General features: G+C 34.9%; 1 protein-coding gene across 1 annotated transcript; it reads right to left on the bottom strand.

The window, feature by feature from the left end:
* Positions 1 to 24,141: 24,141 nt before the first annotated feature.
* On the bottom strand, positions 24,142 to 53,403 carry LOC142335217 (plancitoxin-1-like). The gene is made up of 6 exons (XM_075383610.1): positions 53,032 to 53,403; positions 43,845 to 44,099; positions 39,889 to 40,104; positions 27,308 to 27,451; positions 25,454 to 25,566; positions 24,142 to 25,126 (listed from the first exon to the last, which is right to left on the bottom strand). Exons 1-6 carry the CDS (start codon positions 53,273 to 53,275, stop codon positions 24,860 to 24,862), a joined length of 1,239 nt encoding a protein of 412 aa, XP_075239725.1. The 5' UTR covers positions 53,276 to 53,403; the 3' UTR covers positions 24,142 to 24,859.
* Between the last annotated feature and the right edge of the window lie 18,686 nt (positions 53,404 to 72,089).

Genomic DNA, 72,089 nt, shown 5'->3' with positions numbered 1-72,089 from the left:
TGACAATCGTTTTCTCTAACTCATTGGACTCTAACAAGGGCCATAGAAATAAATGAGTTGAATTTAATTTAAAAAAGGAACCGAAAAAATGCAAAATCTAGCTCACATTTACAGCATTTGTCAATACAAAAAACAAGGAGGCTCGGTAATGTGCGTATGCACATAATGTTCCGACCCCGCTCATCCACATTCTTGACTCAATTGGCTACCAAATGATGAAGAGATAGAAAACTATCAAAAACATACACATCGTTCAAAAAACACCCCATGAAATACGATAAAGCCACACTAGAGAGCCGATGAAAGTGGTTGATAATAGGACTACAACAAAGGACAAAAATAAAAATCAAACAACAAACATTATAACATTATTTACGACCAAAACACGATGTCTATAATAAAAAAAAGTCATAACAAAATCAAACTCGCATCAGATAAAAACCAAAGCAAAACAACTTAACCTATACAACATTAGAAAGGTTATGGGAGCTGTCCCCAATGCGACTGGTTAACAGGTTGACCAAAAAAGGATCAATTTTTCATTTTTGAAAACAATGAATTTCACAGTTATTAATGTCATTAGATATCAACTGAAATCACTGAACAGTTCGTTTATATCTATAAAGGAAAAAAATTGACACATGTCATTAGCCAATTTTCGGTTGTGCAAAATTTCAAAGCCAATGGGATCAACGATTATTGTTATATGTTAAAATGAAACAAACAATCTTTTGAAATGTACAAATATATAAAAATCTAACATTTTTTGATATCTCGTAGTAACAGTAGTAACGAAGCCGAGAAACAAATGTTTGAAGCTAAAACCGCTATAAAGATTAAATTAGGGCTCACTGGAAACGGTTGTGATTTGTTTTACAGAAACTGATTTACAAATCGACAAAAAATTTTTTAAAAAAGACGAAGCTCAAAAACCCAAATTTGTTTTTGAAAATAATTATTTTCAAAAGTCATAACAATTTCAAGATTTCAACAAAAACCGATGGATTAAGTTTCAGCGCCTTAGGAAGCCAATTGGGCCCGTTAATAGTTCAACTAAGTAGCGATCCCACAAAAAACATACATAAAGAAGCCAAAACTTCAAACAAATTTGCGACATGACACTGTTCAAGGCTTTTAATTATAAGATGTTACTGGCAACATAAAGAAGCCAATGTTTTGCTACATAAAAGAACCAAAACTTCAAACAAGTTCGCGACATGAAACTGTTCAAGAAACTTTAATTAAAAGAAGTTACTGGCAAGAACTGAAAATCTTCATTTTTTCTTCATCGTAACATCAACGCGTCTTCCTTATAAAAGCACTATTCAGACATAACAACAAAAAGAAACCCAAAAATTAAACAGTATAGAAACCTCGAAAAGTTTTATGTAATTAAATGGTCGAAGCAATGAGTCACAACGTATAATCAAGCGCATAAAAAGTGTTTGAATCCAAAAAAATAATTGAGACTTCTAATGAGTGAGATTGAGTTACGTGGTGACAAAGATTAAAGCAAAAAAAAAACAGATTAAAAAAACTTTCTTTTAATTTAGTTTGAAGTTCATGAAAACAAATATATATAAAGTAGAAACTTTAACAAGATTGAGTTATATGTCCTGGGGAAGCATCTAAAAATTTAGTTATTGCATATATGGCGTAAAACAACGAAAAGAAAGACAAACATAGGCAAAACAAAAAAACTAAGTTTTGCGAGATAACTGTGTCTCATCCCAGAAAGCTTAAATTATTCAACAAAAACAATTAACATATCCAGACACGCCTTTCTCCAACGTTTTTCTTCTGCCCTACTATGCTTTCTTTTAATTGAACTTTTCAATGATGTGATAAATGGACAAAGAAACAAAATGATCTCATAAAATATCCAATTATGATCAACAATAAAAAAGAAATGAAAACGCGTAGTACCAAAATAAAGAAAGCTTTAGTTGAATATAAAACCGTTATTGATATCAATTTAGAAATCGTAGGAAGTCATTTTCCGCCTGTTTTCACTGAGACTGCGCCCGGAGTTGAGAGAAATAAGATAAATTAGTGGCAAAATTCAAAAATTCACTATTATTTTCTCAAAACAAATATTTTAAAAGTCATAACGGACATTGAAAGCAACTGACAAAATTGTCCAGGTTCTTTTATTCTTTCTGAAAGCTAACTGTATCTTTGATTGGGGACTCTAAGTCATTGGGCTACAAAAAGTATAAGAAATGAAAGCAAAACGTAAGAATTCCGTAAAATTTTTACGAAACTAAGACATCATGGTGAGATCAGGATCAGGCAACATATTGCAGCGTGTTTAACAATGCACTCAATTGTTGAAATGGTTGCGAAATAGATAATTTCTATACAAAATTCTCCAGTTTTTCAAAAATAATTGAATATTTTTGTATAATTACCGAGTTTATGTTTGCAAAAAATTGGCAAAATTATGGCCCCAGAAGACTCATAAAGACAGCGGGACTACAACAAGCTCTTTTGTAACATAAAAAGAACACGGCCGCAGTTTAAATGTGTCTGCGTCCATGGGAATTTTAAGGCAAGTGGGTTAAAAAAGTCATTTGTTCGACGGAAAAGGTCTGAATTTTAAATTGGAAAACTAGCACAAACTCTAGCCAAAACAGACGGATCGAACAATTCAGAAAACCCCCTCTATCCTTAGAGATGAATTTTTTCCCACTTCAGTTAACAGTGTTAAGGTATTTTAGCAAAATTGTTGAAAATTTGGTCAAAATTGACAAAAACTTGGTCAAAAATGTGAATAAAAACAGCTGAATTACGTATACTATTCACAAAATTTAAAACTCAATATTTCCATTAAAAAATCAAAAAAATGAAAAATCTTTTTGATTTTTTATTCGACGCCTGACGGGCGTTCTACTGATACCAGTCTCAACTCTCTACAATTAGTATACCGACCGGCCAAAATTGTTAGAACAAAAAAACCCATTTGAGTGTATTGTTCCTCCCCCCTCAATAGGGGTAGGAACAAATACAAAATTTTGTATTAGCTAAAAATATATATTTCTTGATTGGCAAGCAATTAGATTTTGGTTGAAAAACAAAGACGGGATTTACTAATTTCGTTAACTTTAATGAAAAATCTACATGACCAAGGTATAATCGAATTCAGCGGTTGGAGGTCAGTGGATCTTAAGGTCAGCTACCAAGAGGACGGGAGAACTTAACTTCTGACAACTGATTGATAAATAAATAAGATAATGACAGCGCCAAAGCAAAACCAGAATTTGAATCATTATTATCTCCGCGGCAAATTTTAAAAGTTCCTCAGTTAAGTTCTTCTTCTGCTTTGTGAAACTTTAACCAGAACCTTTAAGTGAAATTTTTTGATGTTTATTCAAAACTATAATATATTCCTACTTTTTAAAGTAAATTTGTGCTGAGAGGTTCTCAGATCTTGTTGTTTTCTTTTTAATGACGATTTTTGTTAAGGTTCTGATGACTCAGATCGTGGCTGAATCCCAAGATTTGGTTCTGACTGAAATATAATTTTTTACCTTGTTGGTTTAATTTTCGTCTTGTCCTCCTCTAGTATAGCAACTTTATTGTGGCTCACCACAATAGTCTGAGTTAACTATCCGCGTAGTATGATAATGTACAAACCCTTTCAGATGGGATGTTTCACACCCTTCCTAATTATGAAAGCTGCAGGCAGAGTCTTTGTCTTTTAACGGCCCGTTAATTGAATAGGTTTGCGCAAACTGAAATATGCAATCGCTAGTGGTCTCACTCTGCGTCGCTGTTTTAATTGAAGATTAGATTTGCGCTCGTCTATTACGTAATACGGTTTGTCGTCAGTGCCTCTGGCAAGCATTTTACATATATTTTATGTTCAGCCGTTCCCTGAAAATGTCTCCTGGCCCCGTAGAAACCCGCGCTTTTACCGGGCTTTGTCTGTTCAGTTGAAAAGTGTTACCATTGCATACAAAACACTGAAAATTTTACCAACTTCGTTCTTCCAAGTAATCTTTCTGATTACTGCTTTGGTATTTTTTCCAGTTATGTCTAATGCGCTTTTGCCAAAGCTAAGGGTCGTAAAGTCGTATTTTGGGTGGAATGAAAGGAAAAACACTTCTGAAGGTGATCCCATTGTGAATAGTTGAGCATCCTGCTGTCGTTCAACCCTTTTTTCTGATTCTTAGCGGTATTTCCATTGCGGATTGAGTTACGTGGTGACAAAGATTAAAGCAAAAAAAAACAGATGAAAATACTTTGGCGTAAAACAACGAAAAGAAAGACAAACATAGGCAAAACAAAAAAAACTAAGTTTTGCGAGATAACTGTGTCTCAGCTCAGAAAGCTTAAATTATTCAACAAAAACAATTAACATATCCAGACACGCCTTTCTCCAACGTTTTTCTTCTGCCCTACTATGCTTTCTTTTAATTGAACTTTTCAATGATGTGATAAATGGACAAAGAAACAAAATGATCTCATAAAATATCCAATTATGATCAACAATTAAAAAGAAATGAAAACGCGTAGTACCAAAATAAAGAAAGCTTTAGTTGAATATAAAACCGTTATCGATATCAATTTAGAACTCGTAGGAAGTCATTTTCCGCCTGTTTTCACTGAGACTGCGCCCGGAGTTGAGAGAAATAAGATAAATTAGTGGCCAAGTTCAAAAATTCACTTTTATTTTCTCAAAACAAATAATTAAAAGTCATAACAGACATTAAAAGCAACTGACAAAATTGTCCAGGTTCTTCTATTCTTTCTGAAAGCTAACTGTATCTTTGATTGGGGACTCTAAGTCATTGGGCTACAAAAAGTATAAGAAATGAAAGCAAAACGTAAGAATTCCGTAAAATTTTTACGAAACTAAGACATCATGGTGAGATCAAGATCAGGCAACATATTGCAGCGTGTTTAACAATGCACTCAATTGTTGAAATGGTTGCGAAATAGATAATTTCTATACAAAATTCTCCAGTTTTTCAGAAATAATTGAATATTTTTGTATAATTACCGAGTTTTTATTTGCAAAAAATTGGCAAAATTATGGCCCCAGAAGACTCATAAAGAAAGCGGGAGTACAACAAGCTCTTTTTGTAACATAAAAAGAACACGGCCGCAGCTTTAATGTGTCTTCGTCCATGGGAATTTTAAGGCAAGTGGGTTAAAAAAATTCATTTGTTCGACGGAAAAGGTCTGAATTCTAAATTGAAAAGTTAGCACAAATTCTAGCCAAAACAGACGGATCGAACAATTCAGAAAACCCCTCTATCCTTAGAAATGAAATTTTTCCCACTACAGTTAACATTGTTAAGGTATTTTAGCAAAATTGTTTAAAATTTGGTCAAAATTGACAAAAACTTGGTCAAAAATGTGAATAAAAACAGCTGAATTACGTATACTATTCACAAAATTTAAAACTCAATATTTCCATTAAAAAATCAAAAAAAATGAAAAATTTTTTTATTTGATATTCGACGCCTGACGGGCGTTCTACTGATACCAGTCTCAACTCTCTACAATGAGTATACCGACCGGCCAAAATTGTTAGAACAAAAAAACCCATTTGAGTGTATAGTTCCTCCCCCCTCAATAGAGGTAGGAACAAATACAAAATTTTGTATTAGCTAAAAAATATATATTCCTTGATTGGCAAGCAACCAGATTTTGGTTGAAAAGCAAGGACGGGATTTACTAATTTCGTTAACTTTAATGAGAAATCTACATGACCACGGTATAATCGAATTCAGCTGTTGGAGGTCAGTGGATCTTAAGGTCAGCTACCAAGAGGACGAGAGAACTTAACTTCTGACAACTGATTGATAAACAAATAAGATAATGACAGCGCCAAAGCAAAACCAGAAATTGAATCATTATTATTTCCGCGGCAAATTTTAAAAGTTCCTCAGTTAAGTTCTTCTTCTGCTTTGTGAAATTTTAACCAAATACTTTAAGTAAAATTTCTTGATGTTTATTCAAAACTATCATATTTTCTTAATTTTCAAAAGTAAATTTGTGCGGAGAGGTTCTCATATCTTGTTGTTTTCTTTTTAACGACGATTTTTGTTAAGGTTTTGATGACTCAGATCGTGGTTGAATCCCAAGATTTGGTTCTGATTGAAATATAATTTTTTACCTTGTTGGTTTATTTTTCGTCTTGTCCTCCTCTAGTATAGCAACTTTATTGTGGCTCACCACAATAGTCTGAGTTAACTATCCGCGTAGTATGATAATGTACAAACCCTTTCAGATGGGATGTTTCACACCCTTCCTAATTATGAAAGCTGCAGGCAGAGTCTTTGTCTTTTTACGGCCCGTTAATTGAATAGGTTTGCGCAAACTGAAATATGCAATCGCTGGTGGTCTCACTCTGCGTCGCTGTTTTAATTGAAGATTAGATTTGCGCTCGTCTGTTACGTAATGCGGTTTGTCGTCAGTGCCGCTGGCAAGCATTCTACAAATAGCGCGTTTGCGACTCAACGCTTGAAGTGGCCTTTTCGCTGTTTGAAATGCTCTCTCAGCAAATTCATTAGCTCTTGAACGGTATTTTGGTGATTTAATTTTTTAATTTCCAGTGATTGACACCACCGTTTTAGATCACCACTGACAAACTCCGGATCCTTGTCAAATTCTAACTCCTTGGGTAGTCAACATCTTGCAGCGGTTGATTCAAACATTTTTGGACACTTATATGTTCCATTTCTTGTGCAGCACTTCTACCCAGCCTGCCAGCTTAAAAAAATCAGAGATAATATACTAGTCCTTAACATCGCCCAGTTTATGTTGAGCCGTTCCCAGAAATTGTCTCCTGGCAACGTAGAAACCGGCGCTTTTACCAGGCTTTGTCTGTTCAGTTGAAAAATGTTACCATTGCATACAAAACACTGAAAATTTTACCAACTTCGTTCTTCCAAGTAATCTTTCTGATTACTGCTTTGGTATTTTTTCCGGTTATGTCTGAGGCGCTTTTGCCAAAACTAAGGGTCGTATAGTCGTAGTTTGGGTGGAATGAAAAAAAACAACACTTCTGAAGGTAATTCCATTGTGAATAGTTGAGCATCCTGCTGTCGTTCAACCATTTTTTCTGATTCTTAGCGGAATTTCCATTTTGTTTTTTAAGATTCTTTTCGTCAGCTCATGAAAAGTCTGCACGATTTCTGTTCTGACTTCAATCTGGGCCAGTCACCTAAGTACTCTGAGTAATATAAACGTTGCGACTAGCAAAAGCAGACCCGATCAGCAGACCCGACCAGACTAGCAAAAGCAGACCCCTAATTACTCTGAGTAAAATAAACGTTGCGACTAGCAAAAGCCGACCCGAAACGTATTTTAACCAGGGCCTCTTCGAGAAGTATCTACTCTTCTAGTGTGCAAATTGAACGTAAAGTGAAAACTGGTCAGAAAATCCTTCATCTTATTTTTTGTGGTGCTGATTGTCTGTTTGGAATGTCTGGTGCAAAGATCTATCTGAGAAATTTGTGGAAAATCTGTAGGTTTAGTCTCCATTGAGACAGAAGTTGCTTTCAAAGGCCACAGAGGCAGTTTTTGGCGCTTCTCGTTCATGTTCAAAAATTTTTGCTCCACAGATTGCAATTTCCTCATTGTATTAATTTCAGGACGTCTTCATTGAAAAAAACCCCTAGCAAACGGTTCCTTTCAATGTTTTCTAAATTATTTTGACGTCTACTGCCCACGGGAGATTGCGGCTTATCACGTCATTCATTATGTGACGATTGGTAACTATTATGTTTAACTAGCGTTGCTAATGTCAGAGTAATTTACTTGTTGCGACTTGCTGTGAAACCCAACCCTATATTTGGAGTAAAGATTTTGCTTACCAATCGATGCTAGTATTTTGAAGTGTTGAAAAATATTGCTTCAGATTTGAATTGCTCGTCTTATCACGAGAATGCAAAATGTGTTCGCGAATGGTTGCCAGACAAACGTCAAGCGTGAATAATTGGTCAGAGTTAAATAATAATTGGCGGTTAAGTACTTTGCAGATGAATAAACAAATATCAGAGTCAGATGCACATTGAACTAAATTATTTATTTGCGAAGCCAATATAAAGGAACCATCAATAGGTTACAGTTGGCAAACCAATGCAATGTGGAGTACACTTGATGTAAAAATGAACCAAACTTTGCCTTCATCAGAATTGATTATAATTCACAAAACAGTTTGTTAAGTACACTTTGGAGTGTTTTCAGTAATTAAAAATCAGAAAATAAAAACAACTAATATACGTGCCGGTTATAACAACTGAAACCACATTTCTAATGGTTATCGAAGTTAGAGATATTAATACTTTTAAAAGAAAAGTAGTGCAAAATGAGAGCACTGATGGTATAGATTTTTTGCGCAACTAGGTCATTATAAATAAAACATTTGACCATTTCCAAAAGAAGTTTTATATTTTATCATTTTAAATGAGGTTTTAAATGAGGACTCATTCCATTCCAGCTTCAATTCTGCGTAACTGTTATCTTGACCAAATCATGTAGGGCTTACGGGTTAGCTGGTGAACCTGGATTAACTGTTGGGCATAATTTTGCCTAACAGTCAGGCGTAATTTTGCTCTGACTGAATTGTTTCTACTACTAAACGCTAGATTGTGTTTCAGTGGGATTGACGGAACTGACCGGCGCATCCAATTTTAAATTAGTCCGACTAAAGATGTTTTGCATTCCACAATTTGAACATATTTGGATCTTTTTGAGGGCTGTTTTGCTGATTCTTCAAAACCTTAGAATCTCGTAAATAATTCGCAATTCACTTTTTTTGTTGTTAAGATGGGTCTCTCAGCGTAAGTCAAAAAGGGATAGCACGTTCGGCTACAGCAACAAGGTTGTCCAAATCATTTTTTGGTCTCCGGTTTGTTGAATGTTTACCGGCTAGCTTAAGCGAAGGGAGAATTCGGTCCGCGAAATCGAGTTACCTGTTTTTGGATGTATGTTGAACTGTGGTGTTCTTTCGTTAGCGCCACGATGTTGTCGCAAAACATCTAAATTTGTGTCGTTTTTTTCTTTTTTTTTCATCGCTTCTGTCCAGGGAATCACATCCATTTTTTTGTTTGTTGTTTACAAAAAAAAGAATTTTATAAGTCATTGTGTCAATTGCAATTTCCTCAATGTATCAATTTTAGGACGTCTTCCTTGATAAATAATATTGAAAAACTGATTTCAAATGACAACAGTAGTATTTGTGGTTTCTCGAGTAGGCTATATAGCTGTGCAAACTGGGTTAGCAAACGGTTCCAGTCAATGTTTTCTAAATTATTTTGACGTCTATTGCCCATGGGAATTTGCGGCTTATCACGTCAATCCTTATCTGGCGATTGGTAATTAGTATGTTTTACTAGCGTTGCTAATGTCAGAGTAATTTACTTGTTGCGACCTGCTGTGAAAACCCAACCCTATATTTGGAGTAAACTTTTTGCTTATCAATCGATGCTAGTATTTTGATGTGTTGAAAAATATTGTTTCAGAATCGAATTGCTCGTCTTATCACGAGAATGCAAAATGTGTTCGCGAATTGTTGCCAGACAAGTGTCAAGCGTGAATAATTGGTCAGAGTTAAATAAAAATTGGCAGTTAAGTACTTTGCAGATGAATATACAAATATCAGAGTCAGATGCACATTGAACTAAATTAATTTATTTGCGAAGCAAATATAAAGGAACCACGAGAATGCTCGTTTTATCACGAGAATGCAAAATGTGTTCGCGAATGGTTGCCAGACAAGAGTCAAGCGTAAATAATTAGTCAGAGTTAAATAAAAATTGGCGGTTAAGTACTTTGCAGCTGAATAAACAAATATCAGAGTCAGATGCACATTGAACTAAATTAATTTATTTGCGAAGCAAACATAAAGGAACCATTAATAGGTTACGATTGCAAAAAAAGTGCAAAGTAGAGTACAATTGATGTAAAAACGCACCAAACTTTTCCTTCATCAGAATTCATGAATTGTTTTAATCCACAAAACAGTTTATTAAGTCCACTTGGGAGTGTTTTCAGTAATTAAAAACCAGAAAATAATAACAACTAATAAGGTGCCGGTTATAACAACTGAAACCACATTCATACTGGTTATCGAAGCTAGAGATATTAATAGTTTTAAGGAATTGTACTGCTAAATGAGAGCACTGATGATATAGACTTTGCGCAACTAGGGCATTATAAATAAAATATTTGATCATTTCCAAAAGAATCTTTAGATTTTATCATTTTAAATGAGGACTGACTCCATTCCAGCTTCAATTCTGCGTAACTATTATCTTGGTCACACACATGTAGGGCTTACGGATTAGTTGGTGAACCTGTATTAACTGTTAGGCATGATTTTGCCTAACAGTCGGGCGTAATTTTGCTCTGACTGAATTGTTTCTACTACTAAAACGCTAGAATTTGTTTCAGTGTGAATGACAGAACTGACCGGCGCATGTACTTTTAAATTAGTCCGACTAGAGCTGGTTTGCATTCCACAATTTGAACGTATTTTGATCTTTTTCAGGGCTGTCTTGCTGATTCTTCAAAAGCTTAGAATCTCGAACACATTGTTTGCCCGACTCTTTTATTGTTGATATTGTTGGCGATTTCTTCACCACAGTTGACCCGTGGGTTTAAGTTCTAAAAAAGTCATCCAACTTTTTTTTCGGTTCCGGTTTGTTGAATGTTTACCGGCTAGCTTAAGCGAAGTGAGAATTCGGTCCGCGAAATCGGGTTATCTGGTTTTGGATGCATGTTGAACTGTGGTGTTCCTTCGTTAACGCCACGATGTTGTGGCAAAACATCTAAAGTTGTGTCGCTTTTTTCTTTTTTTTCATTGCTTCTGTCCAGCGAACCACATCCGTTTTTTTTTCTTGTTTACAAAAAAAAGCATTTTATAAGTTATTGTGTCAATCGCAATTTCCTCAATGTATCAATTTCAGGACGTCTTCCTTGAAAAATAACCCCAAAAACTGATTTCAAGTGGAAGCAGTAGTATTTGTGGTTTCTCGGGTAGGCTATATAGCTGTGCAACTTTGGTTAGCAAACGGTTCCTTTCAATGTGTTCTAAATCATTTTGACGTCTATTGAGCACGGGAAATTGCGGCTTATCACGTCATTCCTTATGTCGCGGTTGATAATTATAATGTTTTACTAGCGTTGCTAATGTCAGAGTAATTTACTTGTTGCGACCTGCTGTGAAAACCTAACCCTATAATTGGAGTAAAGATTTTGCTTATCAATCGATGCTAGTATATTGAAGTGTTGGTTGAAAAATATTGTTTCAGATTCGAATCGCTCGTCTTATCACGAGAATGCAAAATGTGTTCGCGAATGGTTACCAGACAAGAGTCAAGCGTGAACCAATGGTCAGAGTTATATAATAAATGGCGGTTACGTACTTTGCAGATGAATAAACAAATATCAAAGTCAGATGCACTTTGAACTAAATTAATTTACTTGCGGAGCAAATATAAAGGAACCATCAATAGGTTACAATTGGCAAACAAGTGCAAAGTAGAATACAGTTGATGTAAAATTGCATCAAATTTTTCCTTCATCAGAGCTGATGAATTGTTATATTTCACAAAACAGTTTATTAAGTACACTTGGCAGTGTTTTCAGTAATTAAAAATGAGAAAATAAAAACAAATAATATACGTGCCGGTTACAACAACTGAAACAACATTTCTATTGGCTATCGCAGCTAGAAGTGTTAATATTTTTAAAAGAAATGTACTGCAAAATGTGAGCACTGATGATATAGATTTTTCGCGCAACTAGGGCATTATGAATAAAATATTTGATCATTTTCGAAAGAAATTTTAGATTTTATCGCTTTAAATTAGGACTCTCTCCATTCCAGCTCCAATTCTGCGCAACAATTATCTTGAGCGCACACATGTAGGGCTTGCGGATCAGCTGGTGAACCTGGACTAACTGTTAGGCATGATTATGCCTAACAGTCAGGCCTAATTTTGCTCTGACTGAATTGTTTCTACTACTAAACGCTAGAATGTGTTTCAGTGTGACTGACGGAACTGACCGGCGCATCCATTTCTCAATTAGTCGAACTGGAGATGGTTTGCATTCCACAATTTGAACATATATTGATGTTTCTGAGGGCTGTTTTGCTGATTGTTCAAAAGCTTAGAATCTCGTAAATATTTCGCAATTTTCTGTTTTGTCGGTAAGATGCGTCTCTCAGCGTAAGTCCATAAAGGAGTAGCACATTAGGCTGCAACAACAAATTTTTCAAAACCATTTTTTGGTCTCCGGTTTGTGGAATGTTTACCGTCTACTCTAAGCGAAGGGAGAATTCGGTCCGCGAAATCGAGTTACCTGGTTTTGATGTAATTTGAACTGTCGTGTTCTTTCGTTAGCGCCACGAGGTTGTAGCAAAACATCTAATTATGTTTCGCTTTTTTTATTAATTCTGTCCAACGAACCACATCCATTTTTTTGTTTGTTGTTTACAAAAAAAGCATTTTATAAGTTATTGTGTCAATTGCAATTTCCTCAATGTATCAATTTCAGGACGTCTTCCTTGAAAAATAAACCCCAAAAACTGATTTCAAATGGCAACAGAAGTATTTGTAGTTTCCCAGTAGGCTATATAGCTGTGCAAACTGGGTTAGCAAACGGTTCCTTTCAATGTTTTCGAAATTATTTTGACGTCTATTGCCCACGGGAATTTGCGGTTTGTCACGTCGTTCCTTATGTGGCGATTGGTAATTTTTATTATTCACTAGCGTTGCTAATGTAAGAGTAATTTACTTTTTGCGATTTGCTTTGAAAACCTAACCCTATATTCGGAGTAAAGGTTTTGCTTATCAATTGTTGCAAGTATATTGAAGTATTGAAAAACATTATTTCAGATTTAAAATGCTCGTCTGATCGCGAGAATGCACACTATGTTCGCAAATGTTTGACAGACAAGATTCAAGCGTGAACAAATGGTCCAAGTTAAATAATAATTGGCGTTTAAGTACTTTGCAGATGAATAAACAAATATCAGAGTCAGATGCACATTGAACTGAATTAATTTATTTGCGAAGCAAATATAAAGGAACCATCAATAGGTTACGATTGGCAAAAAAATGCAAAGTAGAGTACAATTGATGTAAAAACGCACCAAACTCTTCCTTCATCAGAATTCATGAATTGTTATAATTCACAAAACAGTTTATTAAGTACACTTGGGAGTGTTTTCAGTAATTAAAAATCAGAAAATAAAAATAAATAGTATACGTGCCGGTTATAACAACAGAAACAACATTTCTATTGGCACTCGAAACTAGAAATATTAATAGTTTTAAAAGAAATGTACTTTAAATTGAGAGCACTGATGATATAGATTTTTCGCGCAACTAGGGCATTATAAATCATATATTTGATCATTTTCAAAAGAAGTTTTAGATTTTATTGTTTTGAATGAGGTCTCACTCCATTTCAGCTCCAATTCTGCGTAACTATTATCCTGATCACACACATGTAGGGCTTACGGATTAGCTGGTGAACTTGGATTAATTGTTAAGCATGATTTTGTCTAACAGTCGGGCGTAATTTTGCTCTGACTGAATTGTTTCTTCTACTGAAACGCTAGATTGTGTTTCAGTGTGATTGACGGAACTGACCGGCGCATCCAGTTTTAAATTAACTGGAGCTGGTTTGCATTCCACAATTTGAACATATATTGATGTTTCTGAGGGCTGTTTTGCTGATTCTTCAAATGCTTAGAATCTCGTAAATAAATCGCAATTTTCTGTTTTGTCGGTAAGATGCGTCTCTCAGCGGAAGTCCATAGACGGATAGCACGTTCGGCTGCAGCAACATAATTCTCAAAATCATTTTTTGGTCTCCGATTTGTTGAATGTTTACCGTCTACTCTAAGCGAAGGGAGAATTCGGGCCGCGAAATCCGGTTACATGGTTTTTCTAAAATTCATCTAAACTTGTGTCGTTTTTTTCCTTTTTTTCATTGCTTCTGTCAAGCGAATCACATCCATTTTTTTGTTTATTGTTTACAAAAAAAGCATTTTATAATTTATTGTGTCAACTGCAATTTCCTCAATGTTTCAATTTCAGGACGTCTTCCTTGAAAAATACCCCCAAAAACTGATTTCAAATGGCAACAGTAATAATTGTGGTTTCCCGGGTAGGCTATATAGCTGTGCAAACTGGGTTAGCAAACGGTTCCTTTCAATGTTTCCGAAATTTTTTTGACGTCTTTTGCCCACGGGAATTTGGAGTTTATCACATCGTTCCTTATGTGGCGATTGTTAATTATTATGTTTCACTAGCGTTGCTAATGTCAGAGTAATTTACTTTTTGCGATTTGCTTTGAAAACCTAACCCTATTTTTGGAGTAACGATTTGGCTTCTCAATTATTGCAAGTATATTGAAGTATTGAAAAACATTTTTTCAGATTTAAAAAGCTCGTCTCATCACGAGAATGCACAATATGTTCGCGAATGGTTGCCAGACAAGATTCAAGCTTGAACAAATTGTCAAAATTAAATAATAATTGGCGTTTAAGTACTTTGCCGATGAGTAAACAAAAATCAGAGTCAGATGCACTTTGAACTAAATTAATTTACTTGCTGAGCAAATATAAAGGAACCATCAATAGGTTACAATTGTCAAACAAGTGCAAAGTAGAGTACAGTTGATGTAAAAACGCACCTAATTTTTCCTTCATCAGAGCTGATGAATTGTTATATTCCACAAAACAGTTTATTAAGTACACTTGGAGTGTTTTCAGTAGTTAAAAATCAGAAAATAATAACAACTAAAATACGTGCCGGTTATAACAACTGAAACCACATTTCTACTTGTTATCGAAGCTAGAGATATTGATAGTTTTATAAAAAAGTACTGCAAAATGAGAGCACTGATGATATAGATTTTTTGGGCAACTAGGGCACTATAAATAAAATATTTTATCATTTTCAAAAGAAGCTTTAGACTTTATCATATTGAATGAGGATTCGCTCCATTCCATTTCCAATTCTGCGTAACTATTATCTTGATCACACACATGTAGGGCTTAAGGATTAGCTTGTGAACCTCGATTAACTGTTAGGCAAGATTTCGCCCAACAGTCGGGCGTAATTTTGCTCTGACTGAATTGTTTCTACTACTAAAACGCTAGAATGTGTTTCAGTGTGATTGACGGAACTAACCGGCGCATGCACTTTTAAATTAGTCCGACTAGAGATGGTTTGCATTCCACAATTTGAACGTATTTGGATCTTTTTGAGGGCTGTTTTGCTGATTCTTCAAAAACTCAGAATCTCGTAAATAATTCGCAATTCTCTGTTTTGTCGTTAAGATGCGTCTCTCAGCGTAAGTCCATAAAGGGATAGCACGTTCGGCTGCAACAACAAATTTCTTAAAATCTTTTTTTGGTCTCCGGTCTGTTGAAATTTTACCGGCTAGCTGAAGCGAAGGGAGAATTCGGTCTGTGAAATTGAGTTACATGGTTTTGGATTGATGTTGAACTGTGGTGTTCCTTCGTTAGCACCACGATGTTGTCGGAAAACATCTAATTATGTGTCGTGTTTTTCTTTTTTTTCATCGCTTCTGTCCAGCGAATCACATCCATTTTCTTTGTTTGTTGTTTACGAAAAATAAAGCACTTAACAAATTATTGTGTCAATTGCAAGTTCCTCAAAGTATCAATTTCAGGACGTCTTCCTTGAAAAATAATTTTGAAATAATGATTTCAAATGGCAAAAGTAGTATTTGTGGTTTCTCGGGTAGGCTATACAGCTGTGCAAGCTGGGTTAGCAAACGGTTCCTTTCAATGTTTTCGAAATTATTTTGACGTCTATTGCCCACGGGAATTTGCAGTTCATCGGGTCGTTCCTTATGTGGCGATTGGTAATTATTATGTTTCACTAGCGTTGCTAATGTCAGAGTAATTTACTTTTTACGATTTGCTTTGAAAACCTAACCCTATATTCGTTGTAAAGATTTTGCTTATCAATTGTTGCAAGTAAACTGAAGTATTGAAAAACATTGTTTCACATTTAAAATGCTCTTTTAATCACGAGAATGCAAAATATGTTCGCGAATGGTTACCAGACAAAGTTAAAGCGTGAAAAAATGGTCAAAGTTATATAATAATTGGCGTTTAAGTACTTTGCGGATGAATAAACAAATATCAAAGTCAGATGCACTTTGAACTAAATTAATTTACTTGCGGAGCAAATATAAAGGAACCATCAATAGGTTGCAATTTGCAAACAAGTGCAAAGTAGAGTACAGTTGATGTAAAATTGCATCAAATTTTTCCTTCATCAGAGCTGATGAATTGTTATATTTCTCAAAACAGTTTATTAAGTACACTTGGCAGTGTTTTCAGTAATTAAAAATGAGAAAATAAAAATAAATAGTATACGTGCCGGTTATAACAACAGAAACAACATTTCTATTGGCACTCGAAACTAGAAATATTAATAGTTTTAAAAGAAATGTACTTCAAATTGAGAGCACTGATGATATAGATTTTTCGCGCAACTAGGGCATTATAAATCATATATTTGATCATTTTCAAAAGAAGTTTTAGATTTTATTGTTTTGAATGAGGTCTCACTCCATTTCAGCTCCAATTCTGCGTAACTATTATCCTGATCACACACATGTAGGGCTTACGGATTAGCTGGTGAACTTGGATTAATTGTTAAGCATGATTTTGTCTAACAGTCGGGCGTAATTTTGCTCTGACTGAATTGTTTCTACTACTGAAACGCTAGATTGTGTTTCAGTGTGATTAACGGAACTGACCGGCGCATCCAGTTTTAAATTAACTGGAGATGGTTTGCATTCCACAATTTGAACATATATTGATGTTTCTGAGGGCTGTTTTGCTGATTGTTCAAAAGCTTAGAATCTCGTAAATAAATCGCAGTTTTCTGTTTTGTCGGTAAGATGCGTCTCTCAGCGTAAGTCCATAAACGAGTAGCATCGTTTTTTTCTTTTTTTCATTGCTTCTGTCAAGCGAATCACATCCTTTTTTTGGTTGTTGTTTACCAAAAATAGCATTTTATAAGTTGTTGTGTCAATTGCAATTTCCTCAATGTACCAATTTCAGGACGTCTTCCTTGAAAAATAACCCCAAAAAGTGATTTCAAGTGGCAACAATAATAATTGTGGTTTCTCGGGTAGGCTATAGAGCTGTGCCAACTGCTTTGGCAAACGGTTCCTTTCAATGTTTTCGAAATTATTTTGACGTCTATTGCCCACGGGAATTTGCGGTTTATCGGGTCATTCATTATGTGGCCATTGGTAATTATGTTTCACTAGCGTTGCTAATGTCAGAATAATTTACTTTGTGCGATTTGCTTTGAAAATCCAACCCTCTATTCGATTAAAGATTTTGCTTTTCAATTGATGCTAGTATATTGAAGTACTGAAAAACATTGTTTCAGATTTAATTTGCTGGTCTTATCACGAGAAAGCAAAATATGTTCGCGAATGGTTGCCAGACAAGAGTCGAGCGTGACAAAATGGTCAGAGTTAAACAATAACTGGCCGTTAGGTACTTTGCAGATGAAAACAATTATCAGAGATCAGATGCACTTTGAACTAACTTATTGTATTTGCGGAGCAAATTTAAAGGAACCATTAAAAGGTTACAGTTGCCAAATAAGTGCAAAGTAGAGTAGAGTTGATGTTAAAACGCATCAAATTTTTCCTTCATCGGAGCTGATGAATTATAATAATTCACGAAACAGTTTATTAAGTACACTTGGGAGTGTTTTCAGTAATTAAAAGTCAGAAAATAATAACAACTAAATTACGTGCCGGTTATAACAACTGAAACCACATTTCTACTGGTTATCGAAGCTAGAGATATTAATAGTTTTTAAAAAAGCAAAATGAGAGCACTGATGATATAGATTTTTTGCGCAACTAGGGCACTATAAATAAAATATTTGATCATTTTTAAAAGAAGCTTTAGATTTTATCATTTTAAATGAGGACTCACTCCATTGCAGCTCAAATTCTGTGTAACTATTTTCTTGATCACACACATTTAGGGCTTACGGATTAGCTGGTGAACCTGGATTAACTGTTAGGAATGATGCGGAACTATTGGGGCGTCATTTTGCTCTGACTGAATTGTTTCTACTACTAAAACGCTAGAATGTGTTTCAGTGTGATTGACGAAACTGACCGGCATATCCACTTTTAAATTAGTCCGACTGGTGATGTTTTGCATTTCACAATTTGAACGTTTTTTGATCTTTTGGGGGCTGTTTTGATGATTCTTCAAAACCTTCGAATCTCGTAAATATTTCGCAGTTTTCTGCTTTGTCGGTGAGATGAGTCTCTCAGCGTAAGTCAACAAAGGGGTAGCACATTCGGCTGCAGCACCAAATTTCGTAAGATCACCATTCCGAACACGCACACATTGTTTGCCCGACTCTTTTATTGTTGATATGTTGGCGATTTCTTCACCACAGTTGACCCGTGGGTTAAAGTTCTGTAAAGGTCATCCAACTTCTTTTTCGGTCTCCGGTCTGTTGAATGATTACCGGCTAGCATAGGTGAAGGGAGAATTATGTTCGCGAAGTCGAGTTACCTGGTTTTGGATGTATGTTGAAATGTGGTGTTCCTTCGCTAACGCCACAATGTTGTCACAAAAACTCTAATTATGTCTCGTTTTTTTTTCCTTTTTTCATCGCTTCTGTCCAGCGAAACACATCCATTTTTGTTGTTTGTTGTCTATAAAAAAATTATTAGTTATTGAGTCATTTACTGCAATTATTTTTAGCATTTGTCTTGAGTTGAAATTTTGATGCACAAAAGCTTTATTTTAATTGTCTGTATAATTGCTCTGCTAATCTAATTGTTTATGGCCATTAGAGTCAGCGGTGTAAATGTTAATATTATTTTGATTGAAAAATGATATAACTTGATTACCGATTAGACAATAAAATTCGTTGAGACAAATTTTTCGGGGTATGATATGTGTATGAACATAATCCTGTACAAATTTACGTATATTTCAATAATTTGCTTTGTCATAGAGTGTTGCTGAAGGTTAGTTTTAATAGTGGTCAATACATGCAAGAAAATATAATTCATCTCTTTTTATAACTAAAATAGCTCCTCAAAAAGTTGTTTCTCCTCATTAGGTTTGACACATAGCATATGAGGTTTCCGCTTTGAAGCAGTTATAATGAATTTCAAATTCTTAGCAGTTTGTTTGCATGGAGCGCATTTGAGAATAAGTGTCAAAAGTCCGTTTGCTTGAAGCGCGACCATGCATACTGTGATAAGAAAATATTTCTCTATACTCCTCATCTGCCACCGTGTGTTGCCCAGAGCGACTCGGATACCGCATTTTGTGAACTAATGTTAGTAGCGACGCAATTGTCATTTCGTTGAAATCCAGAGCGCACACGCGATTCCCTCAAGAAACTGGGGATATACTTATTTACTGCTTTACAGTGTTATTTGTCGCTGTTGAGCAGTGCAACCCGTATTTCTTTCAGAACAGCGTCTCTAAGTATTTTTGTCGGTACTTTATTTAATTGTAAGTGTGCATTTGCAGTGCGAACGCTTGTGAAAGTTTCAGCAACTGATTTGCACAGGCATTTAAATAATAAATTCAAATGCTATTTTTTACAGTTGGTTATTGCAAAGTTACAAAGAAGGTAAGTATTGACGAAACGTTACATTTGGTATTTACAAAGAAATTAAAAGAGAATTCACTAGGTTTCATCGTTGAAGCTTTACAAATAGTTACAAAAATAGGATGAGACACACCAATTAGGCTTTACAAAAATAGTTACAAAAATAGGCTAAGACACACCAATTAGGCTTTACACAGCAATTAGGCCATTAATTAAAAACTTCCGAAATAGGTATTTTCAAATGCTAATAAGAGAATTGCAAGACGCTTGAAAGAGACAACATTACAGATTGAATAAAAAGTTTAAATAGTTTTTAGTTTGCTGAGGAGTTTCTTGCCATGATCCGTTTAAAACACTGGCAGTAAATTGTAGAGTTTCGACTCTCATATGGACAAATTTCTGACGCCAGTTCGTCAATTGTAATTTGTTTCTTGCTGCAATTAATTTGTCGCATTCAAAAACTAAGTGTTCAGATGTTTCGAATTTGTTTTCACAGAAACTGCAAAGTGGCGAGTCAGAAAAATTTTTCAGCCATCTGACTTGTTTGTCAACAAGACAGTTGAATGCTAGTCGATACAACAAATTTTGCTGTTGAGGTAGGAGCTTGTTTATTTTCCAAATATCTGCACAAAAGTGGGTTAATTCTTCCGTTGATTTGCACAAGCAGAAAGCAAATGATTATTTTGCGAGTTGCAATGGTCAGTCGAAATACTTGATGGAAGCTGTTTGTTTTAGGGTATTTGAGTGCAAGTGACAGGTTTTACTTGCATTATAGTCTGTGTTAATATTTTCTAGGTATGGAGTTGAGTCCAGAAAAATTTGAGTTCTGAGTGATGTTTGAAAATGCGTCTAGAATGCGGGAAGTTGTTGCAGTTCAATATCAAATTTATTTGCTAATTTTGTACTTTCACTTGGCTTGCGCGAAACATAGTCAAGTAACCCAACTTCTCCAACAGGGATGTTTTCAATATCAAATCAATAGGTAAAAACCTCTCTTTTCACCTGTTAAATCTGCTATTATAAGGTTTGTTGGAACGGTTTTCTTTCATAAATGATAAAAGTGCTCAATGAGCAGTGATTAGAGTAAAAATGTTTTACCAAGAAATAGTAATTGAATTATTCGACAGACAAAAATATCCCTAACAATTCTAGTTCATTGGTACTTTACGTTCCTCTTTAGTATTGCGGAAGCGCGACGCGAATGCTATGGTTTCTTACGTTTTCAGCAGTCGCTCGCATAGTAGTTATTAAACCGCAGTTCATATACAACTTTCCCTTATACAGACAATCCTGCTTTTGGTCCAGTTAACCTGATTGGTCACATACAGGTGCAACATTAATGAGAGTATTGTCTTCTGCAAGAAATTGCAAACATTCTATATTTCGCATTGCACGTACGGCCTAAAAAACTAAGATCGGAAGTTCTCGGGTTTTGACTACCTGACTTAATTTGAGTGTCGCACACTTTGACTTGAATTTCTTGCACGATTTCACAGTTGATGCCAATGCCAGATCCTGTTTAGTTTCTACTGTGTCACGCAGTAGTAGTTTGTGAAATTCAGCATCCAGTATGTTATATATAATTATGTCTCGTACAGTAGAATCTTGGAGGGCCCTCAAATCCCATTTATCGGCCTCTGCTCTAAAATTTCCTTGAATTTGTTTAACGATTCCAGTTTCGAGTTGTTTTTTCATGAGAAACTGATAATGATCGAAGTGGATGTCTGGCAGGTTTATGAACGCCTCAATCATTGACCATACAATCTTTTAGTTGACCATACAAACTATCCATATTTTCAATTAAAATTGTTCTGCTACGCGCCGTCCGTCCGCACCCATACTGAGAAATGACAAGGATGCTGCTTTCTGATAAAAAATTTTCCAATGTTTTTTTCCACATAATATCTTTTGTACCTTGATTTTAAAACATATGTTCTTCCATATAAGTTGTTTGGTCTTACGCAGTTAGCAATCGCGTTTGGCTTAGACGGTTGTATTTTCAATTTGTTCCTCATAACCTGGTTTGTATGGCATTTTTGAATGCGTTGGTGGATGACTTAAAAAAGTATCTATAGAAAATCCTTCTACGGACAACATTTCCATTTTTGAGTACACTCTCTAAATTTTCTTCTAAAATGTGGATTCAACGTCGGCTCTTCACAATCCTGCTCTACACCCAGGGGAGAGATTCCCTGATCGCGGTCTGCTGGCAGCGCCATGGTGTAAAAGGAAACTATTGAGTTGTACTAGCGCTGCTATTGTTGTAGTATTTTATCTGTTGGGATTCTTGACGAAAAACCCACCCTAACATGGAACAAAATGCTTAGCTTATAAATTGATGCTAGTAAATTGGTTTGTTGAAAAAAGAATATATCAGACTTCAATTTTGCAACTTATCACGAATTTGAGAAAACTAAGAGAATGATTTCCAGACAAGAGCCAAGTGTGAATAATCAAACAAATTAAATAGTAGTTGGCTTTTAAAATTTATACAAACGAACAAACAAAACTCTGAGATCAGATAAACTTTTAAATAATTTTATGTGCTGCTAGAGCAAATGTAAACAATGTTTTAATAAGGTACAATTTGCCAAGCAATTGCAGAGTGGAGTCTAATCAATGTAGCACGGTACTACACAGTGGAAGAGTTTGAGTTCCAGAATCGGGAGAGGTTCCTTCGTAAAAATTGGCTAGCCCTACAAAGCAACTAAAGTTGTTTTTTGTTAGTTTACGATTTCTCGTTTTTAAAATTTTCAACATGTTTGAGACTAGGTGTTATCCTGTATTCGGAAATTCCTATAACAAAGACTAAAAATACTGGATGTGTCTGAGAAAACTTTTAGTTTATTAATAATGAAATTTTCCTCACATAGTGTGATCTTGACTGCTTATACTCTTTTGTGGAACAGCTCCTTACCAATTCTCTTGAAAGATTACAGCACCTTTGATTCCCGTGAGCGTTGATTCAATGCAGTTTAGAAAACATGAGGAGGTGTTCATCAGTTGAAAAAAAAATCTGTGCATTCTGATTGGTGTCAGCAATAGGAATTGCGCGTATGAATTTTAGCCAGATCATGAACTTAAACCTAATAGTAATTGTCCGGCAAATCAGTTTTTATCAATATAGGATGACCGATGGAGATTGAGAATGGTGTCTTAGTGTTTGGTATTGGGTGTCCTCGTTCATGAATCTGCGGCTAATATGCGCTTTGGGAACCACACAGAGTCTCAATTTTTTACTTTTTTCTGAAGACAACACTAGTGATGCATTCGTGACTAACTGTAAAGGACCAAGCGCACCCTTTCCAAGCATCTTTCCCAGCTTTTGTTCTCAGTGAATTCTTCTTGAAGAGGTAATAATATCTTTCTGGCTGTGAAGAACAATGACTCTAAAGTTCGTATCAGGTTCACATGAGCTTTGTATCTATAACGGGCTGATAAATGTTAAGTTGTGATGTTTTTCCTTCTTTAGGCGGGTAGTAAATCTCTTCCAAGCACTGCAAATGTTTCGTCTGACTGCACAACTGCTAGTTGGTTTTGCGTCTGCCTGTTTCATTTCTGCACAAAATTTCAAATTAACGTTCCCCGAACATTAGTTGATATTCATTATATGCTTTGAGAAATCTTGTGTTATCATCTAACTGAAGTTTACCAAACTCAGACATATTTTGGATGATAATACTGTGCTTTGGCTATTGTATCTTTGTACTTTTTTGATTTTGCAACCTTTCACTTTTTATACTCAAAAGCCACTGATATGATAGAGATTTTTCCTTAAGTATAAGTATTTTCTTTTTAGCTCCGGGAGATTTTTGCTCTGAAGGGATTTTTCTTTTTGACAAATAAATTTTCTTAATTGTATATGTTTGAATTTAGTTTGGGCTTGCTTGGACACATTTTCGAGCAGTGCTTTATTTACCCATACTTGTTGCCTTTTCCTATTTAACGCAGAGCAATAATGTGGTTTACATCCACGTATAGTGCATAGTTTGTCGGTTTTGTTTGCTGTGAATTCATAAGATCGGCTTTCAAAGCCCTCTTTTGAAACTGCACGCAAATTCTTCTTTCACTGTCTGGCCTCGTTACCTGTTGAAGAGCTCACAAAAGCCATTGCCAGACATCTAAACTTAAGACACGTAGTCATTTCGTTTCAATAAGAGAATTTGTTAGATTTACTTAAGTACCATGTTAGTAGGCTAAGCATTGCTGCACCAACTGTTATTTGGGATTTGTTTCTGTTTTCACTTTTCAAGTCACAATAGCGTGCAGCTTCTCTTATATCAGCCGGAAATCGTCAGCCAGTTTTTGCGGTTACGACTCTCGCTTAAGGAGAAATTTAGTTTCGAATAGAAACTTACCAAAGTTGAACTTTAAACGATTCTCCCTGCTCCAAAAAATAACACTGTGAATATCTTTTTCCAGCTCCATTTCATTGTCCACAATGCTGATGTCAATAGCACTCATTGACAAATACTTCGAGGAGGTCATTTATATATACGGAAAAAAGAAACACTGTAAAAATTGAATTAATTTGTCCACCGCTGGTAACTGAGCGGAATTTAGATTTTTTCCAAATTTTTAAAACTGTCAAATATGACACGAAAGCCTCTAGAAAGCATTATCAAACCCCATTCTGCATAATTTTTAAAGTACGACAATGAAACGGATGGTATCTGAGTGATGGTTGAATGACTTTTTCTAAAACCCTGTTCTTCTACGCAAAATTGTTGGTGCAGAAGCATCAAAAACTGTTTATACATCGTACGTTCAAATAGAAGTGACAAGAAGTGACTCAAATAGAAGTGACTCAAGTTACTCCTCAGGTTTCGGTTAATCAGGTAAGCTGGGCAAGTCTTGCTAAGTTTGTTTTCGAATGGAAACAAATGGGCCACCGTTATTCGTACTGAAGGAGCAAAATGTTCAGATTGGTAGATATAAGATTTTAGCCGGACCTATCAAATAAATTTGTTTTGACTCAAAATAGTGTTCTCAACTATGCAATCATCATCAATTTGGTTATAACAAATTTAAATAATTATGATTCTATTAGTTATATTTATATCGCAATAGATCCATTATGCCTTTATTGTCGAGACCAACTAATCAAACAAATTACCAATTCAGACAGATAGTTCATTGCCATGAAATTTATAAGTAAACAAAACATCACATTAACTATGCGCGAAAAACTAAATCAAGTAGCGTTTTTATTGTTGTCAGATGAACAATCAGAATGCACTTCCAATCGTAGAGCCGAAATTAGTGACAACAATTTTGTGTAGCCATAATGCAAAAGACATCGTCCAGCTGTTCTGGTCAAAACTTGAAGTCCCTGACTGGGTCCGTTTCGTAGATGTGCAATTAAGCAGAGCAGCTGTGATGTTAACGTACTGCTGACTGACAGTTGTTTCTTGAAAGCAGGTGTAACCACCACTTCGGTCTTCCTGACTTTCTTGTCTGTTCATGTCACCAATGCACACCCAATCAGAAGGATTCTACAATAAATGAGATTTACAATTATAGAAATTTACAATTATTTACAATTTTTTACAAAAATTTCAAATTTTCAGGTCGAGGTGTCATCAAATTTTACCTCAATTCATTGCTAAATTCTCATTATTTTAGCTTATTTTCAATTCGTTTCTTATGAAAAAAAACGGACGGCAATTATTGCCAAAAATCACAATATTGCGCGCAATTGTCAAAAATGAGAGGTTCTATTTGTTATCCTTTCTCCATAATTCATCAATGTATTACACGTGGTGAATCCTGACCCGGAAATATGTTCACATTAAAAAATCTTTAGCATTGAGAAGTGCAACCTTGTAACCCGTGGGTGGTCCTACAGCCCATTTGGAGTGGTCCTTGTTGGTTGAGAACTGGATGTCAAAGTCAGTGAAGGACATCTCTTCAACTGTGAACGTCCAGTACGTATCTAAGCAAACAATTAATTTGCAATAATCCAACTGGCCAACAAATTATGTCTATAGAAAGCGAAGGAATTTAGCGAGAAGCTTTTTTGAGAAGCTTTTTCCATCGAAGCCCAAATTTCAAACCATTTGGAGATATCAGGTCAACTCGGGAAACTTTACTCAAACTTACCTCGCTCGTATCTTAATGAATATTGCCACACAGTTGTTATTGCCACCGAGAAGTTATCAAACTCCGAGGCGAAGCCGAGGTGTTATGATAACTTCGAGGGCGATAACAACCGTGTGGTAATTTTTTTAATCAACACCTGTTGCGATCATTTCAAAACTGAACACTGTTTTAATGGTTTTTCCTTCTCATTTTTTGAGGACAATTACATTTTCAAAGGTAAGTGATATTTCTTCAGATCTGTTCTTCCTTTTATCCTCATGCGCCCCTTCCCCCCACACACACCCACACACACACACACACACACACACACACACATGCACACACACACACACACACACACACATACGCACACGCACGCACACGCAAGCACACAAGTACACACACACACAAACACACACTCACACACACAGACAAACACAGATACACATACACACACACGCACAAACACACACACAGACACACACACACACTCACACACACACACACACACACTCACAAACATACGCACACGCACGCACGCAGACACACAGGCCCACACATGCATAAACACACACACACGCACGCACAGAAACAAACAACACACACCACACACACATACCACACACACACACACACACACCACACACCACACACCACAAACACCATACACCACACACACACCACACACACCACACACTCCACACACACTACACACACCACACCCAAACCACACACACCACCTACACACAACACACCCACATACACACACACACCACACAAACACACACACACACACCACACACACAAACCACACACACACCGCACACAAACCAAACACACATCACACACACACACACACACACACACACCGAACACACCCCACCCACACCACACACAACACACACCACACAAGTTTTCTTGGACTACAAGGTTATCAAAATGTTTCCATCATTATACTACGAGTTTATCACCACTCTTTTATCGCCACTGTTTACTTAGTAACAATGGCAATAAAAGAGTGTGATAAACTCGTAGTCTAATGCTGAAGTGTTTTTCCAGGGTCGATCGGGCATTAAAATTTATTACACTGGCAGTTTATTTAACTGCTTTTATCGCAACAATTTTGCAAATTATGTTTATCTTAAAAAATCTCCTAAAGACATCCAGAACAGCTCTCTTCTATAACGACACTAAAACACTATTTTAGACAAATTAAGGTTTATTGTTTGGTTACTTTTTCTTAGAAGAGCACGTTTTGTCTTGATTTCTGTTACAAACCAGGAAACAAATCAAATATTCTAGTTTTGATCTATTAGTTTTGAATCAAAGTCATAAATGGAGGTTGCAAGATCATCTGAAGCATTTAAAGAATCGTTCCCTTGCAAGGGTAAGCCTTTTTTCTCAAGATTGTAGCATAATTTGTAATTCTTTTACATGATCACCATTGGTATACGACTGGTAGAATTTAAGGCTGCATTTTTTCAACAGAAAAGATTAGATTTTCACATAATGCATTTAGAATGAAAGCTGAAAATCAGACATAAAAATTTAGCGTAAATTAAGATAGACTATTTTGTTCTTTCCCTCGTACTTACCCTGACAGTCTGATGGTAGATTTGTGCCAGAGTTCTGCCATGTCTGTGAGAAGAGATCGCTCTTCAACTTAGGAGCCATCATCTCACTCAACATGTCCTCATCTGCAGCCTTCCACTTGGAAAATAAGGTGAACTCAACACCCCCTGCAATATAATTCGACAATCGTACGCACAAAAGGCAACGTTTATCCCAAGATTATTTTGCTCACATGATGAGAATAGTGTAAGTAGGCTGAGGTCCCAGAATGTAAAGGAACCAAGTTCCTTTATATTTTATCTCCCCCCACACCCTCATTTTCCTCCCCCCACCTACACTTTCGTCCTCCAAAACCCTTTCATTTCATGATTTTCATTCCCCCAACCTATTTTCGTTGAAGCTTTTTATATGTTGATTTTATTGAAGAAGTCAGAAGTGGTTGACGTTCACTTTCAATATTATTTATAGTAAGGGATTTCCCGTTTTTGACCATAACTTGTGTGCCAATGGCGCGAATTATGATGTATTTATAGAGCTTGATTTGCTACCATAGTTGCGACTTTCAGAAATACAAATATTAATGAAAAGTTGTCTTGGTATGCAAGACTTAGGCCGAAGAGCATAAACATTTCTGGCGTATCCTAGGGTCAAAAAAGGACCTTTGAACCTTTGCTCGACGCAGACTGGGGAATTTTTGATTTTATAGGGGGGAACTTAGACATTTGACACTTAGCACATTTTAAACTCTGGTTTTGATAACTTCACACTTTTTAATCAAAAACATCACAATCACAAATGATCCAACTGATTTTTAATCTGGCCCTAGAAGTGAAGACTGAGATGAGAGTTCTCCTGAAAAGGATGCTTGCGTGGGATGCCTAGTCACGAAAGATGGGCTGGTCTTGCTTGCGGATTTGAATGTCTTCATTTCAAAGGCTGGATTTTAATAGGCGACTAGTTATCGTTGGATCAATATAGTATCTTTCCGCATTAGTTTTGAAAGGAGTAGGTCCTCCTCTAGGTGAAATTTAAAGCACCACCAACACACACATTAATTTAGGATTAGTTGCAAGGCCTGGTATGCCCTTGCTACCTTAAGGTTTATAGGAACGTGAAGTTATCCCCCCACCAGTGTCAGTAGACACACACAATAGTCGAATGTTAACCACCACAGGTTAGGGTTCCTTCTGTCGCGCTCGAGAATCAAATAGGCAACCAGACAAACATCTAATTTATCTAAGTTTGTAAGAATTTCACTGATTAGTGGAAAAGTTTAACTCTATGCAACTTCTGATTAGCATCAAATCTGTATCAAACATCACTTAGTGATAGCGACAAGCATAAACATAGCAATCAAACATTAAACAAAAGCATTAGCTAAGCACAGTAAGCAACAGCCTCATTTAAATAATAGGTTTAACATAACAAAAACTAGAATAGGGCTGTTACAAGGAAACATAGTGCAGTAACAGTGCAGTATAAACTTTGTACAATAAGAAAAGTCTTCTAACACAATCAACATGCCAAACAAGTCCAAAGCATCATCAACAGCAAAGAACAGCCTCAAGCAACAACTTCAGCTGAAAGTGATAGAGTGGAACGCAGTAAAAGACCTCTTCGAAGAACAAAGCAATAGTAACGAAGGTCTAAGCATACTACGTGAAACTTTGGAACTTTTGAGGTCTCAAAAAGAGCAGTTGGACAGAAGTTGCAGTGAACTCATGAAGCTACAGCTAACAAGTGAAGAGTTGACAACACTTGCTAATGAATCTGCTGAAAGAAACATAACCATGCTGAAATGCAAACAGAGAGCAAAAGCACACAGAACGGATGCAAGTGACACTGAATCTGCTTTCAACACATCAGCAGCGCCTTCCCCTAATCTACTGAGAAAACAGTACCCTTTACGCAATAGAGCAATGAAACAAATGAAACATCAGTTGGCAAGCCGCAACAATCAGGAAACAAACAAAGCTGACTCGTCCGACTCAGAAGACCCTGATAATTCTCAACCCGTTTTTAACATTGAAGAGAGAGGAAGGAACAGAGAATTTCTCACAGGGGCCTTGAGAATGGATGAGGGCTGGCAAAATTCAATTCGATCGAGAGAAGAGAACCATGTTCGAGGACAGAACCAACATGAGAGTGAGGATAGAGCTGGGCATTTGCAACAACCACTTTCTTTTCACATCAATAGCCAAGCTGGTCCTACCATGAGCCATAGGTACACACCACAAAATCAACAACCACTGAACAGTTGTACCGGGCATGAAGTACACTATAACAACGGCTCTAACAACAACCTATACAATGGCTTCCCGAGTTTCCCGAGTTCTCCACCAGACTGGATGCAACACCAGGCACTGATGATACAGAACACAATGAGTTTGCCCAAGATATCAATTGATAATTTTACAGGTGATCCTTTGAAATGGCACCAGTGGTTCAGCTTCTTCAAAGCGACCATTCACAACAACAGTGGCCTCTCAGACGCTCAAAAAATGACATACCTCCAAAACTCTGTAACACATAAGGCAAGAGATTCCATAAGTGGATACTCATACAATGGGGACTACTACCATGAAGCTATCGCTGAACTGACCAGAAAGTTTGGCAAAGCACAGCATATTGTCGCTGCATACCTAGATCAATTGGAGAAGTGGCCGAAACCCAGACTGGACGAACCAAACACTTTTGTGAGCTTTTCATCCTTCCTGAGGAGACTGGTACAAACATTCAGGCTTCACAACTTTGAAGCTGACCTCAAGTCTTCAGCCGTCCTGAGAATGGCCAGAGACAAACTGAACGCTACCATGATAATCAGATGGAATCAACACACAAGAAGCCAAGCCTTGCTGCAACCTAACCTTACCCACTTTGCTGATTGGATTGACTCCTACGCAGAGGCGTGTGAGGACATCTCCCCACAACGGAACCAGAGAACCAGAATGAACAGTTCTTCTAGAAGGGGGCCACCAGATGTGTCATGTCAACTCTGCTCACAAAACCACAACCTTGGTCGATGTCCCGAATACTTGGAAAAGTCAGTGTATGACCGACAATGTTGTGTGAGAAGGTAATCTCTGCCCTAACTGTCTAAGAGGTCATGAAAAGGGTCTCTGTCAATCAAAAATAAGGTGCCTTGTGGACAGATGCAATGGCTTCCATCACTCAACACTCCATAGGACAGATGCAAGGCAGATGCAACAATATGCACAACCAAATGGGAACTGGAACCAAAACTCACAAAATAACTTCAGACCCCAAACCAACCAAAACCAGTCAAACTATGGACGTAACTTTAACAATGAAAACCAAAGGCAGCAGACGAGTTCAAACTACAACCAACAGAGTGGAACTCAAAACAGACATGGTGGATCTAACAGCAGTACTTCACACAGGGGCAACTGGAACAAAAATGGTTTTCACCCTCAGCCGATGAACACGCAGAACGACAACAACAACAGACAGCAGAGTAGCAATCAACGCACTGTGGCTCAGCAGCAGGCAACTACTCCGCAACAAAACTACACCTGCAGCAACCAGCAGGAGACTTCTTGGATCAGACCGCAGATTCAGTTGCAGGCAATACCAGTAACACTTTTCAACAGAGATCTTTGCATTGAAACCTACGCATTGCTGGACAGTGGCAGTGACAATACTCAAATAACACAGAAGGTTGCTGATGCACTTCAAGTTCAACAACCAAAAGACATAACCCTACCACCAGCTTCACTTCATGGTGAACACTCAGTCAAAACAGCAGATGTCATGATCGGCATAGGAGCTTTGTACAGCAGTTGTCCTGTGATCAGAATCCCTGTGTACGCAACAGCAATGGACGAGTTTCGCATGCCAAGAGTTCAAATTGAAATGTTGAATGAGATCTGCAGAGACCATTCTCACCTCCAGAGCTTAAGATTTCCAACAATCAGGGACAACCGGATCGGAATACTGATTGGAGCAGACGCATTCACAGCAACAGTTCCCAGACAGTTCACAACGGGACCCACTGGTACACCATACGGAGTCAACACTCTGCTTGGCTGGACACTGACAGGGCCCATTCCTCAGAGGTACACACAGAAGAGGGTCGGACAGACAAACAGCACAAACATAACACTTCTCAATCATATCAAGAGACGGCAAGACGATCCAGATGAAGATCTTCTCCAGCTCTTCTGGACAATTGAAGGAGTGAACTTCAATCAGTGTTCTTCAAAGGGACAGTCTTCAGATGACAAGGAGGCGTTGTCCATCCTCAATGATACCATAAGACACATTGGTGACAGATACCAGATTGGACTTCCATGGAAGAAAGACATCATACTACCTAACAACTACTTCATGGCCAAAGTTCAGTGGCACGCTCTGCAGCAGAGGTTGGAGAGGGACACAAACTTGAGAGACCGCTATGAGGAAACAATCAAAAAAGATTTGGATAAAAACTACATCACAACTGCAGACCCCAGTTGCAGACACTCTGTCTGGTACCTTCCCCATCACCCAGTGATCAACAAACAGAAACCAGACAAAATCCGCAGAGTCACAAACGCTGCTTCCAAATATAAGGGACTCTCACTCAATGATGCATTGCTGACAGGGCCGGATCTACTCTGCAACCTGCATGGCCTTCTTCTCCGCTTCAGACAGTACTCAGTGGCAATCACAGCGGACATCGAGGCAATGTTCATGCAGATTGGCATCCAACCAAAAGACCAAGACTATCTCCGTTTTCTCTGGACAGAGGATGGCAATGAAAAGATCTTCAAATACAATCGACTCATTTTTGGAGCCACATGCTCACCTTCTTGTGCGATATTTGTTCTGCAGAAGTGTGCAAATGACCACAAACAAGAACATCCAGAGGCCTACACATCAATCATGCAGCAGTTCTACATGGATGATTTCATGCAGACCTACCCTTCTGAAGAGGAGGCCCACAGAAGTGCAGAGGAGATCAAAACTGTTTTACATACAGGAGGATTCAATCTGACGAAGTTCTTGAGCAACAGACCAGCCGCATTAGAAAACCTACTGGAAGAAGACAAGGCGGAAATGAAAGCCCAAAGAATCCTTGGTCAGACGTGGGACCCCAAAACTGACAAGTTGATGTTTGCAAAACCGAAGTTTCTCTATACAGGACAACAGATGACCCAAAGAAAGGTTCTCTCAATTGCAGCTTCTCTGTTCGATCCAATCGGACTGATATCACCCTTTGCCATCAGAATTAGATGCAGCCTCCAAAGAATCATTAAAGAGGGAAGAAACTGGGATCAACCTGTGTCAGAATGCTACCAACAGGAACTACAGGAGTGGATGGATGAGTTCGACAACATGACTCCAATTGAAATTCCCAGATGCTTGATTCCCAACACCAATGGAACCCATCAACTTCACACGTTCACTGATGCCTCAATGAGTGCAATTGCTGCCATAGTTTATGTGAGGACAACGAACGCCGATGGATCTTCCACATCCCGATATGTGATCAGTAAAACAAAAGTGGCACCGATCAAGCAGTTGAGCATTCCAAAACTGGAGTTGGAAGCTGCAACACTTGGAGCAGAGCTAGCTGGGTTCTGTGAGAGCGAGATGACAACTACAATAAGTTCAAAACACTTTTGGACAGACAGCACCGCTACACTTGGTTGGATCCAATCCAAGCAAAGACAGAAAATGTACATTGCCAACAGATTAACCAAAATTCACGAGAATTCCAACCAAGAGAGTTGGAGACACATCCCTGGAAAGATGAATCCCGCTGACCATGGAACACGAGGCCTCACCCCATCAGACATACCAAAGCTGTGGCTCCAACCACCGGACTTTCTGAGCAAACCTCAAGACTCTTGGAATTTTGCCGAGGACAGTGATCCCCACATATGCGCCACACAAGCGACACAACTTCAGACGCCGGTCATTGAGGTTGACAAATTTTCAACATGGAGTCGACTGCTCAACTCTACTAGAATGGTGTTCCAGGCAATAAGACGCTTCAGGGCAAAAGTTCGAACTAGAAGACAAAACGAATCACCTGAGACATCCAACACTAACACTTTTGCATCAGATGAGAACAGGGCAAGGAACTACCTCATCAAAATGTCCCAAAACGAGTTGTTCTCAGGAACAATTTCTGCACTGTTGAAGGGAGGCAATCTTGAGAAAGGAGACAAGCTGATGCCCTTCACACCCTTTCTAGATGAAGACGGACTCTTGAGGGTAGGAGGAAGACTCAACAAGGCACCTCTAACCTACAATGCAAAACATCCGCTTCTTCTCCATAGCAGGAGCAAAATTGCAAGACTGTTGATTGAAAAGGCGCACCATGACTGTGGCCATCAGGGTGTGGAACATGTGAAGGCTCACCTGCAACAGACTTTCTTGATGATTGGATTGAGAAAAGTGCTGCGAAGTCTGGGGAAATACTGTTTCATTTGCAGACGATGGAGGGCAGACAATGTGAGACCCAAGATGGCCGATCTTCCTGAATTCAGATTTCCAGATGCAAACAAGCAGTACCCTTTCGTCAACACAGGAATGGACATGTTTGGACCTTTCTACATTGAGGACAAGAGAGAGGGCAACCAGATGCACTACGTCTGCTTGTTCACATGCCTGGTCACCAGAGCTGTCCACCTAGAAGTATGCCATGACCTCTCAACTGATTGTCTTCTCATGACAATCCGCAGATTTGTCTCACGACGTGGATACCCTGATCTCATTGTGAGTGACAATGGCAAAAACTTCATTGGAGCCAACCAAGCAATGAAGTTAAAGTTCCAGAGAAGCTACAAGCCAGACAATGAGTACATCAGACTGCAATTGGCTCAACAGAACATTCAGTGGACTTTCAACCCTCCATTGGCACCACACTTCGGAGGAGTCTGGGAGAGGCTGATACAGACCGCGAAGAGGAGTCTACTAATAGTGCTGGGCAGTCGGAAACTAACACTCTCAGTTTTCCAGACAGTTGTGGCAGAGGCCGAGGCAATTTTGAACTCCAGGCCATTAACTCATGTGGGCTGCAGCATCTCAGATGAGGGACCACTTACTCCGAATCACTTCCTCCTTCGCCGACCTCACATGTGTTTGAAACCTCTTGTGAACAGCAACCAGCGGTTCTCCACTAAGGACTTCAAGTTGACGCAGACACTACTTGATCACTACTGGAGCAGGTTGCTGAAGGAATATGTTCCTGAGCTCAACAAGAGAACGAAGTGGCAAAGATCACATGATGAGCTGGATGAAGGTGACATTGTGTGGGTGCTCAAGGAGTTCACACCCAGAGGCATCTGGCCTCTTGGGAAGATTGTGAAAGCACACAGAGGTTCAGACGGGATAGCCAGGAGTTTCGACATCCAGACGGCTACAGGAATGGTACAAAGACCAGCAGTAACCCTAAGCCGTGTGTTCCCACAATCGTCAGGTGCGCCGGAGGGTCATTGAAACAAGTTCATCGAAATACACATACACTCACACACACACACAAAACTCAATGTCGGAATGAAAACTTTTTGCTTTATTGTGTTTACATTTTCATATCAAATGCTTGCTTTTGTTGCCGGGAGTGTAAAGGAACCAAGTTCCTTTATATTTTATCTCCCCCCACACCCTCATTTTCCTCCCCCCACCTACACTTTCGTCCTCCAAAACCCTTTCATTTCATGATTTTCATTCCCCCAACCTATTTTCGTTGAAGCTTTTTATATGTTGATTTTATTGAAGAAGTCAGAAGTGGTTGACGTTCACTTTCAATATTATTTATAGTAAGGGATTTCCCGTTTTTGACCATAACTTGTGTGCCAATGGCGCGAATTATGATGTATTTATAGAGCTTGATTTGCTACCATAGTTGCGACTTTCAGAAATACAAATATTAATGAAAAGTTGTCTTGGTATGCAAGACTTAGGCCGAAGAGCATAAACACAGAACAAGAATGAATTCACAAGGGGTCGTCGTGCGATGCAAATAAAACAATGTTTATGCAAAAATGGATGAACACGCGAAATTGTTATTACACCCTACCAATATACATATCCTGAAAATATTCCACCAGAATTTTGCGCTGGGAAATTTTAAAAAATGGGAAAGAAAATGGGAGCATGCCGAAATTTTCGGGAAATGATAATTCGGGCAAAATTTGAGCGTGCAAAAACATAGTTTGTTCATTCATGTCTAGATTTTATGAGAGTAATATATTAATTTTGTGTGATATGCCATCGAGGTAGAAGAGGAGATTTCATTAACTGCAGATCTCCCTTTTTGAGTGAACAAAATTGTGGTGTAGAACGCGCAAAAGTCAACGTAACACACGAAGATCTGTTAAACAACAAAAAATTTGGGAATTTAGCACTTTCAGTCTGGGACTGTTTGGACATGCCAATCTCCGTCTGGAACAGCAACTTATGTAAGTTATCATGGCGGCCTCATCAAGGAAACAGCAAAACCATAGCTCAAAATTTAAGAAACAAACCCAAGTCTTTAAATAAATAGAAAAAACTGAAAGATTGGACTAGTAGCATTATGGCGTTAGTTTATTGTTCCCACCTACTTTAGTGGGGGAGGAACAATATACTCAAATGGTTTTTTTGTTCAGTCAATTTTGGCCGATCGATATAATAATCGTAGAGAGCTTTGAGTGACATCATTAAAGAGCTCGTCTAGCGTAGTATATGGAATTAAAAAGATTTTTTTGATTTTCGCGTTTTACAGGGAGTTATCGAGGTTTAAGTTTTTGTGAATAGCAGACAATTTTTCGTTGGTTTATTCACATCTTTCGTATTTTTTGACCAAAATTTCGTTAATTTTTCTTAAAATATGTTAAAATTGTTAACGGCAGTGTTATTGATTTTATCTTTAAAGATAGAGGAGGTTTGCTGAATTTTTCGATTCCAGTCTTTTTGGCCAGAATTTATGCTGAAATTTTTGTCGTCAAAAAAGGGATTAAATATAATTTTTAGCACAATTTCTCTAAATTGGACACCTTAAAACTGCGGTCATATACTTCGTAAGCAGGACTAATTGTACTCCCGCTGGCTTTAAGACTCATCTGAAATTATAATTTTGTCTTTTTTTTGAATTTAGACTCGATAATTACACAAAATGCATTATTTGTTTTTGATATACTGAGAAATTGTGTGGAAAAACTGATTTATTTCGCAAACATTTGAATAATTCAGTAGTTGGATTTATTCATTTGAAAAATATTTGAATAAAATTTATCATTTGAATAATAATTATCTCAACTTCTGCTGTAGTCTCTGTAAAAGCAGACAGAAACCCATTTCTTGTGAGTTAAAAATTCATGTATGTAGCGGTTTAATATTTAACCAATGATTTCTTGGTTTTGGTACCACGAGTTTTTGAATTTTTTAAGCATAATTGCACATTTTATAAGTTCATTTTCTTTCTTTATCGCATTATCGCATTAATGTGGTCCCATTGGTGAGGTCCACAAATATGCCCAGGTCCAATTGAAGAAAACAACAGTTGAAACCATGAACAAAGGCGTATCGGGATACATTAATTGTTTTTGTTGAATAGTTTATGCCTTTGGGCTGAGACAGAGTTTCTCCTGCAAAATATCGTGGATTTTTATACTCTGGACTGTATTTGCTCTTCGTTTTGTTGTTGTACAACATGTACTTGATAATGATAGGTCTCAATTGCTTACCAAAACGATTATCTGAAACTTTTTAACGATTTCAGTCTATTGCTATTTGTTTTAATGACTTTCAAATTATCATTTTCGTTTAAAAAAGATTTTTTCAACTGTCTACATTTTACTTTCATTTTTGTCACCATGTAACTCAATCTCACTGAAAAGATGTCTTAAGTTTAATGTTTTGATTGACGGTTTCGACTTATTAATTCCAAAAAAATTTTCTATACTGTTCAAATTTTACTTCGATTTTCTATGCTGTATTTGTTATTGTGTTGTCTCGTGACATAATCTCAATAAGAGGAAGATCATTTGGTTTCCTGAGTTTTCCCAACATAATTCATCTCGTTTTAAATAAATTTTGTCTGTTATGGCTTTTGAAAATTTGTTTTCAAATCATATCTGGATTTTTAGGCTTCGCCATTTTTTAAATCGTTTTCCGGCCAATTTGTAGCTGAATCTCTGTGAGCTCAGGTCAAAGCTCATTTCTATTGAGTTATAATGTAATATTTTTAACGGTTTTTTTTCAACCACTTGCTTCTTCGCTTTGTTACTGCTGTTACTACGAGATTTCAAAAAATGTTTTAAAATGTATTTGATTTTAAAATTTTGTTTCTTTTCATATCATAGTTTTAATGGTAAGTCCCTTTGGCTTTTAAAAAATTGTGCACTTGACTTCTTTTAATGCTCTTAGTGAAGAGTTTATAGTTTTAACTGCATCACTGCCATTTTCTTGCAAAGTTTAATTGAACGTTTTAATTTGTCCTGTGTTTGTTCTTCTTTTTGTAGTCGTATGACGTACACTGGATAATGAAAGGCCTCAATTGTTTTCTATGAAGATATAAACCAACGATTCAGTGATTTCAGTTATTATTTAATGATATTAATCGCTTTGAACATAATTGTTTTCAAAATTAGAAACGTTTTTTGAACTTCGCACTTTTTGTTTTTTTGTCGACCTGTTACCCAGTCGCATTGAGGACTGGTCCCATATCTTTTCCATTGAAAAATAGATCGGTTTGTTTTGCCTTCTGTGTTTTCTAGTAGTCCTATTAAAATCAAGCTTTATCGGCCCTTTATTTTGGCATTTCTGTTTTTTCATTAGTGGTTTATTGAACGATGTGTATGTTTTTAAAAGTTTTCAAACTCCTCATAATTTGGTAGCCAAAAAAGTCAAGAATGTGAACGAGCCAGGTCGGAACGTTATGTGCGTACGTACATTACCGAGCCTCCTTGTTTTACTTTAGATTACCGGCAGTATTTACTTGCAAAGTAGCGATTTCTCCTTTAATTTTATGCGTCAGAGAAGTTGAGACCTCACAAAAAAAATTAGCTTCCTGCCTGTTATTTGCTTAAGTGCTGCCCAATCTTAAAGAAGTTGACCCCAGGTCCCAAATCTAATCGTTTTTGCAAAAAGATGTAAGATTATGAGTTCTCGCAAAATTTGGAGCCCGAAGCTCTGAATATGAAGTCCACAATAAATAAAGTTAAGGTAACTTTACCATAGAAGATGACTTAACTCACATCAAACGGTTACGGTAAATCCGCTTTTTTTAACTCACATTAGCTAAAGCTAACCTTACTTGAACTTTACCTGAAAATTAAGGCCTCATCGCTTTAACAAAGTATGCTACCTTATTAAAATATGCAATTATGTACTGCAGAACGTTTCAAAAAAAGAGGAAAAGTTTGAAGTAATTTAATGTAATTTTATCTACTAGGTTAAGGAAAACTTTTACCTTAACTCAAGTAAAAGTAAAGTTAAGGTTAAACGTTACCTTAACCTTTCCTTAACAACAATTTGCCTTAACACTTTACCTTTATTTAGTGTGTCGTTAATTTATTGGAAATATTATGAGCCAAAGTCCGCGCAATTGTTCTAAAAACCCCAAAACCACTTCAAATATAGCATGCTTGTGGAGTAAAACTGGACAAATGGGTTTCATCTGATTTTAGTAGCATCTGATTTCATCTAATTTTTGTCACAACCACTAAAAACTAAATAATAAAGAAACAATTTCTCTTTGTGCTTCTTCCACAAATGAGAAGGCCGCGCCAATTGAACTCAATTTCTCAAAAAAATTGTGAATCATACAACTGGATAATTTACGCAAAACAAGAGAATTAAGGGGGCCAAAAGAGCAATCGAACCGCCAAATTTGTCGAGCGAATTTTTGCATAAAGAGGACATCTGCTACAATAAGTAAAGGTTTCAATATTAACTTAACGGCTCGACAGAATTTTAATGAGATTAACATTGGTACAACATCCGAGATACAGGTTGACAACAAATGTTTATCATAAGAAATGATCAGCCAGAGCTGTTTCTTACCACTGATGACAACATGTCTAACACGATTGGAAAATGTTTGCCCTACCCTCGAGGCTCGCTATACAAAAACTTAACTACTCTATGTTCTTTATGGTCACACTATATGCCCTCTAACACCAGTCAACTTCTTGCAAGTAATTTTCAACTTTTTTTCAACGAAAAAATAAGCGAGAGCAAAATTCAAATTGTATCCCTTAGCTTGAAATTCGAAAAATCTCTTCAACCAAACTAAATTTCCCCAAAGAAGTGTTTATCAAATGTGTTGTAACCACGATTGGCTAAATGGGATTATTATTTTAATTCTATTACTGATAGGCGACGCTGCTTGAAGTCGCTGAGAACTTCTGGCGTTTATCGAGAACCACTCAGCTATTTAAGATAATAAGCCAGAATTTCGAGGTGACTTCTGCATAATCGCGTAACCTTGCTTAAAACACGCAACTTGCAAGTTTGAAAATGCCGAAAGAGAATGAAAGTCAACTTCTGTCTACTTATAAGAGAACTTCTTGGATTTAAACTTCGTGCATTGAGATTTCTTGCACGCGCTTGTTTTAATAATTATGCTACAAACTTTTAATCAGTAATCTAGATCGATAAATTATGAAACCTGACGACACAACAGTTTCACTGGCAGTGTAAGGCTCTTCGGTCACGTGATTTGCCTCAACGGCAGCAGAGACCAAGTTGGGAACAGATTCCTGGAACTGAGAGGGAATACTGACGTTGTAGCTCCAGGGATAGGTGTATAGAAAGTGGGTACCCAGTTTATCAAATTGGGAAACATTCAAGCTGATGCACATCATGTTCTGGCCATAGTTGGTTCCTGAAACAGCCACGTTTCTCAAAGGCTTTTTCGACAGATTTTTTTATTTCTTTTAAAGATTGGCGGCAATCTAAAAAGACGTCAAGTAATTGGAAAATAAGTTTTAAAAAATGAACACAAAAAAATCAAAGATTTGATTGAAAGCGTCGGTATTGATTGTATTTGGTAGATTTAAAGAATGAATTTTTGTCAGGAATCGGCATTTGAAAATCTGACGCTACTTCTTTTCACCCCGATTCATTTAACCCCGCATATTTCTACACCACATCTTTTGACCCCTATATCACTTCACTCATCATTTCATCCAAACAATTAGCAGTCGACATTAAAGGCATATTTTGTCATAATTAAGTAGACAACCTAATCCCATGATCGGTTGTGATAGTTTCATATCAAGTCCCACGGGCCGCTAGGGCATGGCCATGGCCCGCAAGGCATGGCCAAATGATTATATTGCTAATTTAATAATCCTAATTTTATAGAAAGATTAAAGTCGGGGTGAAATGATAGAGGTGTTAAAAGATAGAGGAGTTAAATGATACAGGGGTTAATAAATCGGGGTTAATTGATAGGGGGTTAAAAGAGAGGGGTTAAATGATACAGGGGTTAATAAATCGGGGTTAAATGATAGGGGGTTAAAAGAGAGGGATTAAATGATACAGGGGTTAATAAATCGGAGTTAAATGATAGGGGGTTAAAAGAGAGGGGTTAAATGATACAGGGGTTAATAAATGGGGGTTAAATGATAGGGGGTTAAATGAAAGGGGGTTGAATAGGGGTAAAAAAGCGGGACGCCGAAATCCTAAGACAGCTTTTAAGGCGTAGGTTCTTAAACAATGGAAAACATAAATGTCAAAGAAAGGCATCGAGTTTAAAAGTGTTTGAGAAAGTTTTCCACTAGATTTACAAAAATTGTTTTCCGCAAGTGAGGGTACAGCACTCTTGTATCATGTTTTTCGAATTGATGAAAAATAGCAGTTAATTGTACAATGATGGTGAATCGTGTAAATTTCATGAATATTTAGTTCCTTTTCTGATGAGAAGAAGCTTTTGAAGAGATTTCAATCCTATTCTGTTTCAAATTCTTCAACGAAGAATGGCTATCATGCTCTCCAGCAGAAGGACTAGGAAAAGTCACGATTTTTGATAGTTTATCCGCAAAGCTATGTTAGATCCACTTCTATTGAAAGAGGGCAAGTGGCGACAATAGCTGGTAATTCGAATTTTAAAAAAATCCAGCAAATTATCGGAAAATAGCCGCCACTGACCCGCTGGACGAGCTCTGTATTGAAATAGGACAGGAATGAAACAGAGACAAAAATTGGCACAACTCAACTCAAATCTAAAAAAGTGTTCTAAATTTGTGTTCATTTTCAATTAGACCCCAAAAATAAAATAAGTTCAGCCTTTAAACTAAAGGCTCCTAAACTTAATACCAATGCCAGCTAGCAATCACTCTAATGAGCTTTGATAGGCTAGGGCACTAAGAATTAAGAACAGACTTTATCGGTTTATCCCATTTCTTTTTCTTTTGCTCTGTTGAATTTGACCATATTCAATACTTTACGCAATTCACTGGACGAAAGAATGTACCATCAATTCAGTTGAAGCAGTGAGCGAAGTAATTCAGCAGTCAAGCGGGAAAACTATGAATCATGAAAAAGAAACAAAAAACGTGATCAAAAGGTGAAGCGGATTATAGACAACATAGGTGGACAAGTCTTCAAATACAATACACAGAAATGAACGATTGATTCAGAAAAAAGAGAACTACTGAATCTGACGAGAGAAAATACTCTATCTGAGAAACCAGACAAAAAAACAAAGAGTACCAAAAAAATCAGAAAACCAAAAACAATCACACAAAGTGAACAGATATAAAATCAATGCTAGACTCTTGAAACTTTCACCCCGAAGGCAAAGTTCGATTCATTCAAATTTAAAACAAATAAATCACACAAGCCTTGAAAGTGGTGTATTGGCCACTAAAGATAGGTAAACACAAGAAATATGACAAATAGTTGATTAAAAAATGAAATTGCAAAATTTATTAAAGTTTTCAAAATTTTGAGAAAATTAGAAAGTTTCCAAATGATATTACTATATACAAAACCACGTTTTTGTCTGTTGAATCTGTCCAACCATCTAAGAGGCCTAAAAAATTTCATGAAAACAATCGGAAATTACACTGAATTGCTGCTGAAAATCGCAATAAAAATGTCTTCAGAAAAAAATTGAAGCTTTGGCAAGAAATTGCTAACATTTTTGATACTACACTGCTGAAGACCATTCCATTGCCATACAAAATTTCCATTAAAAAAAATCCAGTTACCCTTTTATAAGCCCCAAAACCACTCCTTAGCAAAAAGAAATTGCAAAACTTAAAAAATTACAAAAAAATTTCGAAAAAGAATTGAAAAAAATGCAAACATAACAACAACTTTTTGTAATTAAGTTTTTAGTACCAAAACATATACCTCAGAAAAATTATGAAGAGCGTTTCTAGCTTGCGCAAGACGACTAGGAATTTAAGCAAATGTCAATTGAAGAACTGTTTAATAAAAATCTCAAAAAAAATCTCAAGGTGACCTTTTCACCTGGAACTTAAACATTCCCAGAACTTTCTGTATATCCGGCAATTTAAACACCACTAAAACCAGTTGAGTGCCTATATTGAAATTCCAGCCCAGTGTCACCTGTTCATTCCTTTTTGGAAGCTAAAAGTTATCAGAAAAATGTATGAAAACATCTTAAAAAAGACAGCACACCAATGAAATACAAATTGAAACTACAAATAATAGTTATCACTCAACAATTGACTGCATATCAGATGAAAAAACAACAGAAACGGTACATTCAGAGAAACTGGAAAAATGAAAAAATCAAAGATATTTCAAAATTCCTTTAAAAGAATTAAAATGATGCTTCCCAAAAATTGTTCTAGGAACCTTTTAAACACTTCTTTTGACGTGCGAAAGTTGACTACTTCTAAAACACATCGTCTAAAAATAGAAGTCACTGATTAAAATATAGGTCACTATTACTGCTCTTCGAATCACAGAAAAGCATAGCACCTTTATAGTAGCCGTTGAGAGGCTGACAGCAGCTACTAAATAGACAAAAAAAATAAAAATCATACAATATATATATATATATATATATATATATATATATATATATTTGTAAAATAAACAAAATTTAAAATGTACGATTATTTACAATATTATACAATATTATCCTGTAAAATATAGAATATTTATTTGTTGTCATCTTTTGAAGAGCTTTAAATAATGCAAGACTGAACAAAGAAAGAAACTCTAAACGCAGGATTGTAAATTTGTTGGGTGGATTCACTTACAACTGGAATAGAAATAAAATGGTGGTTGTTAAAGTTAACCGACTTTTCTCAACCAACAAGCTATTTTTTTTCATCAGCTCAAAATGAGGATATAATTAACATGCTATTTTTTTCATAAGCTCAAGCCCAATTTGTTCTTTTTAAACTATTAAATGGCAGAACTACTTAGAACCTGGAAATAAACAATAATGAAATTTTTGCCCCGTATAATTTTGAGCGCACCCCACTCCCCGTTCTAATTTATTTAAAATGTTTTTTTTTAAAATGTTTCATAAAGCCCAATTTTGTACGGCTGCCACGGACACTGCTTTGGTTAACATAACCGCAAAGTCTTAACTAATAAAATACTGACACCTGGTTGTAAATTGGAATAAAAACTAACCGGAACTAGGATAACTGTATCCACTTTCAACATAGTTTGGGAACCTGGGCACACTGTGGGTGAGAAAAAACCCTCCTTGTGAGTCAAATGCCCTGGCACCCTTAGTGTGGCCCCTGTAAGATGAGGTTCCACCATCACCAGGCCACTCATCATTGTAGAAACCACGGGCAATAATATCATCAGTAGCTACTCCAGATGTTAAGAGTGAGTTAGAATAATTATCGTAGATTGGTTTCAAAGTTCTGTAAACGGCACCTAAAACAAACCAATCACAATGTCACCAGCCAGCTCCGATTGGAGTAGCATTAAATGAGGTGAAGTAATGTTATATTATTAAAATTCTTATTTTAACCAAAATTTTAACTTAACCTAAACGTAAAGCTTGAAGTTGGAATGAAATCGGACACGTCTTAATAAACATTTACTTCTGTAGACTCTGCCTCTTTTTGCTGTAGACGTTATATTCTCTCTACTTTGTAAAGTAACACCTGGCCTTTAGACTAGCGGATTTTATTTTTAGTTTAGCTCTGTCTTTTCCGCGGACAAGAAGATTTAAAGTTTAACAAGGATGCTCGGTAATGTGCGTGCGCGCAGGAAGAATGTTCCGACCCCGCTAATCCACATTTTTGACTTAATTGCCTACCAAAGGAGGAAGAGATAGAAATCTTTCAAAAACTCGTAAGTTGTTCGAAATTAAATTGGGGTGTCCATTAAAAAATCGCTTTAAGCTCAAACAACTGAACTAAAAAAATAAAGCTTTGCCTCATAGAGGGCCAGTATTACGTGTCATTAAAGAAGCCGGGAGATAAGAGAAACAACGAAATCTATTAAACAAAAAACATTATTACGACGAAACCTCACTGACCATCCATTTTTGTTACAAAAAACTAAACAACAAAGTTAAAATATCAAAATATAAAAACTAAACTAAACAAATTGAATTGAATTTCACTAGAGAAGATATAGGACCTGTCTTTAATGACCAGAAATTACAGTCGGGCGAATTGCTCTCAAACGACCGGTGAGCCGTAAGTAGCTAGCCACGGTTTAGTGAGGCTAACTTTAACTTAATAACTTAATTGAAGGGCTTGAGGTGAGGGTAATAGATGATAACATCACGCCACATAACAGCAGCTGAAGTGCGGCATCAAAAAAAGAGTTAAGGAAAGAAAGAGAGGGAGAGAGATAGAGAGAGAGAGAGAAAGAGAGATAGAGAGAGAGAGAGAGAGAGAGAGAGAGAGAGAGAGAGCTAGGAATATTTTCCATGATGTGCCTCAAGTTTTCTAGCCTTGTTATTAATTATATCAAATAGAGAGCAGAGGGTGGAAACTTCAAAAGAAGCGCCTCCACATTTCGCAGTGAAAAACATGTTCTAAACCATTTTTGTCTCTGGAGTTCTGTCATGTAACCCATCTGCAAGACTTTAAAAGTTTCGTTGGCCAGTAATGACCGTTAAACTCAGAAAAGGACAAAAGCATTCAAAAATTCAAAAAACGATTGCAAATTTTAACAAAATCTTGCTTAAATTCGTCATATAAATATCTTCACAACCATCTCATTGTCTCAAGAGGCTATAGAGTATCCCTATTTAAAGCCTTAAACAATTTCACTGGCTCAAAAAGATCAATAAACTTGAATGATAATTAAATTTTAGCAAAAATTTGCTAATATTTGAGTTTTTAAATAAATGATAACCATTTCTTAAACTCGCAGAAAGAAAACATGCAGAGGTTTTATCCGAAGAGGTCACTGGTCCCCTGGTGACAAAAAAATGAAAAAAAATCAAAAACATTCAAAAATTTGAAAAAAACAACAAATATTTTTAAAGAAAATTGCTTCAATTCGTGATATTAAAACCTTGAAAAACATTCCATTGTATCTAGTAACTATGCAGTAACCTTTTACCAAAACGTAGAGGAGGTTTCTTGGCTCTTGAGACTGGAGAAACCTAAAAAATGACAAACATTTTTAAAAAACTTGAAAAAAATTGCAAAAGTTGAAAACTATTCCATGGCCAACAAAGTTTTTTTAGTAATTTATTATCAACCATTAAGCAGGTTTCTTGACCCCTAGATCTGAAAAAAACTTGAATAATGACAACAAATGTCAAAAAAATAAAAATAAATGAAAGTTTTGTCCAAAAAGGCAAAAAATTCGCGATGTTAAAATGATGAAACAATTCCAATACATATAGAAACTTTGCAGCAATCTATTATAAAATCCTAGAAGAGCTTCCTTGGCCCTTGAGTCTAGAGAAACCTGAAAAATGACAAACTTTTTCGAAAAAACTAAAAAATTGCAAATATTTTATTAAAAAATTGCTCATATTCGTGATGATAAAAATTTGAAAAACATTACATTACATCTAAAAACTAAAATTATGAGCAAACTATTTTCGAAATCTAGATCAGGTTCCTTGAATCTTGAGGCTGGAAAAACCTAAAAAACATTACAAAAATTTCCAAAATTTTTGAAAAAGATCGGAAGTTTTATAAAAAAAATTGCTAAAATTGGTGATATTAAAAAGTTGAAAACTGTTCCTTGGCCGATAAAAATTTTTCAGAACCATATTATCAAACTCCTGAGGAGAATTTTTGACCCCTGAGGCTGAAAAAAATCTGAGTAATGACAAAAGATGTCAAAAAAATTGAAAAAATATGCAAATTTTGTCAAAAAAAATGCTAAAACTCGTAGTGTTGAAACCTTGAAAAACATTCCATTACTTCTAGCAACTATACAGTAGCCTTTTAAATAACCCTAGTTGAGGTTATTTGGCCCTTGAGACCGGAGAAAACTAAAAAATGACAAACAATTTCAAAAAACATGAAAAAAATTGCAAGTTTTATCAAAAAATTGCAAAAATTGAGATAATAAAAAGCTGAAAACTTTTCCATGGTCACTAAAAATTATTAACTTACTATCAGACCTTTAAGGAGATTTTTCGGCCCCTAGGTCTTGAAAAAGTTGAATATTGACAACAAATGTCAAAAATTGAAAGAAATTGCAATTTTTGTCAAAAAATGATAAAAATCGCGATGTTAAAATGTTGAAAACCATTCCATTACCACTAGAAACTGTGCAGTAATCTTTTATCAAACCCTAGAGGAGGTTCCGTGACATCTAAGGCTGAGCAAACTCAAAAAATGACAAACAATTTACAAAAAGCTTGAAAAAAAAGTGAAAATTAGAATAAATTTGCGTGTTTTTGTTTAAATTACCAAAGAGATATAGCTCTTATGAAAGTCCTAAAAAGCACTTATGTCTTGCAAAAGAACTGTGTCAAATTTAACCAGCCTGAATTTTAGACGGGTTCAACAAAATTACCCGATAGATGTCAAAAAAAATTGAAAAAGAATGCTAGTTTTGTCCAAAAAATTATAAATTTCGTGATGTTAAAAAGTTGAAAACCATTCCATTAACACTAGAATCTGTGCAGTAATCTATTATCAAACCCTAGAGGAGGTTCCGTGACATCCAGGGCTGAACAAACTCAAAAAATGATAAATATTTTAAAAAACTTGAAAAAAATGTGAAAATTAGAATAAATTTGCGTGTTTTTGTTTAGGTTAACGAAAAGATTTAGCTCCTAAAAAAGTCTTCAAAAGCACTTATTTCTTGCAAAAGAACTGTGTCAACTTTAATCAAAACTCGATTTTAGACGGGTCCAACAAAATCTTCGGAAACGACGAAATTGCAACATTTTGGGCTCAAAAACTCCTAAAATGACATTTTATCCTTAAACTACGGCCTTCCCGTAGCTTCATTGCCCTAAGCTTCTAAAGGACTACTAAACGCGGCTAAAGGCCTCTAACGAAACTTAATGCCCGCTGGCCGCTACCTGTTTATCCCATTTTTAAGGACAAAAAGTCAAATGAGTCAGACAAAAAATCGTTCAAGCGAAAAATCGCATTCAAAAGACCAACAGGACTAAGATAATTGCTACAAACTTCGTTTGAGAGCATTTAAAAATAAAAGAGGCAAAGTAAAAATTACGTATATACTTTTTGAAAACAATTAATTTCAAAGTCATGAAAACAATTGGCCATCAATTTTGCGTCGAATTAAACAAATTCAACGCATTCAGCGCCAATCTCACACAATTTAGCGTTACTAAGCTTTAATTTTATCGCGTTGAATTCAGCATTGATCTTACATACTTTTTGCCTTGACTTTAGCGTATGAATTACGTAAATTTGCATTGAAATTAGCGTAGATCTTACATAATTTTGCGTTGAATTTAGCGTATTTCTTACATAATTTTGCGTTGAAATTACTGAACGCAAAATTATGTAAAATTTTGACAAGCATCAAAGCGTTCTTCAAGCCGGTCGTTTACTACGTCACCAAAGCGAAGTTCTCTTTTGAAGGTTAGTCCCCATCTTCAACCGTATCTTTGAATGGTTAGTAAGCCTTAAGCAACCCTTTTTTACATCTGAAAACAGACAGTACTATAAGACTTAAAAAGCTATGGCTCTTCTTGAGGAAAAAGCTTTCCTGAGCCTAAAGAAACAAGACAGACATGTACAAAATATACTTTGATATTTCCAAAAAGTTACAAGAAGACGACACGTTTATCGAAAAAGTTATGACTCAGCTGGCGGAAAAATTACTTGACAACAAGGTGGTAAGTGGTCGAGACAATAGGGAAAACGCTATGGTCGAATCAGCAATCCAAACGGACAACAATGAACAAGTAAGGGATTTCCAAAAAATCAATTAAGGATGTTAACGAAAATTTAGTTATTGAGAGCATCTTTATTGGAAAACTAGAGCGAGATTCATCAATACCTGCTGATATTGCGGTGCATGCTTATCGGGGTTTATAACAAATGAAAAGTTGAGAGTACCGAAAGATTACGAGGCAAAAAATTGAAAATTTTGGTCTTACAAGGCAGAACCAATAACGTGCTGAAACGTGAATCTGATGAAATAACTTCTGAAGATTTCAAACAACTGGGTAATCTTTGCATTGAAAAATTCACACCAGAAACATTTGTACTCTATGAAATACCACCGTTAAAGGATCTTGAACATAACACTCAAAAGAACAAGATTATAGATAACTTTAATTCTTTACTTCATGATAACTACGACAACGTTGATTGGTTTAAAATATTGCTTCTAAACGAATATGTTAAAAGCGCGGGAAAAAAAACTGGTGACGCAACGAGCTATAATTATATGTTCTATGACAATGTTCAATTCAATCATCAGCATGGCGTTCCATTGTTGAAAAACTGGCTAGTATCTCATTTGTTGCTATCATCCAATGGTCGAACTGCTTAATCCTATGGCGCTCCTCGATCAAGAGCCGCTGACCATACGCAAGCGAGGCAACTATTGAAAAGTGTAAGAGCTCAATATACCAGAAAAAACAGGTACCAAGCTTTCCAAAGAGCAGTAAATTACTCTCATAATAACCATTACAATAATCAGTTGCCTTATCGCGCGAACTCTATTGCGTATTAATTCAATGGCTCTAACAGCAGTTATGGCTTTTAGTGTAAAGTATCTGATCAGTTTCTGATGTAGGGAACTGCACAATACTGTAATTTTAAATGATTTCTTTCTTTGTCTTAGCTCGACGAAAAATTTTCATTTTGCATTGTTTTTTATTGCTGTCTTCAAGATTTCCCGCGACAACAGTAAGAACAGAGGGTCACAGGGTTTCAAAAAGGTATTGGCTTTGGGAAAAAAAGAGTTCCAATAGAAGGGCTTACTCTTTTAGTATTTAACTGCAACAAACTGTACTCATTCTTCATCCTAACCTTACTGATCAGATGTGGCTACATAGAAATGAATCCCGGCCCAATTTTGTCGTTTGCAGAGGCTAAAGCAATATGCAATGCGGACAAAAAAACCTAAAATTTTCCAGCTTAACTGTCGAAGCATTGAAATAAAAGACGGACATTAAATGCAATTGTTGGACAACTGCCAGAGAACACTATTTAAATTTCACAGAGACATGGCTCACTAGCAAAGATCATGAAGACTTTTAAAACCCTAAGAAAGACCAGTATGTGTGTTTTAGATTTGACAGAGCGAAAGAGAGCATTTCAAAAAAAGGTGGAGATGTAATGCTGCTTAAACCAAAAATCTTTTCTCCAAAATTGAGGAAGGATCTAAATAAGTTCTCAGTTGACTTTGGGCAGAACTAAAAACAAACAACCGAAAAACACAAAACACAACAATCTTACTTATTCTCCTTATTCTCTTTTCACTTATTCTCCCAACAAAAACAAAAGGGACATCTTTCTGGAACAATTGCCTACAAACAAGGATAATGCAAAAGTCATGGTCGTAATATAAAACTCAAGGGTGATTACAACACAATAATTATCTGAACTCAAAGGGAAAGGAGAAGTTAGACTCAATATTAATACCATGTCATCTAGAAATACAAAACAAAACTGAGGCAACTCGTATATGCAAGGCGAGCAAGACTGCAACGCTGATCGATTATTTTATTTCCGATATTTAGGTCAAAAAAATGATAGTGTGCGCGACACTCCAATTCTATCTGATCATTTTGCCCTGTGTACTATACTCAAAGAAGAAACAAGTCCATTAAAACTAGTAGAGTAGAAAAAAAAATCTATGACCGAAGTACATATAACAAAGAAAAATTCCTTGATGATTTGAACAAAGCAAACTGGTCAGCCATATACCAACAAATTAATGCAAATGAAAAGCTTAAATTTTTCACCAAAATTTTCACTAGAGTAATGCAAAAACACGCGCCCATAAAAAATGTGTTCATCAAAAAGACAAATCATGCTTTGCTCGCTCAAAAACTTGGTTGAAAGAGAAAAACAAAGAATTACAAAAAGAGTGTGACTCTAGTTTGAAATCAAAAAAATTCAAAACCTTCTCCGAATTGAAACAGAAGTTGTTCTGCTCATCTAACAATGATTTCAACAAATTTTATCAGTCATTCGCTATGTCATCTAATAATAGCAGAAAACGTTGGAACCTTTTGAATGAATTAAGAAACTCAGCTAGAACAAGAACCCATATCTACAGTTTAAAAAATGTCTTCAATGATTTTGTCACGGAGCCCAAGAAAATTGCAACTATTCTTAATTCCAGGTTTTCACAGCTAGGAAAGTTCATATTATCAGTCAAAACCTGCAAATATATCGAAGATTTTGGTGGTAGATCAGCCAAAACTTTTTCGATTAGTTATATTACAGAATTTGAATGCTTACAGTGCATTAAGAAGCTCAGAAGGAGCAAACCACAGGGACCCTCAGCGCTACCCCCGTTGGGCTTTAAAAGATGCAGTTTTGGTAGTCAAAAAACATCTATGGTTTATTATAAATGAATGCATAAACAACTCAAACTTCCCTGAGATTCTGAAAACCGTTGATGTAACACCAATTTGTAAAAAGAACGACCCCAAGGAACCAGACAATTACTGACCTATATAAATAACTCCCTGCATTTCAAAGATTAATGAAATCTTAATCAAAGAGCAATTGACAGAACACTTAAAAAAACTACTAAGTCGCTCTCAATACGGATTTAGGAAGAAAAATTCTACAAAGGACAATCTCGTTTATTCTACATAGAGTTTATAAGACATTAAAAAGATCAAAAACAAAATTGTAGCTGCTGCCTTTCTAGACCTTTCAAGAGCATTCGAATCAATAGACCTTGTTATCTTTTTTAAAAAGCTAGGAAGATTAGGTGTCGACTCTAAAACCATAAAACCAATAGAAATTTTTGTCTTGGAGAGAAAACAAAGAGTTCTAATTAATAACGTAAATTCAGATGAGATTATCCTATAACGTGGCGTGCCTCAGGGGACAGTGCTTGGTGCTCCTTTGTTTAATGTTTATTTAAACGATCTCCGAGATCCAATTAATAAAAACTGCGAGGTGGTACAGTATGCAGATGACACATTACTCCTTGCTTCCTCTCCTACACAACAATAGTGCAAAACATTTATTGAAGAAAATGTTATATTGCTGACCAAATAATTCACAAGTCTAAAACTACAATTGAATCCGTCAAAAACTGAATTCATTCTTTTCGGCCGCAACAGAATTTTCAGCGAATCTGAATCAATAAATATCGGCAACAAAATTATTACAGGGTCCAAAAGAGTCAAGTATCTTGAGGTGCACATTGACAAAAATCTCAGTTTCCAAGACAAAGTGAAGCATCTTTTAAAGAAAATGGCGCGTGGAATTAAAAAAATTTATACATTCCGTAATCGGATACCAACGTTAATAATGAAAAAGGTTCTGATGGCATTTGTTATAAGACATCTACACTTTTCATTACTGTTAATCCAATCAATAGACAAAAATTTACTTATATCGCTTGAAAAGCAACTAAATTGGGCCATTTGTGCTTGTTACTCTAGAAATAGAATGGACTCAACAAAAGATTTCAAGATAAAGCATTCTATTCTTCCTGTTGAATATTTAATCAAATTGAAAAGAACCACTTATATAAGGAAACTGAGAAACTGTCTTTTACCCGCGTTTAATCTAGATGTCACAACCTTGACCACTTGGTGCATCAGACAGAATCTTAGAAGCTGTGGCATATTTTTTAATTCTATATGTCAAACTCAAAAAATAGAGCGTTGAATTATAAAAACTGCATCAAAGGATTGTAATTCACTTCCTAAAGAACTAAAGGGTTTGGAAAAAACCTTTCCAAAAGAACTGGAAAAATTTTATATTAAATCTTTTTCTGATAATAAACAATATACAACTTATGGGTTGGTTAGTTGGAAATCTATCAGATTTAAAAAAGTTTACTAAACCACAACTCAAGAATCAACATTATCTGGTCGAGCTAAGAACTAATTTAATTTAATTTAATTACACTTATGAACTAAAATAAATAACCACACTCCAGGCACTATTATAACAATTGTCAAACTCTCTGTTACTTGTTATGACTGTTATGGTTAATAAAGTGTTTTTTTAATTAGCGTAGATCTTACATAATTTGGCGTTTACAAATTTAGAACTTACCAAGTTTTAGCAAATTTAGAACTTACGAAATCTGGCACATTACTCATCCATTTTCGACCCGGGGTCCCATGAAGCGCAAAACCGAGATCAAGATTTGAAAAAACAAGTAACGCTGGCTGGTCACTAGAAAATATCTGGAAAACTTATTAATTTTATATTTGTTGTTTTGACAAGACCATCAAACTTGAACTAACTGCTGGATGAATTAACATCATTTGAAGATATTACAAATTTGGGGTTATTCACGTCAAGGTACGCATATCCAGTGCCGTCGTTCAAATGACCAGAATCAGCAGAGTGTTCGGGCAATTTGTATACAATGTACCAATCGACAGCACTCCCTTCTTCATCTATGCACGTAAGAGAATTACCAGGCTGTATCACGACAGCAATGATAACTAATAGACATTTGCAATGAATAGCCCATCGTTTCAACATCCTTCTTAGTCAATTGATCAATAGCAAAGATTTACGCATTCATAATAATAGTGAACACAATACCACCACAATACCACCACTATACCACTAATATACGCTAAGGTTTACTATATATTGCTAAACAATGAATTTACTTAAGTTTTGCATCCGTTTGCTTTTGACTTTAGCAGTCAGTGCATTAATTGTTGATTTGGTAGCAAAATGACGTCACAACATAATATGCACAAAGTGTCACATTCTTAGAAAACTTTGTCTAACTGTTTTCATTTTTGCATTTCTCTAAAAAATAAAAAAAAAACTGGAACAGAAAAGTTAACAGTATAGAAATGCATTAACAGGCAGCTCTAAAGTCACGGAAAAGCGTACTGCAGCTAATCAAGCAACTGCAGAAAGTGCTCTTCGAAGAAAACCATCCAATACTGCAAACGAGGCCAAATAATTAGGTGAGAGCAATGATCTTATGTTAAGGATCACTTTTAGTATCGTCTGAACCCTAGAACGACAAGGCTAGTCTTGGAGTTTTAACGTCTTGCCATTTGTAGGAGCGGAACACAACGGATCTTGGAACCGTTTTTAGACGATTTCAGTTACTACTACATCAAACCAAGCTCAACAGTGTCTCACAACCACCGGGTCGAGGTGTCACCGCCATTCAACGCAAAATTAGATAAGATAAGCGGTGAATGCGGTGAAATTACATAAATCAGGCGGTGAATGCGATGAAAAAACCTTTATCGCCTGGTAGCGGTTAAATTACATAATTTCACCGCTGAATTTACCGGTGAAATTACAAAGTCACCGCTTTGAAAAAAGTGTCCAAATTAACTCAATGGTGAACTTACTCAAATTCACCGCTTAGAAAACGCTTCGAATTGTCTTTTGCTCAACAAAGTTAAGATACATTTATTAAAAGACGCGCGGAAAATTACCCACGAATATTGTTACATCTTTTCGAAACCTTTTTTAAGAGGTGAATTTATGTAATTTCACAATTAGAGTAAGCGATGAAATCACAAAAAGTGGCCAAACATCACCGCAAAAAGGTGAGATGTTCGAATCCGTGCAAGGATGGTAACTTGTAGTAAGTGGTGAAATGTGGTGAATTTTTGTAAGTTCACCGCTTACTCTAGCGGTGAACTTATATAATTGCACCGCTTGCAACCGCAAAATTATGTACAAAATTTGCGGTGTAAAAAACAACTTTTCACCGTTTATCTTACATATATTTCCAATTTTTTCTCGGCTCGATCAAAACCAGTGTAATTAATAGTCAACTGAAGGTATACAGGTAATTTAGACTCAATTATTTGGTAGTGAGGGCGAAATAGAAGGTTCTCGAATCAATGCTAAGCAAATAATCATATCAAAAGCGGAAAGTCTGAGCCTACCACTGAGAATTTCCAGGACAGGAGCGCACTTCTTAGTTTTTACCATTTGCAATTCCCACTGAAAGGGAAAATGCCTCATAAGAATTGAAAATAAAACAAAACGTTTCCATGCAGGAAATATCATGCTAAAAGCAAAGAAAATTGTATAAATTGCTTAAAGTGTGATAATTGGCTGTGAATATTGCCGCAGCGAAGTATTATCAACGGAAAATGAAAAATATTTTCACGCAAAAATTGAAAATGACGAAAACGACTCGAAATCTCATAATGATTAGTTGAGACAAGCATTTTCCCGAATAGGAGAGAACTGAAGACAAGCTGAAGCCTAAACTCATGCCAAAACCCAAAGCTGCAGCAGTAAATTAACACGATTCAAAATATTAACAAAATTCAAAACTCAAAAACAATGCCGGAAGAAAAACAACCTACTTGGGTTTGATTATCCAAAAAACAAGGCCAATAAGGAGGTCTGAACAGGTGACTTAAATACCAAACTGAACTGGTGACAGATACCAAAATGATAAACTCATGAGTGGAACAAATTGTACAATCACCGGGAATAGGCGTCAAGGCAATTACGCTGAACATAATCCAAAAGAACTCCCAAAGCTTATATGGATTGGAGACAACTGGAACTATAAGGTTTTATTGATGTCGAACAACAAATTAAAAGAGAAAAATGTAATTGTCAAAAAAACTTGAATGCAAAGAAAAAGAAAAATGCTTGGAAGAAAAACTTCTGTTTGGGAGTCAATACAAGATTTCGGATAGTGCAAATATCAATAGAATAGAGAAAACAATTAAGGAATGAAATTTGTATTATAAACAGCAAGCCCCTGATCTGGCAGCAGCAAAAAAATATTGATTGCTTAAAGCTACAGAGTCAACAAAATAATCAATCATGACTAGAGCCACATGATTAAGTTAGATATTCTCCTAATGAATGTTGACCCAGTCATCATCTGTTTAAACGAAACTTGGTTTGTAAACGAGTGCGAGATCTTATAATTAGCAAGTATCAATTACAAAACAGGACTTAGAGACAAATTAGCAATCATGGTGATGTTTTAATAGCTCATAAATCTAATCTTGCCCTCGAGGATGTAAAATAATATAATCAGCCAAGATTTTTGTTTCAAATTGCGTTTATGTTTTCGGAGATCCTGTCCTTATTGATTAGAATTCATAGTCTTCGAGTAACTGGTTGCTACAAATTGCATGTAGTTACGTTTGCGAAACAACTTATTATCTGATGGGGGGAAATGAACAAAATGTGGCACAAAAAGCAAAAGAGAACTGTCTGGTTGTGAATGGCGACAATAATTTCGGCAAAACAAATTGGGATCATCTGGCTAGCAACGATCTTATTGTGAAAATGTTGCTCCAGAAGTTTAAACAGTTGAGTTTGGTAGCGCTTCTGAAAACAAACTCATCGATCGATATCTGGCGTTGCAAAAGTTTGAGCATATGCTTTGAAATTTCTGAAGAAGAAAACTTCTCTGATCATAAATTTCTACTTGCGGAGAAGTGCCATTAAAAAAGTGCCAAGAAAATCCATTAACCGCACTTGCTTAGACAAAATCATCTCTTCGAAAGGAAGCCGTCGAATAAATATCCAAATTGAAGTCGGGCTCCCGTTCTGTTGACGAAATGTCACCTGATTTCTTTAAAACGACTGTACCACACTTGATAAACCCCATTTTAAAATTTCAGCTTTTCGATTAATAAATGCTCTCCGATTAACAAAAATTAGCAAAAGATATCATTTTGAGATTGGTTGAAAGCTTGAATTTAGAAATTAATATCCCATTGCGATGCTTACGTCTTTGTCATTAGTGTTTGAAAGATTGGTCAAAAATTTTTTCAAGCAATTGCTCCACAATCAAATGTGCAGGGAACTGCGTAGTCTTCGCCTTGACTGATCAACTTTAACTCAGTTCAATGTTTATTGTGATAACCTTTATTCTAAGCTGGGGTCCCAAAAGAAACCAGTATCTATTTTCCTCGTTACTGTCAAAACGCTCGATGTATTTTATTTTAGAATTATTATCCGCAAACATTATCAAAATGGTCCTCATGATTACTTCCTTCTTTTTTAAAAATCGTGTTTTTAGGCACCAACGAACAGTTGTTTCAAATCTTGTGGAAATTATCTAAACGTAAACAATGGCAGATCAAAGAGGCTGACTTTTGTAGTCTTGCTTTCGGTTTACAGAAATGACTCACCTGATGGGCTGCTGAATGATATTTTTTCATTTGCTGACGACACAAAAATTAATTTTTCAAGCAAATGAATATCTGATGGAAGGCTTCAAATCGTTGAGAGACGATATTAGAGCAAAAATATTTGCAGCCATTCAGAAATGTATCTAAAAATTAGCTCATATTCAAAGACTTCCAGCTGCTGAAACGAAAGTTAATTTTAAGTGTATTTTGTTAAACACTATGTACGTTCAGTTGTCTACTATGGATCAGTTATTTGGTTCCCCAGATCTAGACTACAACGTCTGGAATAAGTTCAAAGAAGATGTGTTAGGTGGATCTATGGAAAATGGGATCTTTCCTATTCTGATTATTTCAATCGTCTAATTAACCGATATGTTTTACCGGTCCTCTATTGCGTACAAGCTGGTCCTCTCAGATCTCCTTTTTTAAAAACAACTCGTTGAATAGACAATTGTGAATCGAATTGAATTCTGCAAGATCATATCACACGACTGCAGATAAAGATCAAGTGGTAAAGTCTTGAATTAAGCTAGAGACACAAGATTTTTTCGTTCGTGTAGCTAAGTATAACGATGCGAGTTTCAGTTCATTAGCAATGCTCAACTCTCTCAATTGGTTTGTTGGACCGCAAACTTTCCGTTTCAGAGTTTTAATTGCCAAGAGCAAATATCAAAAGCGCGGGAACCTTCATTTAATTCATTTCTAAGGAATTTCATAGGAATACAGCTGAATTTAATTGCAAAATTATTAATAATAAAACTAATAAATTTAACCAATTTTGGTTTTTCCTAAACTGTTAATTTCTTTATTTAGGTTTCGGTTTCAATACTGTTCAGTGAAATACTGGCCTACCAGGTAAGAATGATTTAGTTAAAATAGTTAAAATCAAAATACTTAAACATTTGAGTAATGATGCTTTCTCGATATATTTGAAAATATTTAATTTTATGGACTAATGAAAAATGAAAATTTTCTTCTGGTTACTATAATTTATTCTTCATAAAAAGAAAAGCATTTAAGAAATTCTGTCTTTGAATTGATAAAAAAATTGTAAGAAATTCCTTCTTTGAAATAAAAAAAAAACCGTTTAACAGCCAACTCTTGTGTGATGTAACAATTCTTTAGAATTTTGTTCAAAGACTACATCCAAAATTGAAGGGAAACAATTTTGTAATAAGTCACTAGAACTTTGTAGAACGGAGAGCAACAATTGAAATGTAGGGACTTATCAAATTATTATGAACTTAATTAGATGGAAAACTTTAACATAAAAGCAATGGTAGTTTTTTTAGTAGTAGATATAGTCAATATGATTAGTTCGCTGGCAAGAAAAAATAATGTAGCCCAAAAGTTCGTCAAATTCAATCCACACTAATCAACCTCAATAACTAAAACATTTGCATGTGAAAATGAGTGAGATTCCCAGTTTTATAAAGAGAAAGCTCATTTCTTGACCAAGTTGTACACCAACTTTTGATCGATTTTCAAAATCATATTCCGAAAAAATGCAGATAAGGCACTAAACTGAATTCTACTTACATTACAATTTTACGATGAATTCATTTTTTAAAACTCATCAGCTGTGACAGCATAACTGCACCTCTTAACATCTGCAACAATGTTGGCTTGCAGAGAAGCATTAACGGTTACTTCCAGTTACATACGAGGATTTTGCGTGGTTGAGATCTGACGCTTTCATGTCAGATTGTTTGTGAGAAACAGATGAAATGTTTATGTATTCCGAATTATTATCCATTTAATAATGAATAATTGACATTGGAAAATCTTGGTTCATAAACGATCATTGTTATCAGTTCAACCCATGCAATCACACTCGTTTCCTTCTTGGAAAAATTGTTTGAGGTAAAACTTCCTGTTCTGGGCAATCACATTTCACCCGCCACTGAGTTACAGCTAGTATGATAATGCATTAAATTTTGAGCTCCCCACTCAGTGCGTGGGTCAAAAATTTATCAGTATAGATTGTCCCCGCTCATGGATGACACACTATTCAAGGCCGACTCGCCTCTTAACTTCTGCAACAAGGATTCAAAGATTTGCTCCCGTTTCATATGTGTCTATAATCTCGCATCCCTTGCAAGGAGCATGATTGCAGAGACCATTTAATTCGTTTTTGAAGTAAAAGTCTCTGAAACCGTATATTGGGACCATATATTGGGACTGCTTAAAACTCGTGCGCTCGAGGGTTAAGTGCCAACTGAATGCTGTATTCTAATTGAAGAAGCACCCAATCAAACTGTTGACGGGGGCACTGAGAATGAGAGCAGTGAATTATTCTTTTGAAATGGTAGGCTTTCAATGGGTCTTTCAACTACTGACTCATCAAATTTTACAGAAAGAACTCTTGAACACTTCTACGCCGCAGACTTTCAATAACTTCTCCACAATTAATGTTTTCAGTCAGCCTCTTCCCGCAAAAAAAACTTATGCTAAATTTTAAGGCTTCATAGTGGATCCCACATAGACAGTTTTTGTAAACCAAGAGTTTAGTTATTTTCAAAACCAGTTTTGCCTAATTTCAAGCACGCTTGCTAGTTAGATGCTACCTTACTTTCGCTTACTTTCATCCATAAGTTATTTTTCAGCAAATCCAATTCCTGGGAGCAGTACAGGTTGAGTCCCGCAAAAAAACGAGAGTGGTGGCTTCAGGGTTAATGACTAAACATCACAACAAATCAAGAACATACAAAAAATGGAATCAAATGCAGTACCTAAAACTTAAAGGCTTTCTGTTGTGGCCTTGTTTTCTATTAGTCGCTTTATTTGGTTTCAAAATTGTCCAAAACTCACTTTTTCAGCGTTGTAGGGATCAGACTCTTCATAAAACAAATAATATTTGAATGCAGAACAAACGCTCTTCTTGTTCTACGGCAACAATTCAACTGTCAAGACACGAATAGTGTTGTGATTAATTGGACAGTCTGATATCAATTTATAGTTTACGTTTTTTTACAAGTATAAACAATTAATCGATCCCGTGGATCTCCTATTCTTACTCCTGCTTGACTACTTACATTTCTGTTGCTAAAAAATTGAATGTGTTGAGAATGACAGAATATCGTTCTTGCTGAAGCTACATTGATCTTCATTGTCTCGGCAGCAATCAAATTTCTGCTTATTTATCAAAAGCTAAATATGTATTTGAAGTCTATTTTGATCGGCAACTGTACAATTGATTGGAAGCAATGGATTCGGGAATCTCTTCATAGACACGTTGTGATCCAATAATAATGAATGATCTGAATTTGAGCAAATATAGCCTCTTTATATTTTAAAGAGCGGTTTTTCAGCTTTGTTTCTTCTAGTTCCACTTATTCTGAAGGCACCATCTCGCACTTTCAACGTTTGCCTGAATAGTAGTGGATAAAAGGGGGAAACCGACCAGCCACCCGACTCGTCCCATTTTCCCACACGCTCCCCGCGTATAAGGAAATGGGCCAAATCTCAAGTCTAATCGGTTCCCCCCTTTTATCCACTACTATACACACACAAATTTAATCATCACAAAACACAGATTTTCCCCTTTCTAAAAATTGAAAAAAAAATCACACCCAAATATGATATTTTATATATTTATTTATTTTAACATAATCTTCAAATCTATCTCTAGTACGGCCCAATCTATATCTATGTAAATAAACACTTAATCTGCATTTATTTGTTTTAAACCTAAAAAAAGAAATATGTTTATTAAGCTTACACATACTACAAGTTAAATATAATTCCACTTCATTATAATGTTTACTCATATGGTCAGTTCTATCTTTCTCTTCAATGACCACTTTACATATAAAACAATCATAAGGGAGTTCTCTATGTTTATAACAACTTTCTTTCCACTTTTTATGTCTACAATTAAGACATTTTCAAAGCGTTTTTTATATTTTAAAAATTCTTTTTTCCCTAAAGAAATGGTTGTCAACAGAAGCAACGAGTGTACTATCGGCCATTTATCCTTCAATTAAAAAAAGAGTTTCTCAAGCACACTTTAACATGAGAACACTTAGAAAGAACCAGAGAGTTGATTGATGATGAAGATGAAGCTATCTAAAACCGAAGCTAAGTCTAAAACTGAGACTAAGAATAAAACTGAAACTGATGATATTATGTATACTAGAATTAAGTAAGAAGGTAAAGAATGTAATGCAACATTTAGAAATAAAGAAGCCCTTCATACCCACAAAACTATTATATAAACTCTAGTTCGAACATGGGAGAATTTTATAATACTGATAAGGCTGGAAATTGCATTAAAGAAATAGATGAAGCAATTAATTACTCGTTAGAAGAAATTAAAAATTGTTACTAGCTCAGAAAATTTAAGAGTTCTATACATAAGATTACAGTAGACTGTGAGTACAAGAAGAGAACTAAAAAAAATTTAAAATCACAAAAATGTTCTTCAACACTGACTATATCATTAATAAGGCTATATATGATAACAGTAACTTCAAATAATGGCTAGATTTCGAAAAAGAGATATATGAAGTCTATGGCTACGACTTTGAGATTTTTGGAGTAAGAAGTTTTCAGTTAAATATTGACCCAACTAAAGAATCTATTGGTAGTTTTATAGATTTATCACCAGATCTACCAAAATTCTAAATCAATATTAAATATACGTAATTAGAAATATAACTCTCTGAAACTATCTATTACTGCTTGGTTACATTCCGCTAGAGATCATGCATCATGTGAGAGTAAATATGTAAATATTCTAAGTGTACCACGAAAACCATACGAGGATTATTTTGTTTTTGTAATAAGAATACAGAAATTATATAATATTAAAATATGGCTGTATAGAGCTTGTGGTGAGGAAAGTAGAATTACCTAAAGCAGTTGATGATTTTGATTGTAGGATTCTGATTTTTGTAAAAAATTGTACATATTGGTTTGATTCACAAACTGAATATAATAATCATACATGTAGTCATTCATTGAAACCAGAGATTGTTTGCCCTAAGAAGAAACATATTACTTTATAAATGAACACAAATGCCAAGAATTAAAAAATATACTATAATTGCTGATATAGAATGTTGTGTTATCAACATCACAGAACACGGCGAAACATCGGCGAAGCCGTTTCACGGATCGGCGAAGTCCTATACTAACAAATATGTAATAGCTGAACACATACCGATAAGTGTGGGTTACATGTTTAAAGGTGAAACCAATTGTTGTTTCAGTCTTGACTGTATCAAAAGATTTGCTGCTGATCTAATGACTATTGAAACAGAGAATAACTTCCAGTACAACAAACAAATAATATTCACCACTGAAGATGAGATAATACTAATAATCTATGTCATATATGTAGTAAAACCTGTATTAAGAAAGTAAGAGATCATTGTCATGAAACTCGTCAATATAAAGGACCCGCTGGTAATATATGCAACCTGAGATATAAGCAACAAAAAAATTTCTGTTGTATTCCATGATGGCTCTGACTTTGATTTCAATCTACTAAATAGTGAACTATATAGACAGAATAACGATAAGAGAAAATAAGATAACATACCATTAGCTGCCGGTAAGTCTAAGATGTTTAGTATTGGTAATCTTAAATTCTTAGATAGTTTTAAATTCTTTGCCATGGCAAAGATCAAATGGCAAAGATATATCACAGTAGAACAAAAACACTATATCCATATGAATATTTTAGCTTAGACTCCAAAAAAAGTTATCGGCAACCTAAAAATCGAAGACTTCAAATCCTCTGTCTCTCCCTAATAAATTACCCACACAAGAAGAAGTAGGTATCTTTAATAAAGAAAACAGATATAAAACTGGTAAAGATCTAACTAGAGAGTATGTACAGAATGATGTGAAAATATCAGACTATTGTATGATTGAATTGTTAATCTAGGTATGAATGAATCCTGTCTCAATCCTCTACATTATTTAAGTCTCCCAGGTTATAGTTATGATCGCTGGTTAATGTCAAGTGCTGTCACATTAGATACATTACAAGATAAACAAATGCCAGATGATTTCATTAAAGCAAAGAGAGGTGGTATATGTGCTATAATGGTTGATAGATATGTTAAAAAGTATTAGTAATGGCAATAGTGGTAACAATAGTAATAGAAATAGTAAAAGTAATAGTAATAGCAATAGTAATAGGTCTAAATGGTACATAGGCGCAAACAATTTATATGGCTACGCAATGATGCAAAAGTTCTCTTACAAAGACTTCAAATATTATATCACATCTCTTGATAGTATATTGAAAACTCTAGATGGTAGTGATTATGGTTATTATATAGTTTGTGATGTTGATTACAACGATAACCGTAAAGATAAAACAGAGCAACTAGCACTAATGGCCAATAAAAGAAAGATAAATGATAATGAATTAGGCTATAGAGAAAGAGATAAATTAAAGCAAGAACAGAGAGATTAGTATTAAGTCAAAACAATAAATAAGACTATAGGATTCATCATAGAATGTTAAAGAGTTATGTTAAGATGAGTGCAAAAATAACTAAAACACATAGAGTAAATAAATTTAAACAACATTATATATGTAGAGATTTTATTCAAATTAATGCAGACAAAAAAAGCAACAGCTAAAACTGAAGAAGCAAATGGTGTAAGGAAATCAATGAACAACTCATCACACGAAGGAATGTTCATGAGTCTTCTACATTTCCTTCAAAGCAAGTTCTTGCATGATGAAGAACAGATAATGAAAAGTATAAGAAAATCAATTTTTAAGAAAATAACTAGATATAAGGATTATAGCCAACTTAAATATACAAAGCAAAAAAAATACGAGTCACCAATATACGTACTTGTTACTATCTTAGAAATAAGTAAACTACATATTTATGAATTCTTCTGTGATATACAAAAACCACCATTTACAGATATACAACTACATTATATGGATACAAACATTTTGTAATACGTTTCAGTGAAGGTAAAGATGGTGACGAGCACATGATTCTGTCCAATCTAGATTCCCCTATCAAAACTAATAATAAAGACCCAGGTTATTCTAAACATGATTTCGGAAGTAAAATTATAGATGAGTTTATAACTCTATCACCAAAGACACATCTTCAAGGACTACAATTCAAAGGAGAAAGGAATAAAGAAATGTAACAATGCTAAACATGAAAATTATTATAATGCACTAAGGTATATCAAAGAACTGTACAGGAATGTAGAATATAAAATTGTGGGAGATAATAGAATAACAACAACAACAAGTAAGACCAGTCTAAACACTTTCGATGATAAAAAATTTTATGTCAATAAAATTAAAAGCTATCCTCATGATAAAAACATATCTAGTGAAGAGAGATTTAATAAATTAATTTAAAACTACTCCAAAAGAGCTATTAATAAATAGCTATAAACAAATAATTTTAGAGTTAACTTTTAATGATGCTAGAAAGTTATTCCTAGCTGCTATTACACTAAATAATGATTTATATTAACATTGGTTATAGTCTTAACATTGATTATAGTCTTAACAATAGTTATAGTCTTAAATAAAACCAAAACTAAAACTAAAGCTAAAAACAAAACTAAAACAATGCTAAATTGTAAACATAAAAATGTCTCAGCTAGAAAGACTTATAGAATTAACTAAGCTAGAAAAAGAAAATAGAAGAAATAAATTCGAAGATAAATCAAAACATTAAGAATATTATGGTGATATAAAAGAGCCATTTGATTCGGTAACTAAAGCGTTAAATTCAAATGGTGAAGCATGGCGGACTCATAGTGAAACAATGCAAGCTCTTCAAAGCCAAACTTTAGCAGCACTAGCCGACGACACCTCAAACAACAAAGCAGCTTTCTTTATGAACAAGCTGCTCTCTTATCACCCACACCTGTTCCACCTGTAACATTAAAAGATGATAATGGTAAAATATTTGCTGTAGATAATGAATTGATTGACATTTTATTACTAATGGGTAAATAAACAAATACACAATTCGAATTAAAATCAGTTGATCCAAATTCAAGCAGAACTAAAATAGGTGGTATAAAAGTGTCCCTAGTACCAGATGGCATAAAAATAAAAGTAAAATCTATGATTTATCTAAGGGGTTTGCTATGTTATTTATTAATAAAGATGTAGCAGAAAGAGACATAAAAGGCGATGAAAAAATAGCGGGTTTCCAATAGCGAAAATGAAAAATACCAACGCGTTATTTGTGATTATGAGGAAGTGGCAATAGAAGAAGAAGAGGAATAAACTCTTTACGAGAGTGGAGAAGAAATGAAAGTTATTGGTCTTAGCAAGGCCAACCCTGACAATTTAGTTGAAAGACTAGAATTACTTATACTAGAAACAAAATCTGGACATGATAGATCGTAAGATTAAATATTAAATACATCTAAACAACTGTGATTATATATGAATATTATTAGCCAAGAGCAGCTGGATAATTTCGTTTTTACTTAAAGAAATCTATACGAATTCCCCGCTCCTGGGATGAGCAAGCTTACAACTACGTTGGTGAATGAAATTTCTACGAAGCAAAGAGTCGAACCCACAAACACAATTAAAGCTAAACATTAACTACTAGCTAAAGAAAAATGTAGTCCTCAAATAACAGGGTTTAAAAGAAAAAGAGCAAAGCCATTATATAAAGTTGTAATACGGTCCGCTGATTTGATTAAAAGGTCGCTTTTAAGTAAATATAATAATAATTTTAAGATTATATTAACCGTTATATATACATATTCACTAAATATGGCTGAGTTATACTTTTAAAGAATACATCTGGTATAACTTTAACCAATGGTTTTAAAATAATCTTATCAGAAAGGAGAAAACCAGAATAATTATGTGTTGATAGATGAGGTGAGATTTAAAATAAAACATTCAAAATTACTTAAGGATTATTTAACTGAACTCTATTATCAATACAGTGATCTTAAAGCCGTTTTTATGGAGAGATTTAATAAAACATTATTTCACATAATTAACAAACCAATGTTTATAAATGGTGATTGTATTTGAGTAAATCTATTAATAGATGATGTTGTATCATAAAACAATAATAAACACACAACAAAAAAATTACAACTGTTAATGCATCAAACCATCCTGAAAAAGTTAGATACTCATTCAGATTGAAAAATATTAAGCCGAAGCTCAAAGTTGGTCATTATGTTAGAAACGCTGACAAACGTAACATTTTCTCTGAAGGATATACATCTAATTGGAATAGAGAATTATTTTGAAGGTAATCAAGTACTATAAACACAACCTGCAACATATAAAACATATCTCAATATCGATGGTGAATTAACAGAAGGCAAAAATTGTAAACACAAATTATTAAAATCGGATTTTGATTTTGAATCTACTAACAGGATATTGAAATCTTTAAACATTGTTCTTGCTGTAAACAACTACAAATATGACAAAAAACATATTCAACCAGGCTAAACAGGCATCATCAAATCTTACTGTATCACCGAGAAAGGCTCGCCAATTATTGTTAGAAGATTTTGATCACATTGATAAAAAATTACAAATGACAAAAAATTACAAATGTACACCCTCCCAAAGATGAAAAAGATGTTTTTTAATAAAGTGTATTGCAATAACAACTTACTATCCTCTTCTAATAAAATAGATTTTTTAACATAATTTAACTGCAAAAAGGCGAGTTTGATAAAGTCACGACTAAAACACCACAACTAAATAAAAAACAAGGTAATGCTGGACTAATTAATGAGTTTATTATTTCAGCAAATGAAGTTGCCAAAACAAATAACTTTTGTAAAATAGTTGCTAGGGATACCATCATTAGATACAATCTGTTAAGAAAAAATTCGTTATAAAAAAATTTAAAACTAATAAGTTTATCAAGAATCTTGCTATCATACAGTTAGATGATATGTTTTCTACTGCTCTAACGGAATTTAAAGAAGTTAATGAAAAGACTACCTCTGCTAATGATGGAGCTCTGATAAAGAAGAGAAAGACAATAGTACAAAATATAAAAACATTGTTATCAGAAAGCAGGCTAGTAGACAACAAAGAAAAAGCGAGACTTGAGATGCATTTTGATTTTAATCATGAGGATATAACTGAAGAGATTGAGAGTCATTTATTTATTTAATCTTAGCTTAGCTTTATCTCAAGTTATAGTCATAGTCATAGTTATAGTTATAGTAATAATTATAGTGATGATCATTCTTATAGCCATAGCTATAGTTAAAATAGTAGTTATAGTTTTAGACATAGTCATAGTCTTAGTTATAGCTCAGACAAAATTTTTAGTTAATTAAATTGAAAGATACTAAACCCAGTGCACCTTTACTTTACCCTAATCTTAACTTCTTCCCAGAACAATAATTCTCAGAACAAAAAATGTTGAAATCCTAGCCAATAATAAACTTAATAACAAAATTAATGTTATAAAAGATATTAGAAATTGTTATGAACTTGAAACTAATATTAATAAAAAGAAGCTAAGGAAAAAAATTATTTTAGTATAGCAGAGATAACTAAAATAGCATTATCATCTAAAGCAACAACATCAATTGCTTTAACAGGTATAGGATTACTTCATTCTATACCAACAGCTTTTGCTAGGGCTGCTGTTTGTGGTTCGTTACTAAAAAAAATTAATACTAAAACAAGAAAGATTTTTTAAAGTTTTCTCAAATGTATCTTCTAGCAAAACAATTTAGTGACAAGTTTAAGAAGCTGTATTTTAAGTCATTAAAAGATAATGAGATAAATAAGTATGCATACATTGAATTAGTTAAAGTGTACGAGGATTATAAGAAAAATAAGAGAACAAAGTTAAATTCTTTTTTAAACTAAAGTCAGTATTATTTAGTAATAATAATATAATAAGTATCAATAATATTAATTTTACTATTCATAGATAGTTATAGCTGTAGTAATAGTCATAGCTATAGTTATTGATATATTTATAGTTTTAGTTATAGCTTTAGTTATAGTTATAGTAACGGTTAAATACCTTTAATCATAGTCATAGTATAGTTATAGCGATAGCTAGAGTTGAGCTGATAATAATTATTCTTTGTACCTTTATATAAGCCTCTTTATTTGTATTACTTTATACCTTCTCAAGTTGTTGCAAATTTGGTTAACTCAGTTGTAGCTGCTAGAGCTGCTTTAGGGTTTCCAGTAGTAGCCGCACTTCCTATTCTACTTCTTTTTCTAATTCTCTTACCGGATTATTAGGTACTTTCTTGGATTATTAGATTTTGATAATAACAAGTTTATTAAGAATCTTGCTATCATACAGTTAGATGATATGTTTACTACTGGTCTAACGGAATTTAAAGAAGTTAAAGAAAAGCCTACCTCTGCTAATGATGAAGCTTTGATAAAGAAGAGAAAGACAATAGTACAAAATATAATAACATTGTTATCAGAAAGCAGGCTAGTAGACAACAAAGAAAAAGCGAGACTTGAGATGCATTATGATTTTAATCATGAGGATATAATTGAAGAGATTGAGAGTCATTTATTTATTTAATCTTAGCTTAGCTTTATTTATAGTTTTAGTCATAGTCGTAGTTATAGTTATAGTCATAATTATAGTGATAACCATTCTTATAGCCATAGCTATAGTTACAATAGTAGTTATAGTTTTAGTCATAGTCTTAGTCTTAGTTATAGCTCAGACAAAAGTTTTAGTTAAATAAAATGAAAGATACTAAACCCAGTGCACCTTTACTTTACCCTAATCTTAATTCCTTCTCAGAACAATACTTCTCAGAACAATAAATGATAAAATCTTAGCCAGTAAATAATTCAATAACAATATTAGTGTTATAAAAGATATTAGAAATTACTATGAACTTGAAACTAATATTTATAAAAAGAAGCTAAGAAATATAAAAATTATATTAGTATAGCAGAGATAACTGCAATAGCATTATCATCTATAGAGACAACATCAATTGCTTTAACAGGTAGAAGACTACTTTATTCTATACCAACAGCTTTTGCTAGGGTTACTGTTTCTGGTTCGTTACTTAAAAAAATTAATACTAAAACAAGAAAAAAATTTTTAAAGTTTTCTCAAATGTATCTTCTAGCAAAACAATTTAGTGACAAATTTAATAAGCTGTTTTTGAAGTCATTAAAAGATAATGAGATAACTAAGTATGCATACATTGAATTAGTTAAAGTGTACGAGAATTATAAGAAAAATTAGAAAATAAATTTAAATTCTTTTTTAAACTAAAGTCAGTATTATTTAGTAATAAAAATATAAAAATATTCAATAGTATTAATTTTACTATTCATAGATAGTTATAGCTTTAGTAATAGTCCTAGCTATAGTTATTGTTATATTTATAGTTTTCGTTATAGTTTTAGTTATAGTTAAACTATAGTAATAGTCATAGCTATAGTAATAGTAATAGCTATAGTTATTGTTATATTTATAGTTTTAGTTATAGCTTTAGTTATAGTCAAACTATAGTTATTCTTATAGTTACAGTTAAATACTTTTAAGTATAGTCATAGTTATAGTTATAGCTATAGCTAGAGTTGAGCTAATAATAATTCTTCTTTGTACCTTTAAAAAAGCCTCTAAATTTGTATTACTTTATACCTTCTCGAGTTGTTGCAAATTTAGTTAACTCAGTTGTAGCTGCTAGAGCTGCTTTAGGGTTTCTAGTATTAGCCGCACTTTCTATTCTACTTCTTTTTCTAATTCTCTTACTGGATTATTAGGTACTTTCTTTCTAAAGTTAACTGTAGCTTTACCAACACTTAAAGAAATCTTTTAATCCTTCTGCTTCTATTGTTGCATCAGAAATTGTCATAGATTTATTTATTTTACAATTAGTAAAATTACCTTTTAACATCTTAGTACCTTTTGATGACAAGAATCCGTGAATTTCAGTAGTTGTACTATAATGTCTTCCACCAACACAATAAGAATTAATTTTGAACTTCTGTTACAGACTCATATTTCTATTAAAAAATAGTGGAATGTAAAAATTATGACGCCTTTGATGTGAAGCTTAAGCCTAAGCCCAAGACAAAGACTAGAGTTGAATGTAGAGGTCTGACTAAAGCAAATAAAAAGAAAGCAGATATTATTTATGCTAAAGGAATTGTTATGTTAACTAAGTCTGGCTAAGAATATAACTATATAAACTATAGTATTAGCTTGGGCTTTAGTATTGGACATAAATGTAACTATAACTATGGCTATAGCTATAGCTATAGTCAGAGTATTAACTAAAGCTATCAGGAAACCTGCTTTGCAGATAACTAGAATATTTACATTAACAATAACAATAACCAAACTAAAAAATATACATACAACTAAAACTAAGACACGATATCAACCAGTACTACTTGAAACCAATCTTAACTCAAACGCAAACTACCGTCACTATCTGCAAATCAGTTTGCCAATTATGCACAAAAAAAAACAATTGAAAGAAAATCGCGTGAAATTCTTAAAATAGCTTTGGTTTTTTCCTCCGAATTTGGCGAATAATCAATAGGAAACTTTGGCGTTTATCATACTTTTACCAACAACTATGACTTTTTTTACTAAAGTCGTAGAATTTGAAGATTTATTCGGAAGAAAAGACGAAATTCATTACTAAACTGCATCAGAATTTTAACGATTGGTTGTGATTCAATCTGTTGTTGATTCAAAATATTCTCTAATACTTCTGCACGGTAAACCAAACTTCAAGACATCAGTTTACAAAGAAAAAAGTCGACGTTATGAAAAACTGTTAATATTCTATTGGCTTCCTTATCTACAGCCAAGCAGAGCTGCAATTTTGATATGAAGAGCAGCTTGGAAAACTACAAGAAATCGGTTGAATCGCAGAAATTTTGTAATTTAGCAATGCACATATTTAGTTGCTTTTACTGGTTTTAACGAAGCCTAAGCCTAGTTTGAACATTTTTGTTATTGAAACCAATAGAGAGACTTGCTAACATTAAAGTTAGAAATATTTATTATTGTTATTGGATTTAAATCTTGAAAACCCTCCCTAATAACAACTGCAAATTGTAGCAGAAAGAATCTTTTCAACAGCATAGCCAAGTAATAGGGCTACAGTTTGTTGGAATTAGAATTTCCATTTTCGGTTTATAAATTGAGTTACTAACAAACTTCGAGCAAACATTTTTATTCAGTAGAGGAATATCAATAAAAATGTTGAAAACATTTCCCAACAACCAACCACTGTAATCAGTTATGGAAAATGTAACTCTGTCAAGCACCTAGATTGTAGCTGACTATCTTTCTGAGTTTCTGCAAAGATGAATTTCTCAGTTTATCACGGAATGATAAATATTCTGGCACGTCCTTCTTAAACTTGGTAAGGAATAACCGGTAGAGTTCCGCTTTTGTTGGTTTTCCATTCTCGACTGTGTCTTCAGCGGGTCCGTCAAGTATGCATTTGTTCTCTTTAAAAAATGTAATGATAAAGCTCGAGTTACTAAAGTCTCGTCAAATGAAGAAACTTTTAAAAAATTTTCGCTAGTTTTTGCAGTGAAGTGAAACTCATGATAAATAGTCAAAAAATGTCAGGCAGAAAAAAGGTCTAGTCAGGTAGAATAATTCTAGAACAATCTTTTTCTAGAATTTTACGACATATTTGATAACTTAAATTTAGCTATGCTTTCCCAAGTAATTACCTGTTTTAATGTAAAATAATAATTAAATCCTTCCTTTAAAGTGAATATTTTGTATAACTTATTATGAACTAAATAGAAATTTAAATATTACTTAAACTTGCAAGCTAATATTTAAAGACATTGGATATTCGGAATTTTCAGTCGTTTGATATCATTCTGTTAATGGTGGCGGCCATCTTTGTTAATGGAGGCGGCCATTTTAGCTTGACATGCACTTTTTCTTTTTCATCATTTCTATTTATAGACTGCGCAAAATTGTGCACGTAGTGGTGGATATATCCGCGATGCTAACGCACGCATGCGGTGAATTTTTTTAAAAAAGGGGAAAATGTCTGTTTTTGTGATGAATAAATTTGTGTGTAGTACTGGATAAAATAAGGGTACCGATTAGACGAGCGGTTTGGCTCAGTTTCCCTATACGCAGGAAGCGTGTGGAGAACTGGGACGAGTCGGGTGGCTGATCGGTTTCCCCCTTTTATCCACTACTCTGAATTCCTATCGATTTCTTCTGAGGACTAAACTTAAGCCTATCGAGGCT

Source organism: Convolutriloba macropyga, chromosome 2, assembly GCF_964194025.1.
Source record: "Convolutriloba macropyga chromosome 2, txConMacr16.3, whole genome shotgun sequence".
Classification (NCBI taxonomy): Eukaryota; Metazoa; Xenacoelomorpha; order Acoela; family Convolutidae; genus Convolutriloba; species Convolutriloba macropyga.
The sequence above is the reverse complement of the archived record's forward strand: the minus strand, read 5'-3'. Positions and strand labels throughout refer to the sequence as shown.

Bases quoted from the DNA above. Each gene is read 5' to 3' on its own strand.
- LOC142335217 (XM_075383610.1), bottom strand. From the start codon at position 53,275: ATGTTGAAACGATGGGCTATTCATTGCAAATGTCTATTAGTTATCATT. The intron at 44,100-53,031 runs GTTAGTTCAAGT...GGTTTGTTTTAG, and splicing joins TGATGTTAATTCATCCAGCA to GTGCCGTTTACAGAACTTTG. The intron at 25,127-25,453 runs GTTGCACTTCTC...CATTTATTGTAG, and splicing joins GACCACCCACGGGTTACAAG to AATCCTTCTGATTGGGTGTG.